Raw genomic sequence first — 72,089 nt, forward strand, 5'->3', positions numbered from 1 at the left:
ATAAAATATCTAAATTGCTATGCACCAAGATTTTTATAGTTTTATTTTTATTTTTATTTTAAAATTTTACTGTATGGATGCAATCTAGATGCATGGTTTTATAGAAATAAGCTCTTAAATCTTTTAATTATAATGTATGAGAAGGATCTTTTAAGACTTGAAAATCAGCTGGTATTTGCAAATGTCAGGAGACCTCCTCGAGGTGTATTTACTTAAAGGAGGTTTGTAGGTTATATTCGTAAATGTCGTACTATATTTTACAAGGTCATGCTATATTTGTGGAGGTCTCATTAGAGTGCGAACATTGAGAACATTCACAATAGGTATTTGTGAATGTCAAGTAGACTTTTGCGGAACTCCTTGAAGAGTATTTACAAAGGAGGTTTGTAGGTTATATTTATGAAGGTCGTACAATATTTGTGATTGTCGTATTATATTTGCAAAGGTCTCATCAACATGAGAAAGTCGTGACATTTGCAATAGGTGTTTGTGAATGTCGCATACATCTTCAAAGGTCTTTGAAGAGTATTTACTTAAGTGAGGTTCACAGGTTATATTTATGAAGTCCGTACTAAATTTGCGAATATTGCATTTTATTTGTAAATGTTTGAAAATCTTCATTTTAATGAAAGGTTGTGAATTTCCTATAATATACCTATATATTGCCTGAACTTCACCATGTTCACATGTCGCCGGGCAAAAATATCCTAAAAAAATCGGGCATGGGTGATTTTGGATATGCAGAAGAATTTGTCAAATTGTTAGGTATTTCAAGAAACGTGCCATTTTGCAAGGACAGTACAGTCATTTTTCAAAAATTGTATACATAAAAGATCTCAGCCTCTCCATCTGTACCGATATGTATATTTAATTCAAGTTTGAGGCTAAAATCTTGGTTTATTCAAAACTGTCTACAAACGACCCACGGATACCCTTAAGAAGAAGAGCACTTCGATTAAATTTAGTGGCAGGGGTACGTTAGTTATTTCTTGATCGAGGACTGTTTTCAAAATCACTTGGCATCTCTTGGCCGCTAACCGCTCACTTTCATAACGTTATGATCTCTGTCTCTCTCTCTCGCACACACACATAATCAGAATAATTTTGATGGAAGGTTGATTAGGTTCCACCACCATGTCCAGGCAGAAAACGGCAAACCAGAATACAGGTCTCTCTCTCTCTCTCTCTCTCTCTCTCATTTGAGATGCCATTATTTGACTGAAACTCCATGAAATCGAGGGATGTCCTCTGAGTCTTTACCATTTTTATGGAGATAAAAAAAGGGTTAACGTGTGCTATCCTTTTTCTGGTTTTTGAGGATCATGGTAGTTGAAGAAAGCGAACCGTAAAACTGAACTTATAGGATTGTAGGTTCACTGTTGACGAAAATGGCTTCAATTGGTTCAACACAGGTCACACATTGGATGAGGGGGAGCAGTTATCAAGGTTAGAGACTTTGAGGAAACAATATGGACTTGTACAAACAAAAACAAAAGAAGGTGACCGCTTCAATGCAACCAGTGGAACGGTAAGTCCACCAACTTGAGGAGAAAAACGTACGACAATTTCCTGTGAATGGTTTAAACCATGTTGGGCTTCTAAATTACCAAATGTTGAAATGGAGATGAAGCCTTTCAAACACTGCCAATTGATTTGAATAATGCACCAAACATGAATGTAGGTGGGTCAGAGTGAGTCGCTTTAGGCACTAACCCAATGTAACAAGCTTGAGATTCATGTGCCATGGTCACGAGACGTGGTTGTGTGAAAGGGGGTCGGATTCAGGATGGAGGTTTTGCAATTTTTTTGGGGGGATTCTATTCTTGTCTCCATGTATTTAGCTGTTCGGGATCCGAAGAGTTTGCATCCCAGGAGTAGGGGGGGCTATCTAAATGGAAGGAAGTAGCCACCACGTGGCGCTACATGGTTGGGGCCGAACACCTTATAGGCCTTCGGCCCCAAGCATTGAATCTCTCCATGGTTGCACTGGGCTGAGCACAAGGCATGCTCCCATAGTAAACAAATGATGACTCAACTTTTCATACTCAGAAAAATCCATCAAGTTGAAGGCTCCGTTTGAGAACCCATGGTAGAGGAAGTTGCAAAGAGTGGGGGAAGTAGAACTACTGGAATTCAAGGGAAATGGATTTGGGAGGAGTTGTAGACCCCTTTTGTTTGGAAGCATAAACAACTCTTTCAAAGATTCAGGCATGCAATTTTTTTTTATTCCTCACCATGTTTGGGAACCTGTAGCATGATATTTTGGCAGAGCTATGGATTATAATATATATATATATATATAACATAAAAATATAAAATTTATTAAGGTAAAATCATATTGTTTACTGCGGTAAATTAGACAAATATAAGATTTACTTATATAAATGGGGTAAAATTTTTAACCATCAAAAATTTAGGAATCCAATGGATAAGTAGTTGCAAATACCTCAGCTTTTTTGGAGGAGTTGGAGTCGGCTGATTACAACAACAACTACTACTACCATCCCAAAACAATTGGAGTCGGCTGATTCCCAGCCTAAAATCTCGACTCCCTCTAACTCCTCCCAAACTGCAGCCAAATCCATGAGAGATAACTGTCTCCGATTACACTACAAATGCTCCTGTAACATGCTCTCAAATAGTCATATTTCAAGCCCGAACTGGGTTAAAGGAAGATGCGTCATTTGAAGGCCTATCATCATATCATATATCACGTCCAAATAAACTATCTTAAATAGGTGTCCAAATTAAAAAGTACTCAAACCTAGTCCAACTTCAACTCATATAACGTACACCATTCCCACAATTTGAAAATAATAGAAATTGTCTCGTTTACAAAATAAATAGACTGTTTCAAAGTTGTAAGCAATAAGATTTAAATTCTAAACTCACAGATTGCGAGCCAGACACTTCAACCATCTACACTCTGGGATAAAATATATGCATAACTTATTTATTACTAGTTAAAGAGTCTGTACAAGCCAAGCCAATCTGAACACTCGCAGTTCGCATTCGGTTTGCAGAGCCCATTTCACAAGCCTGAACTAGCTCTTTACATGCTGAACACAAACAAATTTACACGTGACTCATCTCGTTTCCCAGCCTTAGGCCCAAGTTCCAACAACAGATAGAGGGAGCGCTTAGGTGCAGTGGCACATCGCTTTTGTGCAATGTGATTGCACCTGATCCTCCTTCTCTTTGTTGCTTCTTCTTCTTTATTAATTTGAGACAAACATATATATTTACGTTCATGCAATACGGTATCCAACCAATGCAGACGATGGGGAAGCAATCAAAACCAACTTCACTCCTGGCAGAAACTTTGTCGCAGATGCGGGAAGAGCAAAAGCCCAGTTTGCGTGATCCGCCGGAACGTCACCGCCGCCTCCAAGAATCGGCTAGAGTGAGAAACACCGCCCTGGCCACCGAGTCCAGTCGCCGCTTTGTAACCAGAAAGAAGAAGAAGAGCGTCCGGCATGATAGGCAGGCATCAGAAAGTCACCGTCATGGAAAAACAAGCACTGAAACAGGCAGAACGGAAAAGAGAGACCAAGCTCAAAATCCGAACCAACGCTCGGTGAAGCAAGTGCAGAATTCCAACCAACTTCAGAGCGGAGGCAGAAGAGAGAAGCATCATCTTGTTCATCACCACCACCGCCATGACTTCCAACAGATATCGAGGCTGAAGGATCGGAAGACGATGGCCGATAAGGGTCCTGTCATCCAAAAGATCGGCAGCGACCCTGGCCAATCAGCTTCAGCATATGATCTCACCAACAGCTTGGCCCTTGCTGATCAAGCCAGTGCAACCCATCACATGTCCTCACCGAGTCCAATTCTTATCCTGCCTGATGGGACTCGTAAATTGAACCGAATCGGGTCTGACAAATCAGGTGGCACATTGCGGAACCGGGATAAGATACCGACTCAAGACGGGCAGGAGGAGGGTGGGACGTGCTGGGTTCAGGACAGCACTATGCGGACCAAAAAGGAACCACTGCTCCGAACGTTAAGCATGGCGAACAAAGGTGATGCTGTCTCAACTGGGTTAGAAAGAGAAACGGCTCGCTTCCCGCTTCTGTTTCCGTATCTGGATAACAGCAGCATGGCAGCTAATAACCTAGAGATGACTAACCGGAAGTCGAATCAGAAGCCTCCAAGTGCTAAACAGAGCGAGACGAGCCTGGTGTTGACTCGGAAGCAGGATAGGAGCCAAGGAAGGAAGCGTGTAAGCGTGGGCAGAAGGGGAAAGCTGAGCCCGTATATCCACAAGAAGGTGACGGTGGGCCCACTTCAGAGGAGAAGCCTGCCACATCATATGCCAGCTGGGCCCAAGACTGCTCGCCGTTCGCTGAGTCAGACAGAATCCTCATCGAGCAGGATCCCAAGGGGATCAGAGATGGACAATGAATCGATGACGAGTTGGGCACCAGCAGCGAGGCGACCCGGAATGGATCCATCTTGGACATTGCCAAGTCAGATGACACGTGGATCAATCAAAGGAAGCCGATCGCCACATCAACCGCTGAGCCATCACAAAGAAGAGATCCATTTGCCACATCAGCTCATGAGAAGGGAGATTGTGGTGCATAAGTTGCCAAGTCAGCATCCAACAAGGACAGCCCACAACAGCCGGTTACATCACGTGCCACACAAGCTAATCAAAGACAATGATTTTCAAGCTCAATCTGATCAATGGTCACAACATCCGCTGGTTTCAAATGCTACTAAGAGGTTCGCTAGAGATAAGAAATTGTTGAGCCAAGTGAACTCAAAGAACAAGAGGCCGAAAAAGAAAGACAATGACACCAGCAGCCGAGTCGGCCGATGGCAGAGATACAAGGACAGGCTGGCATTAGTGTTCCACCACCACCACCATCACCACCTCCACCATGATGATACAGCGGAACACCATCACCATGCAAACTTTCTTAAGAGGCTGTTGCACCTTGACAAGTCACAGAAAAGAATTGGAGGAAGGCTCGTTGAGGCCAAGGGTCAAAAGGTCGGGGCTCACAAGGAGCACGGTCACCTGTACAGGCTGATAGCAGCCCTCCTGAGGTACGTATTGCACCCGCTGAAGGCCTCGGCTGACCGCAAGCGGTCAGCCCGATCGAGAATGACGGCCGGAGGCCGGCGGGTTAAGAAGCTGCATTGGTGGCAGAAGTTCTATATGCGAGGAGGGGTCAGGCTGGCCAATCGAAAGAAGCCTCGTCTCAGGCTCCCCTTGAGAGCAAATCCTCACAAGTCCTAAACAGATTTTTGTTTTATAACACTAAAATGGTGATTGTTATTGTTGTTAATATATAATGCTTTGTTGTGTAAGTTTCTCTCTTATTTAATATAAGTTCATCTAGTCCTCAAAGCCTAAGCATGACCATAAACAGGTGCCCCTTAAGACTAATCAATGGTCAAAGCATTGTGCTTAACATAAGCGAGAAGCATGCAAAATTTTCTATAATCTGTTTATTTTAGGCAGTAAAATCTTCTAGTATGCAAACAAACAAGCACATGTTATTTGGATCCCAAGTTAGATCAAGGTCATGTTTATTTTTTTTTTACATTGAAAATTTGTGGATCTTAATCGAAACTCGGCTTGGACCTAGGTCTGGTATAAAATTTCACAAACATATTAATTGGACATTTTGAGTCTGACACGGATTTTAATCGAGCCTCTTTGTTTATCACCAAGCCGTGACCCTATAGGATTTGGTACGGATTGGGTTTGGGTCAAAACCGATCCATTGACATCCCTAATTTTGAATTTGTAATGTTCAGTCAACATTGGTGACATTCACAAGTCGCCCCTTCCAAATGGGCGGAGCCCTTGTGTGGCAACTCGAACCATTTGAGCAGTGCCCCACAAAGGACCACGTTCAAGGGTAAAGTTCCATGGGACTGTGGATCCGGTGCAATCACATTGGTATACCACTGCACCTGACCAATCCACCTTCCATCTCAGTAGTGTTAGGACCACAGTTGACAAGCTGTATACCAGAGATGGAGGGTAGTCATGTTTCAGTGTGAAATGTGATTGATTCAGCCTCGTTCTACGGAGACATCACGGAAAGAACATAAAGAATCAAATTCAGAAATTAGAGAAAGAAGAAAAATAGAGCAAAGTCTACTAGCTAGTTACGTTAGTATCTTTATTCACACACAATGAGGAAGTCCACGAAACTAAAATTCCATGATAAAATCCGATTGGATTGCATTTTTCAACTGCAAAGCCCTAGGTTTTGAACGATTTTTTTTTTATTGGATCCACTGATAATTCAGGCATGGATTCAACAATAGTACATGGGATCTAGTTCATCTCCCAAAGTTCGAATCCATATTCCCATGTGGGCTTAATGAATGTTACAAAATAAGTTGGATTAGCATATCGGATATGGCTCATCACAGGATTTGGGTGAAATTAAGACTCTGTTTGGCAACCCAAGTTGGAAGCTGTGAGGACAAATCCCCCATCGGTCTCTGCTGTTTGGTGTTTGCTTATTTGGGAGGAGGAGCGGAGATCGGAACGGCGTTAGCGTTAAAATCTGCAGATTAAAAAAATAGGATGATTTTATTTAGATTTCTTTGGACTTAAAGTGCAAAGGAAAAACCATAAGAAAATGCAACATTTACCAGCTAAAGAAATCAGAAAACCGGGCTAGTAAAGTGAACAACAGAATTTTCTTTGAAAGGACATATTATATAATATTTTGCAAGACCAAAATCCAAAAGGCAAGGGTTCCACGAGACTCATGGAACCAGTCTCGCGTGCCACCAAGACCCACAAGGAAGAATAAATTATTAAAATTATTCATTAAGCAAAAATCATGATAAAAAAATGGCATTTGACTCATTTACTGCAAAAAATAGATGAAGAGAAGTCTGTAATGCCTCACAGTACCTTGTTCTGCTTGAGATCGATCAAGAAACAGGAAGGCTTAACAAATTAGCCAATACAAAAAAACTGTAAATTCATAAGAATAACAAAAAATCAATCTTTTGACATTCAATTAGCAAATAAAACAAGAGAGCATGAAATCTGGTAAACACACGTTTCTATGAAGATCTGTCAATAAACGGAAAAGCAAATAAACCAAAAAGATTTGGCTAAGCTTTTCCCTTGCTATCTACAACATAAAAGGCATCATTAGACAAGTACTATAAATAAGAACCACTATTTTAGCAGAGTTCTCAGTGAATCCACTCAGAATCATGAGAAAGAAGGAAAGAAAATGATAAACACAGAAATAAGAGAAAGAATCATCACCTAAACCACAAGTTTTTTTTTTAATTTGATGAATAGTTTAAGTAAAAACCCCTTTATGAGAAAAGATCAGCCATGTGTCCATCCTACACTCTAAAATTTGGAGGCCCCTCCAAAACAAGAGGCCCTGGGCAATGGCCTCAAATCTCAAAGAGGCCGTAGGCAATGGCCTCAAATCTCAAAGAGGCCAACCGACCCTGAATGGAGAATGGTGAACACACCTACAAGGTTAGATTAAGTCAAAACAGCTTGCATGGTGAGATTCCTTATATATGGGTAACTATTGGCTACTACTGAAAGTAAGAAACTAATGAGTAGAAATCACTCTTTTCTTCAAAAAAAATTATTTTTTTGTAGATCAAATGTTACGGATATGATCGACATGGTTTGGTTAGTAGAAAACTTGTTTTGAATAATGTGATTATAACAAGTAATTATGTTTTTAAAGGAGTCCAAAAATTAACGGCCTAAAATGTACCAAAATTTTATAATTCAAAAAATCATATTTTTACATCTGAAAAGTATGATCCAAGGCTTGATCCTTAGCAAACAAACCATGTTGAACACATCTATTTGATTAGATTAAGTCGATACAACTTACACCTATGATTTCTAGCTCATTATTTTCTTATCTTCATTAGTAGCAAATATTTTTCATATATATACATATATATTGTTGGAGGATTGTGGAGCCTGATATAAATTCTTAATTTTCATAGTATCTCACTGCTCATAAGATGGGGTTCAGGAGTGTTGGCCCCCCGTTTTCATCTCACGATAGGTAGAAAGAGGAAAATGGGGAGGGGCTAGGGTTTGAGAACCCTTCCTCCACCATTTTTCAATGAAGGGAAACTGGTGGGACCACCGGCCAACAGTCGTGATTGCCGCCATTCAGGGATGGCCGTCGGCAATCTGCTTGCCAATTTCCATTCGGTGGTCACCGGTTATTGGGTTGGGAAAGAAGGAGAAAGGAGAGAAGATGGTGGTGGTGCAAAGGCGCTAGGGCACTTTTTGGCTATCAAGAGAGGGTAACGGGGGCCACTGCAGGTAGAAGTTGTGTCATCGGTTTGGGAGGGAGTAAAGAGGTGGTGAGGGTAATAGATCAGAAACCCAACCATAGTGGGAGTGTTATGTTGATCCGTTAAAGATCAGCATGGGCCATGTTTTACGGAGGATCTCACTTGTTAAAGAGAGAGGTGGGACCACTCTTTCTCTAATGGGTGAAATTGCCCTGGTTGAAGGCTTTATTCGGAATGAAGCCCTTCATTCTGGATAAGCTCTATGTGAAATGACGTAACTTTCATGCTGGGGTAAACGACTACCCAAGGGGAGGTAAAACTCCCAACAAATAACCCTCCCTTCTAGTATAAATAAAAGAGAGGGCTCACTCACCGAATACACATTGAAGTGAGATAAATCCCCCTTGAAGAAGGTCGTAAACATCAAAACTATCATGATTTCTTTGTCGACTCCACAATCACGATCCATCAGTGGTATCAAAGCCTGGTAGACAGAGGCTTCTTCGCAGCACCATCGATAGTCGAACTCAGCATCAAAGGGGCACAACGACAAGAGAGGTCAGCCCTTCTTTTTTTCTTTATATATAAAAGAAGAGGCCTCCAAATTTTGGTGACCTCTGCTTCCATTTGACTCTTCTCAGGCAGACACAGACCCCTTACAGGGTCTGCTGTTTTCGATTGCAAATGCCTTCCTCAAAGGGGTGGTTTTCTATTGGAGCACCAATAAATGACGGACCTCATTTGGTTGTTGTGTTGTATACTTCCACATATCAGAGGGTTGCCGATAATAGGTGAACCCCATGTATCAGGCATACTAACAATAAAAAACAACACAGGGGATAATATAAAAAAAATAATAAAAATAAAAAAAAATTGGTGACCCTCTGTATCACATTTAAGCGGACCTGTAAAGCAAGTTTTTTTTCACCTATCCGGCATAGAGAACCTGATGGTCTATAACAGTCATAAGAATCAAACTGAAGTGCAACATGTTTTTTTAAATAAAAATAATTAAAAAAATAAAAGAGAAGGGGAAGAGTAAAAGAAATCTTTTTCTTTTTTGCCCTAGTGGAAGATTTTTTTTTGCCCGGCGGTCCATCCGGCTAAGGGTTTAAACCGGATGGTTTATTGCACAAAAGGGCACACAAAGTAAACAAACTTTTTTTCTCGATCGATCTCCATCTGAGAACCCGATCATCTAATCCCTTTGGCAAAGGGGTCAATATACCAAAACAAAAAGGAATGACCATTACCTTTTTTTATTCCCACCAGACGTCAGTCCTTTGCTTGAGTGACTGCCCCTTTTTTGACAATGATGACCACCTAGTGGAAAGCTTGTGGTTGTCTGCCTAACCCCTGCAAGATCGAACCTCAGAGAGAAAACAAAAAAAAAAACACAAAATAAAAGGGGTTAGTCATCATTTTTATCATCGCATTTTTTTTCCAGTGATCACACCGGATTTAGCACGCCTGAGAACAAAAACATGGCAGAGCACCAGTCATCTGCCATCTTTTTCTGGCAAACACACGTAGAGCACTGACGGTCTTTGCATCTTTTACTTTTCCTGCTGAGAATAAGCAAGACATAGAATAACACAGGAGAGCATAGCCAAATAAAGGCAGAGCACCAGTCATCTGCCATTTTTTTTTGGGAAACACACGTAGAGCACCGACCGACTCTGCGTCTTTTACTTTTCCTGCTGAGAATAAGCAAAACATAGAATAACACAGGAGAGCATAGCCAAACAAAGGCAGAGCGTCGACCATCTGCCATTTTTTTGGGAAACACACGTAGAGCATCGTCCGACTCTGTATCCACCATTTTCATGCTGAGAACAAGCAAAACTTAGCAAAACACAAGAGAACACAACTGAACGCAGGCAGAGCACCGATCATAGATGTTTTTCTGGCGAACATAGTCAGAGCCCAAACTGGCATTACATCTATTTTTTTGCAAAAATAGGCAAAGAAACACAGGAGAGAAGAAAAACCATTGGGTGCGAGGGTTATTCCTCTATTGAAGACCAATATAGAGGAGCTTCCTTGGTTGCACATATCAGTGATTGAAAGAGGGAGATTGGGCTGCACACATTGATCCTATTAGTGAATTGGATGATAAGTGTTATTGTTCCTCTTTTATGGTTTTGCATACTTCTCTTGTACAATGATTGTTTCTCATTAATAAGATCATATTGAACTCTTTCTGTAGACGTAGGCACATCGCCGAACTACGTAAATCTTCATGTCTTGTGGTTGATTATCTCTTTGCTTATGTTTGGGTAATTTGTGTTTCTTCTTTCAGGCCCTATCAAATTTGAACATCTTTCTAAATTTATGTTTGGGCCTTAAAACCACAACAAACTAGTATCAAAGTCGTGGTTTCTTTTTCTTTGATGAGGATTTGGTATAGCCCCAAAGATATCTAGTGTGAAGTTTGAGGTGAAAAAGTTTGATGGCAAAGGAAACTTTGGCATATGGCAAAGAAGGATGAATGATCTTTTGATCCAACATGTTTTATACAAAGCCCTATCAGGTAGTTTATTGGCAACAAACCACCACTTTAACACCCGTAATGACTGATGAAGATAAAAGAGAGTTCAATTTTAGTGTTGTACAATCATATTTGTATCTTTTTGATGATATTATGTATAATGTTCCTCAAATTGAATCGGCCAAGGAGTTATGAGAAAAATTGGAAAGTTTATATATCACAAAGTCTCTACCCAATAAGTTTCTTCAGGAATGGATTCTTTTCTTAATTTATGGATTTTAGACTCTGGATATTTTTTTATTATGCCCCAATAAAAGTGTATTTGATTCCTATACCCCATATAATGGCGATATCGTTCTCATGTGAAATGATGTTGCATGTAAGACTGTGGGAATTGATAGTGTGAAGATAAAAATGCTTGATAGGGATATTCAGATGTGAGGCATGTACTAGAGTCACAAAAAAATCTCATGTCTTTGGGTTCATTGCATTCCAAAGGTTGCACATTTAGTGCAATCAATGAGATTTTGAAAGTTACAATATGTGTGCTTGTATTGATGAAGAAAAAAAAGTCGGATGACCTATACCGACTTATTGGCAAAATCATAGTTGGAACTATTGCTATGCCATCTTCTATGGAGGAAGACAATACAGATCTTTGGTATATGAGACTTGGTCACATGCCTGAAAAAGGCATTCTTGAATTGCATAAAAAGAATTTATTATATATAAAATCATGTAAGTTAGATTTTTGCAAGTATTGTGTTCTTGGCAAGCAATGCAGAGTCAGATTTTAGACAAGTGTACATAAGAGCAAACATTCTCTTGAGTACATACATTCAAATGTATGGAGACCTGCCTCAATGAAGTCCAAAGGTGGTTCTTAGTACTTTGTGCCATTTATAGATTACAACTCTTGTGAGGTTTGGGTATACTTTCCGAAGCACAAATCAAAGGTATTTATGAAGTTTAAAGAATCAAAGACTGAGGTAGAAAAACAAATTGAGAAATACATCAAGTACATAAGGACAAATAATGGAGTGAGTTTACTTTTGATGAGTTCAAGAGCTTCTAAAGGAAAGAAGAGATCACATGTTACTTTACTATTTTTGAGACTCCTCAACAGAATAGAGTGGCATAAATTATGAACAAGACATAACTAAAGATGGCCAGATGCATGAGATTGTGTGCAGATCTTGGCAAGGAGTTTTGGGTTGAGATAGTTAATACAACAACATGATTAATAACTCACATACTAAAGCACGTGAAGATTTGAAGACTCTAAAAAAGTTATGGAGTGGCAAGCTTGTAGATTACTCAAATTTGAAGATTTTTTGGGTGTCCTACATGTGTTCATGTGTAGGATGGACAACACACTAAGTTAGATATCAAGTCTTATAAGTGTATTTTTATGAGATATGAGAAAGGTGTTAAGGGATACAAACTTTGGGATCTTATTGCCAAAATGATCATTCTTTGTCATGATATAATGGTCTTTGATGAAAACTCCATGTTGAAGGCAAATAGAAGTGAAGCCAAAAATAAGAAGAAATGTGATAAAGCTTCAGTGCAGGTGGAGCTAGAGGGGCAAAACAAAGAGAATGAAGAAATATCGAGAGAAGAGCCGTCACAAGTATATTCATGGAATAATATTTCACATCAAAATGTGCCTCCGTATTTGATTGTAAAGGATAGATCGAGAAGAAAAATCCAACCACATATTCGGTACATAAAAGATGTAGTTGATTATGCACTTTCGGTTGGATTTGGGGTTCCATACACTTATCAAGAAACCATTGAAGCTTAATACAGTGCAAAGTGGTTGGATGCTACGAAGGATGAAATGCATTCTTTGCATAAGAATCATACATAAGATTTGGTAGAAGTTTTAAAGGGTAAAAGGGTCATTGAGTGCAAATGAGTATTTCAAAAGAAAGAGCACCCCATGAAAGAGAGTCTCTTAAATATAAAGACAGGTTGGTTTCAAAGGAATTTTCTTAAAAGGAAGGTATTGATTATAATGTAGTATTTTCTCCAATTGACCTCTATTTATTTATTGCTAGCTTTGGTGGCTATATTTAACTTGGTGTTAGAACAAATGGATGTCAAAACAACTTTTTTTTATGGTAATTTAGAAGAGGACATTTACATGAACCAACCAAAAGAATTTGAGAAGAAAGGCCATGAGAACCATGTTTTCAAGTTGAAGAAATCACTTTATGGGCTTAAGCAGTCTCCTAGATAATGATATATTACCATAAGTTGGTTGATGATTCTTTTATAATGTTAGATTTATATGATATGTTGATTACAACCAAGAATATTTATGATATAATGTTTTAAAGAATATGTTGAGTTCTGAATTTGCTGCAAAAAGGATCCTTGGTATGGAGATTAGAAGAGATAGAAAGTTTGGCAAGCTATGGCTCTCACAAGGCATATATGTAGAGAAAGTGTTGGTGTAATACTCCAAAATTTCTAACTTAGAAAATTTAAGAAAATTAAAACTTTTGTCATAATTAATTATTTTAAAATCAAATCAATAGCACAACGAAAATCATTTAATTAATCTAAGTTAGCAAACCTTGGGCGGCTTACATGTAAAACCCAAGATTTTTCTTCAAAAAATAAAATAAATAAATGATGAATTTTTATGTGTATCTTTGACCTGAGTGCAATTTTTTGATTTTTTAAAAATTCTTGATTTTCTTGATTTGGATTATTATGCAATTCAGTCTCAAGTTATGAAGAATATTATAAGAATAATTGTAAAATTTAAAATATGCAGACTAAACAAGAAATTAAATGATTTGAATAATTTTAGACTTTGGATATTCAATTTGGATCTAAATCCTAGCATTCGGAACCAATATAAATTTGGAGTAATAAAATGGATTGGGTTTAATTTAAAATGTTAATTGAATCCAATACCAATAAATTGGACCCTCATATGGGATGGCCTATGTGGATCCCATTTGGATCCAAGAGTTCTTTGTAGTTTGAATCTCAATTTCGTTTGGTTTTAATTAGAAATTCATTAAGATTTTATTTAGAAAATTAGAATTCCTAATTAATTAGGTAATTAGGAAATCAAAGAGGGTGGGACGTCCCCCACCTCTTAAAATATTAAATAACTTAACAAATTATTAGTGGTTAGTATGGTGGAAAAGTCAAAATAAGAGGAGTCCTAATTAACTAAGAGTTTAATATATATATAATAAACAAATAAGGAAAGAAAGCTAGAGAGAGTTTGTAAGTTGCTTTAGGCTAGGACTCTTCTCCTCCCACACTTTTTTAAAAAGGATAGTTTTATTTTTTTTTGGAAACTTAGCTAATGAAGAAACCTAAGAGAGATAGGACTATATAAACCCCCCTTCATTCTCACCTTCCATATTTCTTTTCTTCTTTCTCTCTTTCCTCTTTTCTTCTTCCCTTTTCTTCTTCTTGTTTTCTATTTCCTCTTTCTCCCCTATTCACATCTAGGAGGTCTGGTGTGTGTGGCTTCGACAACCATTAAACTTGCATATTTCATGAAGGTGGTGGTAGTGAGACTACCAAATCACCCAATTTTTGTTCGGTCTATCGATCTAGTGATTCTTTCAAGTAAGATTTATGTAGTTTATGCTTTGTACATACACTAAGCATGCAGATGTGCATGGTATATTACTTTAGAGATGTATTTGCATTATTAGATTAGTCATACATGTTTTTTTTGAGAGATGTTGTTTATTTGGATTTTCAAAAACATGAATCATGGGTCTTTCATAAAAATGTTTTTGAAAGGAACATCTCAACAAAATTTAATTATTGAATCAGACCAGATATAGCCATAACATTTTTCTTTTTAGTGTTGTCCATAGGTTAGTCATTGTGTAATCTGGTTGAAACCGAAATATTGAAGTTTCAAAGGTTTTACGGGCTCATGATAGTTTTTGGCAAAAACATTTTCTGAGAAATCCCTTCTTAAGAGATCGGTATATTTTTTTTTAGAGTTTTGCATAGATGAAATCCATATGCATGAACATACATATTAAATATTGTTCTAAGATGTGGTTTAAATATAGACAATCACTTCATATATGTTTTTAGGGACTGATCTTTATTATGAAGATTTTTAAAAAGCTTGAACCATGAGTTTTCATAAAAACATTTTTTATTTTAAGGTATCATCTAAATAAGTTATTACTGTATTGGTTACTAGCATGGTTCAACCTCAATATTTGTTGTAAATAACTGTTAAAGAGGTTAGAATAGTCATGGTTATGGGTAATCATGTTTTACTATTAGCCTTGATGCTTGAATTGTGGATATGTTACAACTTTTTAGATTACTGTTATGTTATTCATGTTTTTAATCTAACCAGCTTCGAAAATAATTTTATATTTCTAAAAAAATCATTCCAAAAATTCAAATAAAAATACAAGAACAATCTGCACATATAGAGCTTAACATCTTGTTTTGCTCGATTTAGATTCATTTTGAAGGAGAAACATCCATCCTAACAAAGCTTTATTTTTAGGCTCTGGTTACATAACTATTTCGACCTGTCTTTTTGAAAAGCATAGAAGCCTAAGCAAAAACACTCCAAATAAATTATGAAAAATTTTGGTGAAGCCCAACAGATAGTACATGACTATAAAAATGGTTTTGTCAAAAATATTTTCTATAAATCCCAGTAAATTCTTCAATCTGAGAAAATTTTTGCAGTTTATAAAATCTGGTTTATAACTCTATCAAAACAGGGTTCAGTAGCAGAATGTTTATAATTTTTATACACATGATTTTGAAGATTAGTTTGTTGGATTGTGTTTCTGACATGTGAGGATAGCTCTCATAAAAATATGAAGGTTACATATGTGTTTTACAATTTTTTGTGTGTTTTGCAAAATCATGTTAATAGGGATTCAAATTTTCCTAATTACTTGTGTATATGTGTTTAGGCAGTAACATGTATCAATTTAGTTGTTTCATTGTTTTTGTTTCATGTTCTGCATATTATCAATAATAAGACACCTTACTAAACCCTGAGTATAGACCCAAGCATTGGGAAATAACTAATTTTGAATTGTGCAGGTCATGTTTAGAAAATATTGCAAAAGTTTAGATATGTGATTTAATTATTTTGGTTAATTCCAAAGAGTTGTATTTCCATATGTATGGATTAGGCTCTTCATATGCAGCATGTTAAATAACAAAAAAGCATGCTTGATGGGATGAAAATCGAATGGTTTATATTGAGAAAATCAAAACCCTGGTTTTTCAGAAATCGGTTTAGGGTTTTAGGCTCTTTTCTTGGAATTTGATTGTTATAAATCTATATGTTATGGTTTGATTTTTTAGGCTATGTACAACATGAACTGAATTAAATTATGTGAACTTACCTTGTGTAAGCTTGGTTATAACTAAAACATAATTAAAAACATATGTGTCTTTCGATTTGGACTTGTGGGAGCCTTTACCCAAAAACTGGCTTGTGTGTTTTTGGTTATGGGTTAGTTGTAACAAACTTATTGATTAAATATGATATCATTAATGTTTTAATTAGGTCTGCTATAATTTAATGTACTAAAATCCAAAACATTAATCAGGGTCATGTAGATTTGCTCAATAAGGGTTTATGGGAGCCCTTATCGAGAAAGTTATGTTTTGATATTTTCATTAAAGTTTTTATAAATCTAGTTTTGAATTATATTATATCTAATGTAAATATTTATAATTAAGATGATGGTGAGTTAAATCATAATTGGTACATTATGGTTTTGGTTTATGGATGCCCTCTTTCAGCGAAATAATCTTCTACACGCTTAGTGATTGATGTTAATGGTTAAATCTACTTATGATAGCATGACTAAATTTATGCTCTTTTTAAACTAAGCATGCTTATGTTCTTAACTGCAATGAATGTGGACATATTGAATGCAATGTCATTGGCAAGGCATGGTTCTGTTGTGACAGTTTCGGGCTAGCCATGGGACCTGAACAACTTGACATTGATATAAAACCATGTTTCATAGAATGATATACATTTGTGATGATGATGCATGTTGATTACTATTCATTGAAATTATGTGATATTGCATAAATGATTGTTAAATAGCATGTTTACATGATTCATGTGTAGTGAGAATGCATGTTATGCTATGTGATGCAGTATATGTGAAATGCATGCAGGGAAATAGAAACCCATAGGGTTGTGTGGGCATATAGGTGTTGAGTAAAATAAATGTTGAATTAAAGTCCCAGAGTGATGATTATCTCAACGCACTAACCTAAATGGTAGTTGCATTTACCCATGGCCAAATTAATAAGATAACCCTTAAGTAGGATTCTAGGTATGCCTTGCCAAGGTGTACTTAATCAAAATTGTCCTTTGTCTACCTTAGAGAAGGTGCGCGATATAAACTCTGTGTGCCTTCTTTCTTTGTTTTGAGGGGTAATTCCTCGTTGGTCCCCAGTCGAGAAAAGTTAGGAGGCTAAAACTGCCGAATGTTGGTCCTAGTTTGGCACATCCAAGAGTCTTCTACAAAATTTAAGGATCGATCTATTATGGCTTGAAGCCATGCTCCAGGAAGTTCCTCTTAGTGTAACACTGCTCCTGGGGAATGACTTAGTTAGATACTCAAAAAATTAAAATACATAGCATAATAAATACCCAAGTGGTCTAGTCTGTTTCGTAGTGGGCCTACGTATACCCATTATGCATTTTATAAATAAGTAAAAATTTAAAATAACTGCTCACTTTACTTTTATGCAATCTTATATTTGTTCATATGTTTATATGATCCACGCATGTAATAAGATATCTTGGATTTTAAATATCTTGTTGTTATGTATGCCTAAAATGAGATATTATGGTTGTCAATATCCTAGTAATTTGAACTCCTGAACTTTACTATCTAGTGATTCAGTCGAATAGTTAATGTTGATTTTTTTTAATGTGAGTGATATATGTTTATACGAGCTCAGTATATTGTATATTTGCATTATTTATGTGAATTTTATTGAGACCCTCGAAAGTCTCACATTTTCAAAATAAAATGTTTTTAGGTAATGTGTGATCTGATAAAGTGGATGCAGGTCGTTGTTGGGGTATTGTGCGAGACCAATATTTTTGAGATCCAGGAGCTATCTGTCAAATTTTATTTAAGCATTAGTTGATGTTTTAAATTTCAATATTTAGACAGATGTGTGGATGGTTTGGTAGTTAACATAAACCATTCAATATTTTAATTAATTTCTTTTATGAATGATCGAGTGTGTGTGCTTCAAAAATATAATGTGTCTAAGAGGTTTAACCAAAATGCACATTGATTATTCCACTGTGATATAAAAAAATTTACTTATATTTTTGGGTTAAAATCTCATGGACCATTATAGTTGGTATTAGAGCTCAGGGATCAAAAATATTGGTTCGCAGTCGGTCCAGCTATCTAGCATCTCACTGTAAGTATGTTCTATCAAAATTGTATATTTTAGAGGTTTGTATAAAATAATATTTAAATTCATGGTTAATATAAGAACCTATAAAATTTAATTTGGTGTCTCACATTGTAGCTAAGTTGTGTTTGATTAACTGTAGATGGCTCATAGTGAGAACACTTCCAGTGAGAACATCTCTAATGGGATCACTCTCAGTGATAATTGGCAGACTCATAAGGGTTTTGTCATGAACACTCTTCAAAAGATAGGTGAGGCCATTCAAGCACTGGTGCAGAATCAGAATTGTTATGTCCCTCCAGTGTAGGTAGTGCACCAAAATCCCAACCCAGGGTACGAGAAGTTCTTTAAGTTAGAACCACTCACGTTTGTGGGGAAAGTCAACCCCGAAGCTGCTGAGAGTTGGCTCGAGGAGATCGAGCGAGCTTTTCGAGTTTTGTCTATGTTCGATAATAGACAAACCGATTTTGGTACCTACCACTTGAAGGGTGATGCCAAAAAGTGGTGGGATATCACTCGTACGGTGCAGTTTGCTGGAGTTGTCGATGTTTCATGGCAAGCCTTTTGGGAAGTATTTCTGGAGACTTACTTCCCTCAACACACCAAGATCTTAAAGCAGTAGAAGTTTCTGGAGCTCGAGCAGGAAAGCATGAGTTTGATATATTACACTACCAAATTCAAGAGTCTAGAGAGGTACTACCCCACATTATTCACTGATGATGAGGCGAGAGCGACCAAGTTCGTCAAGGATCTGAAAGACGACCTTAGGGATTGGGTCATGATTAGCATGCTCATAACCCTCACAAACACAATTAAGGCTGATACAACCTTGTGAACAGAGTGGGAGAAATAAAGGAATGAGTCATCCAAGCAACCTACGAAGATGGAGGACCACCACAAACAACAACCTTTCGATGGGAAGAAGTCCTTTCCACCTACCAAGAGGTAGAAACAACAAGCAAGAAAAGGTTAGCAACAACAACAGAGGTGTCGTAAGAGCAACAGAGTTCACAATGGACTGGTATTCCCTAAGGAGTCTATTGTCTCTTACTACTATGTGAGGCAAGGTCACTTTGCTCAAGATTTTTTTAAGAAGCAAGGTGATGAGAGGTGACAACAACCAAGGAAAGGTCAACCCCAACGATAGCCACAATAGCAACAACATCAGGTTTAGCAATAGAGCTGAGTGTCAGAGCGAGTGTATGCTGCTACGACAGATCAGTTGTAGCAGAATGACTTAGTCCAAGGAACGATTCTTGTGGAAAGACAAGTCACTTTTGTACTTTTTGACAGTGGGTCTACTCATTCCTTTGTTTCTATGATTTATGCTAATCTATTGTGATTGCCTATAGAACCACTTACCTTTGCCCTTGACGTTTGTACCTCGATTCAGAATAATTCTTTGTGTGTCTCATGTTTAGGATATAAATACAGAGCTACAGGGATAGGATTTACGTGCCAATCTGGTCCAACTTGACATGAAAATTTATGATATCATTTTGGGAATGGATTGGTTATTCAAACACTATGCGAGTATTTTGTGTCAAGAAGGGAAGGTTGTGATATCAAGACCTGATGTCCTAGAGATAGAGTTTAAGATGTCTAGACCTATTTTGTGTGGTTGTATCATCTCAACAGTGAAGGCTCAGAGATGTTTAGATAAAGGAACCACCACCTTTTTGGTCAGTGTGGTTGGGACATAGTCTGAAATTCTGTCGATAGAAGATCTCGATGTAGTCAGTGAGCACCTGGACATTTTTCCAGAAGATCTACTGGGACTTCTGCCAATCAGAGAGGTAGAGTTTGGTATTGATATGTTGCCTAGAACAACACTGATTTCCAAGGTACCCTACCGCATGGCGCCAGTAGAGCTCAAAGAACTCAAGAAACAACTGCAGGAGTTGGTAGATCGTGGTTTTGTTAGACCGAGTGTTTCACCTTAGGGAGCACCAATTTTGCTTGTTAAAAAGAAGGATGACTCTATAAGGTTGTACATAGACTACCACATACTCAACCAAGCCACCATTAGAAATAAATATTTGTTACCCCAAATTGAGGTATTGTTCAACCAATTATGTAGAGCAAAGATATTTTTGAAGATCGATCTACATTCTGGCTACCATCAACTCTGAGTGAAGGATGGCGATATCCATAAGACTGCTTTTCGGATGAGATATGGGCACTACAAGTTTGTGGTGATGTCATTTAGGCTCATGAATGCCCCGACCACATTCATAGACTTGATGAATCAAGTATTTCGTCTCTACCTCGATTCCTTTGTTATTATATTTATAGATGATATCTTGGTATACTCTGAGAGCAGGGAACAACATCGAGACCACTTGAGGATTGTACTAAGTAAAATCATGGAATACCAATTGTATGCTAAGTTCTTTTAAGTGTCAGTTTTGGCTCGAGGTGATTATATTCTTCGGCCATGTGATCTCGAAGGATGGTGTTGCAGTAGACCCTGCTAAGGTAATTGAGTTTTTTCTAACTTTTGTTTTGAGGAAACAAATATGTAAGATTAATTTTTTCTAAATTTAGTAAATAATTTTGGATAATTTTAAAGGTTGATGCAATCTTAAACTAGGAACAACCAAAGAATGTCCATGACATAAGGAGTTTTATTGGATTAGCGGGTGTAAACACCCCAAATTTTTACTCACCTCCCCGACATTTCCACCAAGCATCATCATCCATCCTAGGAGATCGCCGGAGGGAAAAATGGTCATTTTCTGAGCTCAGAGTTTGCAAAAGCTCAAATTTCATATGCAACTCTCAAAATTTCTCTATTTTAGCTCAGATGTTCAAAATTCTAGTCCTGACAGAAGACAGGAATCTCCAAATCCTGTTTCAGGATTACATTTCATAAGACATGTCATTGCATATCATTGCATAAGCATCTCATATCACTGCACTGCACAGCATGTCATTTCGAGGTCCAGAACTCTCGATTTTAAAATTTTCAATCCAGATTCAAATTTCAACTATTTTAAAATTGATTTCAAAACCCTGGGTCTTCAAAATTGTCAATTCTTCTCATTTTACCCCCAGGACTCTGAATTTCAAAATATTTTCTCAAGAAAACAATCTGGATAGTTTTCAATGTGGATTTCAGCCACTTTATCTCAGATCTTCCCCTTTTGTCAGCAATTTCAACTATCATTCTTTTGCAAAATTACCGTACAGGGGCCAACTCTTTTCAAAATGTCTGTTTTGCCAATTGGTCCAGATTTTTATAAAAAATCCAAAAAGAGGTTTACTGTCTTGTACTTATTTCAATAAAGAAGCAACGTGGGGTCCACCATGAGGTGGTGCCACATAGGCTTTCCTTTTGAAAAACCTGAATTTAAAAAAAAACCCAAAAAATATAGGAGCCTTGTCCCTGGAATGGTGCCACTGGATCATTTTCTCTCTCCTCCCATTTTCCTGCCATGTGTCACCTTCTCTCTCATGCCATCCTTTGACACGTGTCAGTGTGGGGTCACTTTAAGATGGCGCCACATGTCATTAGCTACCTCTTTATTCTATGCCACATGTCAATGTCCACCACCTTCACACCTTGCCAAGTGTCATTCTGATGTCGCTCTGAGGACGCCACATGTCATGTGCTGCCCTGTCTAGAAAAAGTAGAACTTGTCTCCCCTGAGGTGGCGCCATTTGAGGTATTTCTCTTGCAAATGACACATGCCATTCTCTCATTTCCTTAGAAAAAGCAGACTGACACATGTCATACTTTGCTCTTCTCAGAAAAAGTAAGTGACACATGTCACCCTTTGACTCTTCTCAGAAAAAGCAAGGGACACATGTCTCTCTCTGCTTTTCCTAGAAAAAGCAAAAGGACACGTGTCACTCTTGGCATCCTTCAGAAAAGCAACAATTCAAAAAAATTCAAACACAAGCTTGGTGGCGCAAATACTGATTTTCTTCCATAAATTCATTTTTTATTTTATTTTTGAGGTGACGCCACATGGCTCTTCTCCTCCTTCTCTTTCCTCCCGCCACGTGTCACTGCAGGATCTCCAGAGGTGGTGCCACATGTCCACCCTCCATTCTTCCAGAGCCAGCCTCATTTGAATTTCAAATACTACCCTGAGGTGGCGCCATTTGAAGAGTCTCCTCCAGCTAGCTGACACTTGTCAGAAGCAGAACCATCCTGAACTGCCACATGTCCAGGCCTCCTTACATCAGAAAAAGTAAAAACAACTTTCCTCTGAGGTGGCGCATCCTGCTTCCTCTGTTCCTATCCTCTTGCCACATGTCAGTGTGGAGCCATCCTGAGGTGGCGCCACATGTCAACCCTTGTTTCTTCCAGAAAAAGAAAAAATTTAAACATTTAAAATCCTCTGAGGTGGCGCCACCTGAGCCCACTGCCCTGTTCTTCTGACATGTGTCAGTGTGAAACCACTCTGATGTGGCGCCACATGGCATGCTCCCATTTCTTCCAGCTTCAAATCTCAAACCCCTTTTGAGGTGGCGTCATTCTAGAGCTCCCACTTGGCTTCATTTTATTTTTATTTTTTTATTTTATTCGGTTCAAAATAAAAGTAGCCCACCATGAGGTGGCGCCATATGAGGAGCCTCAGAAAAAGCAGAATTCGAATTTCAAACTCCCAAGCAACACCCTCTGAGGTGGCGCATAGGGGAGACTCCTGCAGAGAAAATCAAGCTAAGTTTTGAAAATTTTCAAACTCCCCTGCTGAGGTGTCTCACCCACAAAATTCACATTTTTTTATTTCAAAAATTCCAAATGGCATGCTCTGAGATAGCGCCACATGGAAGGCTCAGATTAAACCTGTTTGAATTTCAAAAATCTTCAAAATGGCTATAAAAACCACAGCCCACGCCCAACTTGGGGGAGGCTCCTTTGGATTTTGAACTTCAACTAAGATTTTCTAGAAGTCGACTTTGCTTTTCTGAATTCACGCCCCCCCTGGGCTCAGTTGAGAGGGTGCATTGAAGCACCAACCTCGCTCGCATCACTTCCAATTCGATCTAGGCGTGTGGATCGATTTTTGTGGACCTTCTGAAGCCCGGATTGAAGGACGAAAGAAGTCATTCAAAGCCGCTCATTTCGGGAGTTCCAAAACTGCAGAAGAACGCAAGGTGCACTTATATTCCAATTGATTTTATCATAATAATGTCATTGCCTCAATACGTATTATCGTTTTGAAGAAAGAGCTCATCCGATGGATGGATCGAGCTATTCTCATAAAAGGACGTATATCAAATGAAATCTTTTATGCTTCCTTGATTCAATTTTTCACATTTCATCATGTTCATGCATTAAAATAAGTTAGATTTATGTTTTATTTCATTAAAATAGCATGTTCCATGAATTTATTGGATATTTCATGTATTCAGCTTCATTTCTGTAATTCCCTGTTTTTGTCAGTCAGTCCACTTTTCATTTCATGTATTTATTTTTCATTAAAAATGCTAAAAACATCACAGTACGCGCCCCTAGGTGTCCCTAACAATCTTCAATAAATTCGGAATGATTTGAATCTGTTTACTATGTTAAAAATTCAAAATGTTAGGTCGGGTTTTGTTACCTGGGAAACGTTTTGAAAATTTATTTTCGACTTGTAAAATCGATATCTCCCTCATGTGAGATCTGATTTTCGATCTTAAACATGCCCTAAACTCGGAATGATGTCTAGTATTTAACATGATTTTTTCAGATTTTTATGAATTTTTTTTATGTCTGACAAAAATCCTAGAGTTCGGGACACGTGTCAGAGCTTGATTTGAGTCTCTGAGACTTTGGATCGACTTGGGTCGATGGTTTCTCTTTGGGTGTTGCTCCAAATCCAAATCTGTAAAAAATGAATGTCATGTTCGAGATGTCCTCTGTTTGCCTCTGAAATTTTATGATTTTTAGGACAGTCTTAATATCAGTTTTGGATTTTCCTTGTTAGTCTTCTGTTTTGTTATGTTTATCTGTTCTATTGATTTAGGTAAGTAATGTCGTATTTTTATCTCTGTTCCTGTTGATCAAATGCCAAAATCATAAAAACAAAAGTTGTTTCTGTAGGTGTCATTAGTTCCTCATTTAAATATAGGAAATTTCTATGGTCAGCTGCTATTTTTTATGCAATTTTACATCAGAACAGGTTGATTTTACCTCCGTCAGAACCAAATCCCTGTTATCGAATGCACCGTAGTTCAAATTCTAAGGCTGTAAAATCCAAAGTTGCTTATTTTCATGTCATTTAGCAGTCTGCGAAATATCAGATGTTTCTATGTTGGAATTTTTGCATTAATGCATTAGATGTTTTATTTGGTTCGGGTCCGTAAGCGAAATTTGCCCGTTTTAGGATTTTCTGTAAATTTTCGCATCTAAACCATGTCATTTTGTGCGTTTTATAATTCTAGGTTGTTTATAAGGGCAGAGAGGTGCTCCCTACCGAATTTGGTGTGATTTGGAATTCGTTTGATGCTCGATTTAGCTGTATCATCAAAATAGGGCCCTGCAGGACCCCGATCCAAGCGAAAAATAAGTGAAATTCGTTATTTTGGATGAAGTGCAAAATATCAAATTCTGATTTTTACAGTCTTAATATGTTTATCAGCATATCATCATGCCTCATCTTGCATTTCATCATCATTTGGTCCAATTAAAATTTCAAAATCTCGAATTTCACCAAAATTTCCTTCAAAAACCCTGATTTTAAAGATGTAACCTTGATATTAGGGGTATTTTGGTCATTTTGACCATAATTTCGAATTTCAAACTATTTATTACTAGATTTTCTTGCATTTACATCATTTCAAATATCAAGGAAGTGTGAAAATGGGGTTTATATCCAACTAAGTCCAATAATCTCAGGATATTATTGGAAAATCTTGAAAAAAACCCACATATTTGAGCTAATCGCATTTCAAGTTTGGCAGGGACATTCAAAAGAAGGAGTTGAAGTCTGCAATTTCCTTTTATTTCATTTAATTAGTGATGTAATAATGTACATTTGGAATAAGAGGTTTAATTTTTTGCTTAAATTAGGAATCATATCATATAGTTTGATTTTGCAATATCCTGAGTATGCAATTCATGCATTTTATTTCAAAAGCACCATGGATGTACACGAATGGCACGTGCACCAACTTTTAGAGAGTTGATGAACTCGGTGGAGTCCATATTTACGGCCCTAGTCGGAATATGGACGAGACCCAGATTCTGCATCTTTCTACTAGTCACACTGAGCCTACACTCTTAGGCTATCTTCCAAAGTTCACTGCATATTTTCATTTTAGAAAGTATTTTAGGATTGACTAAGTAAGTTATAAACATATTTACGGCCATAGTCGCAATATGTAATAATTCTACTTAGCTTAATCCTAAAATTGCATATTTCCTTGAAAAGATGTTTTCTCAAAAGGCATTCATTCATATCATCTGCATCAGGAAATCACTTGCATTTCTCATGATTTTCTCAAGAAAATTTCATTACGAAGAAATCGATTTCTCAAGATGCTTTGAAAAGGTTTTCAAAGATGTTTCCCAAACTAAGTTTTCCTTGATTTTCCCAGAAAATGTTTCTTATCTTAGAATTCATTTCCAAATTTTCAAAGGAAACTTTCCATCATTTTCCAGAGTCAAAATTGATTTCCAATTCCTCAAGGCTAAGATTTTTCAAATTTCAAGTTCCTAAGATTCGATCTTCTTTCTCCAAAGATTTTTCAATGAATTTTAATCATTTTCCAAAGAAAATTCTCAAAGTTAGATTTTTCCTCATAAGCATTTTCTCGAGAATTATTTCTACTTTTCCCAGGATTTTCATCCATTCATGATTTTCCCAAATCTTCATAAATTTTCTTGAGATTTTTCAGTCCTTTTATCAGAGTTTCCTGAGAAATTGATTTTTATCTTTTTTCTGAAAAATATTTTTCAACTCCAAAGCATTTTCTGAGCATACATCATGTTTTTCCAACTTGCATTTGATAAAATCTCATAGCACATGCCTGAATTCTCTGTGCATTTAGGATAGAACACAATTTTGATAATTCAACTAAGTCAAGCACAATTTTGGTCCTTGGTTCGATTACCCCTGTTAAAGGCGGCAGGAATAGTCGAACCTCGTACCGATAGGTCGAGCCCCATCCCATGGATTTTCCCGCTATTTTCAAAAATGGAGGCGAGTATTTCAAAATAATTTCCAAAATCCGGTCAAGTTTGACTCGCGAGAGCATTTTCCTCTCACTCCCGCAAGGGAAGGGAAGACAGAAAAATTTTCGCGATGATAATAGCGGGCTACTATAGACATTTTATCCAAGACTTTTCACGGATAGCTTCACAGATGAACAAGCTCCTACAGAAGGGAACCAAGTTTGAGTGGAATGCGAAGTTCAAGGAGTGTTTCCAAACTCTAAAGAAGAATTTTGATGTGGAGTCGGCGATGAAGTTGATCCACAATATGAGATCCAAATGGATCTCCACGCACAGAAGCTTAAAGTTTTAACAGGAGAGTCCAAACATGACTCAAATGATCTATGATTAGAGGCAGGGTCACTCGTAAACATGGAAAATAAGTGCAACAAGCACACCTTTCCAATGGATCTAAGAACACAAAAATCGGATCTGTGTTGTCCAATTTATGAGCAGTTCTCTAAACTAGACAGACTGGTCGCTGGATGTCCAATCGATGTACAATTGGTTGACTTTAGAAGGGTTTTCGGACCCTTTAACGATGGATTTTGGGAAAACTCCAAACAGATAATTTATGTGAAAATTTGTTATCTTTTCAACAAATCAAGATTTTCAATTTTTGAATTAATATATTGAAAGTTATGTTCAAAATACATTGATGTATTTTTTGTTCCAAACTATACAACATGATGAGCAAGATTTTAAGCATGCAGAAAACAAGTAACTTTTAAGATAGCAAACATTTGATTCATCAAATACTCAAAACATAAAAGTTCTTAATCAGAATGTTATCTTTTCAGAACATCAATTAGATTGACAAACATAGTATAAGTGATGGAGATATACTTCAAACACCCAATACTATCAGGAATATAATATAAAGTCTAGAACTTAGCTATCACTCGAGTAACAGGGCTTGACAAACATTTTAGACCAATAACGAAATAGATTTAGAACAATGGATAAACATAAAAGTTGTAGATCCAAATGTTATCTTTCCAACAAGCTAAGATTAGAAACTTTCTGTTCAGCCGTTTAGGAGAACAAAGCAATATACCAAACTCTGTTAGAAAATGAATGTAACAGACAACCATGCAAATCTCATTCAAGCAACAGAATTTGTCAGGATTTTGAGACACTTCAAGAAATTGAATTTTACAAAATGCTAAACATGAACGATGTAGGGCCGGATGTTAGCTTTTCAACAAGATAAAGTTCACAATTTTTTGTTCAGCTGTTTGGGAGAACATAGCAAAATACCAAATACTGCCAGAGAGCTTGTCCATACAAATCCGACTAAACAACAATAACTAAATCTCATAAACACAATCTCAGACTTAGCAAAAGGGACTTCAACAAGTAATTTAACAAGTAAAACTTTGATTTCAACACTAACACCACATCAATAGCTTGTAAAAAATTTAAACACGGTTCTGAACAACAAGTTTCCAACAGAAAATCAACACACAGTCATACAATAGCAGAAATACTAAAAAAATAAGTTGCAGAAAAATGTATCTATTTGCAACCAACAAAAAACCAATCTTCAGCAGTAACACAGGTTGTTTAAATTGAGATTGAGTAGCAGCAATCGACGTCTCCAACACCCATGATAAACAATACAACAACAACAAAACTTTAGCCTTTTCTCATGCACAGCAGCACCAAACAAGACCTTCTTTGTTGAACCAACAACCACCACGTCTAGCACCTTCTAATCCTTTTTTCAGTACTTTTTTTTTCTTAAAAGCAAAGAAACTCCCCCTGGTCAACCTCCCCTCTTGGGTTCTTAAACCCTAAAAATGCTTTTCATAATGGAGGGGAGACCTCCCCAAGGTTGTCGCCCCCAAGGCCATTGAAATGGCTAATTTTGAAATTAGCAATTAACACACTCTCAACAACCATTTTGACTTTCAAAGTCAAGGTTGAGTTCAAATGAGGTCTATAATTGTCCTCCAAAAGTGGTGCCACATAGTGTCTAAAGTGATTTGGATCTTGGGCAAGATCCAAACAACTCTATGAAATGGACCCAAATCAAAATGTACAAGAATTTCATTAAGGCAAAAAAAGGAAAACTATCTGGTATCCCCATACACCCTCTAGTGCCATAAAAAGATCCTATAGGGCACTAGAACTATCCAGATCCATAGAATTCGACACCTAAATAAAATAAAATAAAATAAAATAAAAAGAAATATCTAATATGTTTCCAAGCTTGTCAAAATAGAATCAAAACATCAAAATAGAAATATCGATGGACAAGGGTTACTTCGAGGATCCACTTGGATAGGAAAAGTCCTTAATGGGATTGGATCATCTTGGGTAATATTGCCCTGATTTGGAGAGTTGGATTAGGATCCAACTCATCTTCAATGCTCGGATTTTCTAGATGCTCTGTATCAAAGCTCATGACAGCCCCTGTATTGGTTTTATCGTCAGGTAGTGGAGGTTTTGTGGTGTACACAGACGCCTCAAGCACAGGCCAAGGATGTACTCTAATGAAACACGAGAAGGTTATTGTGTACACGTCTCGTCGGCTAAAGACTCATGAGAGAAATTACCCTATTCATGACTTAGAATTGGCAGCAGTGATCTTTGCCTTTAAGATATGGCATCACTGTTTATGGAGGAAGAAATTTAAAGTATTCTCAAATCACAAGAGTCTGAAATACTTGTTCTCTTAGAAGGAGCTCAACACGAGCCAACGAAGGTGGTTGGAGTTCTTCAAGGACTATAAGTTTACTATCTTGTACCATTCAGAGAAGGCCATTGTTGTAGTTGATGCACTCAGTAGAAAGACATGAGGCATTTCGGCAAGTTTGCTAGGAATGAGATGGAAATTGTTAGAAGATTTCGTGGAATGGAAGCCCTTTGCCGAAGATGTAGGGGTGATTCAATTGTCTAGCGTGATCGTTCAGTCTGATCTCATCACTCAGATCATTCAGACTCAGAAGGAAGACCCCTAATGTGAGAAATTAAAGGCTATTGCTCAGTTGGAGCATACATCCTCGATGTCCTTTCTTTTTGTGAAATATTTTTATATGAAAGCAATATGAAAACCAGATACCAAATATAAAAATCGGTTCTCACTAGTGGTAGAGACCGGGTCGAACTCAGAGAAAGGGGAATACTTTGTATTCAAACAAGTAATTGACTACTCTTTATTGCCAAAATGAAAAAGTACGAGGAAAGTAAAGTTAATTAACTATTACAACAAATGAATATCATACGCAGAGGGTTTAAAATGGTTTTATTACAACCCAAGAATTAAATGGAAATTAAAACTCCTAATCTAAAAAAATGAAAGTCTTCTATGCTTGTGCCTCCATGTCGCGTGTCGAATGCATGCGCAACAAGTATCACTAGCTTGCTTGCTCCTGCTCCATGCCTCCCTACACAATTCAAAAGCACACGAGAAGCACAAAAGAAGAACTAACACTATACTAAAAAAATGCATAAAAAATGCTAAAATCTAAATCGAAACAAGGAAAGATAATGCGAAAGAAATGCAATGACAACTATGAATGCAATGTTCACTAAATGAAAACTAAATGCTAAATGATAAGTAAACACAAATGCTAAACATCAAACTTACACAAATTTCAAATGCTAGTTAAGATGTAAAACAACATATAAGATGCAATTACGAAGTGCTAAAGTAAATAATTTGATATGCAAGATAAGGTAAAAAGTGAAAATAGAAGGATAAACCCTATATAAAACCTGAACTACACATTGTAAACATGAATTTGAGACTGAGATATGTGTGCAAAATGTGTGGAAATGACTAAATGAAAATACTTGTATGCAACACAAAGGACCGATGCAACAAATTACTAATAGATGCAAATCAAAATGCTAAATCAAAACAGATACTAATGGAATCAAAGGCTGCTTAACTAGATGCTAAACAATGAATAATGCAATTCAAAACTGCTGCTACACTAGAACTACTGTTTTGCCCTTACATGAATGCAAACAACTGAATAACCGTGAACTCTATTTGTTGTATCAACAGATTTTAGAATAATCTACACTTAAAGTGCTGGCAAAAATGTTGTTGCCGGACTGGGATCTAAGATTCAGCTAAGCAGTTGCTGATCTGTATCTCAACAAATGATTCAAAGTGAGTCTGGCAGGTGTGGAAAGACTTCCAGCAATGCACAACAATTTCAGACAACCAAATCCTTCAGTTGCATTCACTAAATGAATACTAATGCTAATCTGGTGTTATTGCAAATCTAATGAACTAAAATCAGAGAATCTGATGTAAAAACAGAGAATTTGCTGTAATGTTTCAATGTATACGCAATGAGCTCAAATACCGGATGCTAATGCAGGGAATTAGGGAAATTGCATACAGAGAATTGATGCAATTCGATGATATAGAAACAACAGCAAAACACACTGTAGATGTTGATGCAATGGTCGTGAAAGACATAAAAGGAAATGCACATACACTATAGATGATAAGATCAGGATGATACTGAAATCACTCCTTAACCTAATTCACGGTGAATCAGATCTACACCGTGAAATCACTTTTGAATCTGATTCACGGTGAATCAGATCTTCACCATGAAAACTGGCAGAAGACTCAAAATTTGAACTACTAAAAAAATATCCAGCACACGCTGGATTTGATCTGATGAGAATGTTGTGTTGAGCAGAGATTGTGTTATAAACAAATGCAAATCAACAGATGATCGTGCAAATCACACGATGACTGCGACAATTACAACAAAAATTGAAAGAACTGCTGTGAAGGATTTCACGGTGAACCAAAGCTTCATCGTGAAATCAATCTCAAACCTGATTCACAATTAATCATATCTTCATTGAAAAGCACAGGTCACGGTGAATCAGATCTTCACCAAATTCTAACAGCTACAACAATTCATGTAAATACAAATTGTGATGATGAAAGTTAAAATGCAAGTGTAGATGCTGGTGCAGATGGAATGTAAACGATCAGATGTGTTGCAGACATTAGATCTATGCAATGAAAGTGAATGAAATAAAATTGCTAAACAGAACGCTGGAAGGAAATTATTCAAACGAAAATGCTAAACTCAGCAGTGCAGAAAGAAAATGTTGAAATGCAACAATGAAAGAAACTCAATCTAGTTTTTTTTCTTTTTTCTTTTAAAAATAATTTCACTTAATATAATACAGAAATACTAATAAGAAAGAAGAGATTATCAGATTAACTAGAGTATGTTGAGAAGAGAAAGATTGAGAAGAAGAAGAAGGGGAAGAAAGAAGGAAAAGGAAGAACACACTTATTATGTGAGATTGGGTTGAGAAGAGATGGCCTCCAACCTTCACACTGCTGCCGGATTGCAAAGACTCCACCGGATGAGAGGAAGAGGGAAGAAGATAAGAAGAAGAAGAAAAGAAAGAAAAGAGAGGGAATAAAGAGAGAAGAGGGAAATCTGGATCGGAGAGAAGGGGAAGGAGAGAGAGCAACTTACGTAGAGGAGGAGACCCCTTTTCCTTCCTCTACGTGAGTTTTTAAAGGGGCTTGAGTGGTAGTTGTGGTAAAATTACTACAACTCCCACTACTTTCAAAATTTTCATTTTACTACTCTCTTAAAAAAACTATTTGTTAAACACCTTGATTTTCGCACATTTTTGTAAAACTTCAACTAAACCTATTCTAACTATATTATTCTTCATTATTTTACAAACTGAACATACTATATTAATTACAAATAATAATTTATGCACTAAATTGCAAAGTAAACCTAATTTTCAAGCATTTTCTCCTTTTTATCCTTTTTGCACATTTTCTCGAAACTAATACAACTTGGGTTTTTAATACATTTTTCTATAAAATCATGTATAGTTTAATATGAATTAAACCCTAAAATATATGCATGATCAAATGCCCCTATGTTTATCTTTTGCTAGTCCTCGAGCAAACTAGAAAAATGCAAGAAATTCAAACTATCAACTAACTCACTTTCGTAGGAATCACAGTTGCATTTAGCATATGCAACAAGCCCTTTCAACCCCTGGGTTACCCCAATGGACGAGAAAGGTCTTGTAAGGGTTTGCAGTGATGCTACCCACAAACATTTTTGCGATGAATGCACAATATTACATATCCTTATAAAGAGTAGGTAGTTAAAGACTTTGTTTTCACAAATATTTCTTGTTATTTGCAAAATCACAATATGATTAGAGTCTTTTATATACCACCACAGAAAAACAATTTCTTTCACTTTTCTAAATATCATAATTATTTATGTTTTATTCTTAGAAAATCCACTAAAAATAGGTTATTATTTACTTATCCTCACTCATATATTTTCTGCACAGATTTTTTTCAATCACACTTCTAAGCACTGAACTTTTTCTTTTTAAGCTCTTTTCTTTTTTTGATTTTTAATTTTTTACACTTTTTCTTTTTGTGCACTTATTTTTATTTTATGGCTTGCGTATGGTCTGCTTTTATGCCCTATGCAATGTCAATATCTTTTATACTTTTTCAATGTATACCAAAAGATATCGACTAAGATATAAAAGTGACTTTCTTCATTTACCTTTTCGATATGAGACTCAAACACTTCAACTTGTGTCTATTCTCAGCTACTAAGGATTACGAAGATTACCACTCTCCTTTTTGAAATGAAACTCAAATGCTTCAACTTGTGTTTAAGTCATATCTACTAGGGATTGTAAAATTATTCAAACAACCTAACACATGCTCTTTTTACTTTTGAGCTCATTTTTGCACTTTTGTTCATTTGCTTAGTTTTTAAAAAATAACATTATGCATATTCATATTTGTGATTCAAAATAAACTCTAACATGCATCTATCGTCATTTCTTTGAAATCCACATAAAGAACCATAATTTCTAGATCCATGTCAGAAAAAAATTCGTGGGGCTTAAAAATCCTCTTAAAACATTAGATTTTGAATAGCATTCATATAAGTTCAAACTCTTTCTTTAAAAACCTACTTTTCATAAAAGATGTGTAAAAATGTGCAAGTACGTAGACAGAAATATCAGAGTGTGCAAACTACACCCTCCTCCATGCTTGAATGACACCGTCCCAGTGGCACTCCCCCATGCTTATATGAAACTATGTGAATGCATATGAGCCACAAAATGAAGGGAAATAGTAGAATCATCCTGATATGAAATATGAATGTACGTCCTACGACTACATAAAAGGAAATATGCCCATGACATGATATGAAAACTCATGAATGAAAAGAAAAAAAAATGAAAAAAAACTAAGAAAATGTACTAATCCTAAGGGTAAATCTAATAATATACAACATATGGGTTGTCTCCCATAAAGTGCTAAGTTTCACGTCCCCAGTCAGACGGATCTATAGAAAAACCCTTCATCGTCCTTGAAATCAATGGACATGAAGTTATGCTCAGTCGGGCTCTCTGAGAAAAAGAGTGTCATCTCTGACACTGCGCACTGTGTTCCCACCCACTCTACCCTTAAGAGTAATATCATGACTCTCAATACTGGATGACAGGAGGTTAGTCTTCTCTTGGAGACTACTCTCAAAAGAAGAGTCAAGAACCGATCAACTATCAATGTATGAAACATCAAGCAAGGGATGGATGTGATCCAGCTTGACTAGGTCAAGCATCTTTTGCATACGCGCCTCTTGCTTGCTAAAAGCAATCAGTTGCCCTAAGGCCTAGGGAACTGGGGCTCGGGAAATATATAATGATTGTACAAACTACGGGCCTTGCCCCTTCTCTTGGAGCCTAATGGAAGAGATTGACTAGTCAGTAGGTATAACAATGGGCTCATCAGTCAATTCCTGAATGGGGTGATATGCTTTCCCACTCTGAAGGGATATAACAGATTTGACCTGCTCATGGTGTGAATCTATGGGTGCAGGTTAAAGAACATGGAATCCTCTCCCTTTGGGACGACAACAGGCTGACTAGATAGGCGCCCCTCGCTTTGCCTGCTGAAGGCCTCAGCCAACTGTCCCATTTGAATCTCTAGCTTGGCTATTGACTGCGTGTGGGAACAAAGAGTAGCCTTAATGTCAGAAAAGGCCTATAACATCTTCTCCTGAAATGATGTGCTTGATGTGGGCTCCTGAGGAGAAGGTAGACTAAACTGCGGGTGAACCTGTGGAAATATGGGATGCGAGTAACCTTATGAAAAGTCACTTTGTTTGTTCTGTGTTTGGGAAGGTTGATGGGGTGGGTCAAAATTGAGGTGGTTTCGCCATCCCGAGTTATATGTAGGTGCAAAAGGATTATGCACGGGTCTAGCGAAACCTTGGGCAACCTTCACCTGCTCCTGAACGAATTCAGGATATAGCAGTGTTGTCGAACACTCTGAAACAAAGTGTGCAGGGCTAGCGCATAGCGCACACACTTTTTTTACTGGACTCCTCGAAGATGAATTGACTAGGAATTGATCTAACTTCTTAGTCAACAGATTAACTTTGGTTTGCAATTCGCGCTCTGACCTTACTTCAGAAATCTCAACTTTTCTAGGACCACTAGGCACAGATGTGGTCCTATCAAGCCGTGAGGATAAGGCATGATGCATGACGTTCTCACTCAAGGTCTCAAATAAAGACCATGCCTCATCCTCACTCTTGAGCATGAAAGTGCTCTCACACGATGAATCAACCATTTGCCTGTCCTTCTCGGTTTGGCCATCATAAAAATACTGCACCAGTTGCCAACAGGGCACCTGGTGGTGGGGGCACTTACGAAGAAGATCTTTCATTCTCTCCCAAGTTTAGTGGAATTTTTCTCCCTTAATCTGAGAGAAACGGGTTATAGCTTTGCGAAACTGATTCACTTTACCAATTGGGAAGTACTTTTTGAGGAACTTGTGTTGCATTCCTTCATAAGTGGTAATCAGAACCATATCGAGAGCCTTTAGCCAGTGTTTGGCTTTATCTTTGAGGGAGAACAGGAACAACATCAATCTCAATGCATTATCCCCAAAATTGTTGATCCATATTGTGGAGCAGATCTCGATCAACTTGTCGAGGTGACGGTAGGGGTTTTCATTGCTAAGGCCATAGAACGATGGTAACATTTGGATAACGCTAGCCTTGGTCTCAAACTGGTTCGCTCCTACATCAGATCTCGTGATGCAGGAGGCAGGAGTATAGGTGTTAGGCATGAAGTACTCCCTAAGGGGATAAATCATCTGTTGATCCTCAACCATGGTTGCAGCTCTATGGGCTCTCTTGATAAGGGACTCGGGGTCCTCGATTGGCTCTACATGCTCAGGGTCAAGCAAGCGTTGCCCTTGTATACACCATGAGGTAGACCAGTGCAACAATCGTCCTAACTTTGGTTTTTTCTACCTAACTAACGTGCTAGCGGCCAAACCACGAGCGAGTAAGCAAAAGCAAATACTAAAAACTAGAAATAAACAAAACACCACATACTTGCACTCAGCAAGGAATTTGTGAAAAGCAAACTAAGAGCACGGTACCAATCGTGCACAGTCACCTCTAAGGGAATCCTATAAATGGGTTGTGTAGGAAAAGTAAATTGTTTTTGTCGTTGTGTAAACACGTGGTTCTAATCCTAAGTACAAAAAGCAAACTAAACAATCTTAATTAATCAACTAAACAATCCTAATTAAAGAATTGAATTAAACTAACAACCTAAAATACGAGAACAAGCAGAAGACAATAAAATGAATACTCGTATTTTGCCGTTCCTCGACAACAACATCAAAAATTTGATGTCCTTTCTTTTTGTGAAATATTTTTCAAAAATATTTTTAAACGAAAGCAATGTGAAAACCAGACACCAAATATAAAAACCGATTCTCACTAGTGGTAGAGACCGGGTCGAACTCAAAGAACGGGGAATACTTTGTATTCAAACAAACAATTGATTACTTTTTATTGCCAAAATAAAAAAGCACGAGAAAAGTAAAGCTAATTAACTATTACAATAAATGAATACCCTACGCAGAGGGTTTAAAATGGTTTTATTACAACCCAAGAATTAAAAGGAAACTAAAACTCCTACTCTAAAAAAAATGAAAGTCTTCTATGTTTGTGCCTCCATGTCGTGTGTCGAATGCATGCATAACAAGTATCACTCGCTTGCTTGCTTCTGCTCCATGTCTCTCTGCACAATTCAAAAGCACACGAGCAGCACAAAAGAAGAACTAACACTATACTAAAAAAATGCATAAAATAAATGCTAAAATCTAAATCGAAACAAGGAAAGATAATGCAAAAGAAATGCAATGAAAACTATAAATGCAATGTTCACCAAATAAAAACTAAATGCTAAATGATAAGTAAACACAAATGTTAAACATCAAACTTACACAAATTTCAAATGCTAGTTAAAATGTAAAACAACATATAAGATACAATTACGAAGTGCTAAAGTAAATAATTTGATATGCAAGATAAGGTAAAAAGTGAAAATAGAAGGATAAACCCTATATAAAACCTGAACTACACATTGCAAACATGAATTTGAGACTGAGATATGTGTGCAAAATGTGTGGAAATGACTAAATAGAAATACTCATATGCAACACAAAGGACTGATGCAACAAATTACTAACAGATGCAAATAAAAATGCTAAGTCAAAACAGATACTAATGGGATCAAAGGCTGCTTAACTAGATGCTAAACAATGAATAATGTAATTCAAAATTGCTGCTACACTAGAACTACTGTTTTTCCCTTACATGAATGCTAACAACTGAATAACCGTGAACTCTATTTGTTGTATCAACAGATTCCAGAAAAATCTACACTTAAAGTGCCGACAAAAATGTTGATGTCGGACTGGGATCTAAGATTCAGCTAAACAGCTGCTGATCTGTATCTCAGCAAATGCTTCAAAGTGAGTCCGGTAGGTGTGGAAAGACTTCCAGCAATGCACAACAATTTCAGACAACCAAATCCTTCAACTGTATTCACTAAATGAATACTAATGCTAATCAAGTGTTATTGATGTTGATCAGATGAACTAAAATCAGAGAATCTGATGTAAAGACAGAGAATCTGCTGTAATGTTTTAATGAATATGCAATGAGCTCAATTACCCGATGCTAATGCAGAGAATTAGGAAAATTGCATACAGAGAATTGATGCAACTTAATGATGTAGAAAAAACAGCAAAACACACTATAGATGCGGATGCAATGCACTAAATGCAATGGTCGTGAAAGACATAAAAAGAAATGCACATACACTATAGATGAAAAGATTAGGATGATAAGATCAGAATGATACTGAAATCACTCCTTAACCTGATTCACGGTGAATCAGATCTTCACTGTGAAATCACTTTTAAATCTGATTCACGGTGAATCTGATCTTCACCGTGAAAACTGGCAGAAGACTCAAAATTCGAACTACTAAAAAAATATCCAGCAAACGATTGAGTCCATCAAACGCTGGATCTGATCTGATGAGAATGTTGTGCTGAGCAGAGATTGTGCTTTAAACAAATGCAAATCAGCAGATGATCGTGCACATCACACGATGACTGCGACAATTACAACAAAAATTAAAAGAACTGCTGTGAAGGATTTCACAGTAAACCAATGTTTCACTGTGAAATCAATCTCAAACCTGATTCACAATGAATCATATCTTTATCGAAAAGCACAGGTCACGGTGAATCAGATCTTCACCAGATTCTAACAGCTACAACAATTCATGTAAATGCAAATTGCGATGATGAAAGTTAAAATGCAAGTGTAGATGTTGCTGCAGATGGAATATAAACGATCAGATGCGTTGCAGACATTAGATCAATGCAATGAAAGTGAATGAAATAAAATTGCTGAACAGAATGCTGGAAGGAAATTATTCAAACGAAAATGCTAAACTCAGCAGTGCAGAAAGAAAATGCTGAAATGCAATAATGAAAGAAACTTAATCTAGTTTTTTTCTTTTTTCTTTTAAAAACAATTTCACTTAATCTAATGCAGAAATACTAATAAGAAAGAAGAGATTACCAGATTAACTAGAGTATGTTGAGAAGAGAAAGATTGAAAAGAAGAAGAAGAAGAAGAAAGGGAAGAAAGAAGGAAGATAAACAACACACTATGTGAGATTGGGTTGAAAAGAGATGGCCTCCAACCTTCACACTGCTGCCGGATTGCAAAGACTCCACCGGATGAGAGGAAGAGGGAAGAAGATAAGAAGAAGAAAAAAAAAAAGAAAAGAGAGGGAATAAAGAGAGAAGAGGGAAATCCGGATCAGAGAGAAGGGGAAGGAGAGAGAGCAACTTACGTAGAGGAGGAGACCCCTTTTCCCTCCTCTATGTGAGTTTTTAAAGGGGCTTGAGTGGTAGTTGTGGTAAAATTACCATAACTCCCACTACTTTCAAAATTTCAATTTTACTACTCTCTTAAAAAAACTTTTTGCTAAACACCTTGATTTTCGTACATTTTTGTAAAACTTAAACTAAACCTATTCTAACTATATTATTCTTCATTATTTTACAAACTGAACCTACTACATCAATTACAAATAATAATCTATGCACTAAATTGCAAAGTAAACCTAATTTTTAAGCATTTTTTCCTTTTGATCCTTTTTGCACATTTTCTTAAAACTAACACAAACTTGGGTTTTTAATACGTTTTTCTATGAAATCATGCATAGTTTAATATGAATTAAACCCTAAAATATATACATGATCAAATGCCCCCATGCTTATCTTTTGTTAGTCCTTGAGCAAACTAGAAAAATGCAAGAAATTCAAACTATCAACTAACTCACTTTTGTAGGAATCATGGTTGCATTTAGCATATTCAACAAGCCCTTTCAACTCCTGGGTTACCCCAGCGGATGAGTAAGGTCTTGTGAGGGTTTGCAGTGATGCTACCCACAAACATTTTTGCCATCAATGCACAATATTACATATCCTTATAAAGAGTAGGTAGTTAAAGGCATTTTCACAAATATTTCCTGTTATTTGCAAAATCACAATATGATTAGAGTCTTTTATATACCACCACAGAAAAATAATTTATTTCACTTTTCTAAATATCATAATTATTTATATTTTATTCTTAGAAAATCTACTAAAAACAAGTTATTATTTACTTATCCTCACTCATATGTTTTCTACACATATATTTTTCAATCACACTTCTAAGCACTGAATTGTTTCTTTTTAAGCTCTTTTTTTTTCTTGATTTTTTATTTTTCACGTTTTTTCTTTTTGTGCACTTATTTTTATTTTATGGCTTGTGTATGGTCTGCTTTTATGCCCTGTGCAATGTCAATATCTTTTATACTTTTTTAATGTATACCAAAAGATATTGATTAAGACACAAAAATGACTTTCTTCATTTACCTTTTTGACATGAGACTCAAACACTTCAACTTGTGTCTGTTCTCAGCTACTAAAGATCACGAAGATTTTCACTCTCCTTTTTTAAATAAAACGCAAACGCTTCAACTTGCGTTTAAGTCACATTTACTAGCGATTGTGAAATTATCCAAACAACCTGACACATGCCCTTTTTACTTTTGAGCTCATTTTTGTACATTTGTACATTTGCTTAGTTTTTAAAAAATAACATTGTGCATATTCATGTTTGTGATTCAAAATAAACTCTAACATGCATCTATCATCATTTCTTTGAAATCCACATAAACAACCATAATTTCTAGATCCATGTCAGAAAAAAATTTGTGGGGCTTAAAAATCCTTTAAAAACATTAGATTTTGAATAGCATTCATATAAATTCAAACTTTTTCTTTAAAAACCTACTTTTCATAAAAGATGTGTAAAAATGTGCAAGTACGTAGACAGAAATATCAGGGTGTGCAAACTACACCCTCTTCCATGCTTGAATGACACTGTCCCAGTGGCACTCCCCCATGCTTATATAAAACTATGTGAATGCATATGAGATACAAAATGAAGGAAAAGAGTAGAATCATCCTAATATGAAATATGAATGTACGTCCCACGACTACACAAAAGAAAATATGCACATGACATGACATGAAAACTCATGAATGGAAAGAAAAAAAAAAGGAAAAAAAAAACTAAGAAAATGTACAAATCCTAAGGGTAAATCAAATAATATACAACATATGGGTTGCCTCCCATAAAGCGCTAAGTTTCACTTTCACAGCCAGACAAATTTCTGAAAAAACCCTTCATCATCCCTGATATCAATGGACATGAAGTCATGCTTAGTCGAGCTCTCTGAGAAAAAGAGTGTCATCTGTGACACTGTGCACTGTGTTCCCGCCCACTCTACACCTAAAAGTAATATCATGACTCTCAATACTAGATGACAGGAGGTTAGTCTCCTCTTGAAAACTACTCTCAAAAGAAGAGTCAAGGACCGATCGACTATCAATGCATGAAACATCAAGGAAGGGATGGATGTGATCCTACTTGACTAGGTCAAGCATCTTTTGCATGCGCGCCTCTTGCTTGCTAAAAGCAATCGGTTGCCCTAAGGCCTGGGGAACTGGGGCTCGAGAAATATATGATGACTGTACAAACTACGGGCCTTGCCCCTTCTTCTGGAGCCTAATGGAGGAGATCGACTGGTCTGTAGGTATAATAATGGGCTCGTCACTCAATTCCTGAATGGGGTGATATGCTTTCCCACTCTAAAGGGATATAACAGATTTGACCTGCTCATGGTGTGAATCTGTGGGTGCTGGTCAAATGACATGGAATCCTCTCCCTTTGGGATGACAACAGGCTAACTAGATAGGCGCCCCTCGCTTTTCTGCTGAAGGCCTCAGCCAACTGTCCCATTTGAGTCTCTAGCTTGGCTATTGACTGCGTGTGGGAACAAAGAGTGGCCTTAATGTCAGAAAAGGTCTCTAACATCTTCTCCTGAAATGATGTGCTCAATGTGGGCTCCTGGGGAGAAGGTAGACTAAACTGGGGGTGGACCTGTGGAAATATGGGATGCGAGTAACCTTGTGAAAAGTTACTTTGTCTGTGTTGTGTTTGGGAAGGCTGATGGGATGGGTCAAAATTGAGGTGGTTTCGCCCTCCCGGGTTATATGTAGGTGCAAAAGGATCGTGCATGGGACTAACGAAACCTTGGACAACCTTCACTTGCTTCTGAATGAATTCAAAATATAGCAGTGTGTGAACACCCCAAATTTTTCAAAGATTTACAAAATGACCCTTTTGCCCTTGATTCCATTTTCTGAGAAAATCAAAATAATTTCAAAGCTAAATTTCAGTCATTCTTCAGATTCTCTGAATTAAAATTCCATATTAATGTGTTCAAAATCAATTCCGGATCTGAATCCAGTGTTTTAAATCCAAACTTCCTCAAAACCCGGATCCAAACCCATTTCTGAAGAAATTTTCTCAAAATAGTTTCTAAAATTCTCAGAAAAACTCCTTTTGTAAATATTTTACAAAAACATCAAGAAATTAGTTTCAATCTTTGATTTCTTGTAAAGCTTTAGGATTTTATTCTAAAAAAATACAAAAATAAAATAAAATAATAGAAAAATAACATGAAAAAGCAAAAATTCGGAGAAAACTACAGGAAAAGCAAATGATTTCAAGCTTTGCAAAGTTGTCTTTTGCTAAAAACCTCATTTGAAAAGCCATTTTACAAAAATTTTCTTAAAAGGAGTCTTCTTTTTAGAAAAAGAGAAAATCCACAACAAACTCCTCCCGCACTCCTTCCTTCTCCTCCTTCCATCGTCCGATCTGCAACGGCATGCTCTCTTCTCCACCTTCAATCCTCAACGGGTTTTCCTCTCTCGAAGCTTCCATTTTCCTCTTTAAGAAGAGGCCAGCTCCTGTCTTCTGGCATCGAGTTTTTTTTACGCCCACATCCATTCTCCGTTTCTCCTTCCCTCTTTTGTTGGTTCTGCATCTACCTCAACTGAAGGAGCTTAATCGGTTCCAGCCCTCCTAAACTGAAGTTCAGCAAAGGAGGCACGATCTGATTCCCCATCGCATCCTTGGTCTACAATCCCCTTCCTCAAGCTTCAAGGCTTCAAGACAACAAATAAGAGGGAGCATCATACCGATCGAATCCACCTCTTTCCCTCCGAGGCTCTCCCCTTGGTCAGGATTAAAGAAAGACCTCTTTCTGCAAGAATCTCCTAGGCAGTGACCAGAATCATCCATCCAATCGCATCCCCTTCTTGGATTACCTGTAAACTTCCTATGCTCCTTGTTATCATTTTTTTTATTTATCTTTTTCTTTCTTTTCCGTTATTTCCCATTTGCTTTTGATTGGCATTCTTTTCAACTTGATACAACATCTCATGTGTGGTGTCGATCTGCATCTAGCAGTATCGATCCATATAGAGTAATAGCAATGGAATCATCGATTCCGATATCTTTTACTTCATTTTACATATGATTCCTGTCATTGTTCTATTGAATTGTTTCTCCATTGCATTTTCTGTCATGCAGTCATATGTATACCTCTGCTTTCTCTTTGTTCTACATTTTTTTTATTTTTGGTGTTTGATGGATTCAGTAACATCATTGGTAGTAATCCTCATTTATTTATATATCTGATTTACATCATTTACATTTGTTTTACTGTTTCATATGTCCATAAAAGAAATTAGGATCTGAAACAATATGGCGTATACGCCTTTGGAACACATAACACTGTTGTTATCTTCCAAATGAGCCTACATATGGAAGTGCGTGGAAGAATCCTCTGATGGTATACATCTAGGGAGGTTGTAAATCATGTATCCGTTAGTATGGTTGTTTATACATAATATATTTTTTATAGAGAGTAATTGTTTTAACATCTTAAATCAAGACCACAGAAATAAAGAGCCGAACACTTTTTACAGCAGCTTCAGGTTACACTAATCACCTCTTCATCCATGGTGCAGCCATCAGTACTCTCACGTTGCGCTAATTACCACCCTTGGTCATCCCTTCGATGATATAATGGTGGGTGTTACCTTTTCGAATGTCAAGAGGACCCAACTTTGTCTGGCTCATAACTAAATATTGGGAATCATTTAGTTTTAGGAAATTGAGAATTGACGTTGTATCTATGATTCGTATGATCTTAGACCAAGGTGGGATCCTCAACATCCCCCATTGATTCAGGTTCATCGGATACAATGAGTTTGATCTTTGCATAGATCGTGCATACCCATCCTAGCCGAGGTCATTAATGGGCACTTTGTCCTGAGATGGTCCTGAAAATGGCTAGACCTGAATCATACAGTTCGTCTGAAGCAGATTGGCGATGTTTAAAATCGACAACACAGTTTTTTTTTTTTATGCATGCCTTATTGATCAGTCAGTTTTGCAGCTTTATGGCGGAGTGTCATCTGAGTTAAAGAAGTATCTATGACGAGGAGACTCTTCCATAAGATATCTAAAATGTCACGCAGAGTCATTTGAGCCGACAGTTATCACCCGGTCTAAGAGGGCAGATATCGAGTGGCCCTGAGATTGCCTTATTAAGGCTGATATACATCCAGGCAAATATTTTGAATTCCATTTCTTTTCTTTCTTATTTAATGAATCATGAACTCGCAACTGCTTTGGATCCAATGAACTGCAGATCATTATTTCTCTGCAAGGGACTTACATTTTATTCCAGCTCTTTTGTTAGAAGAGCAGTAAATAATTGAGAAGTATTTAGATATTGAACAATGTTCAGGAAGCCCACCACATGCTTCCCTTTGTATATGTATTCCTGAGTCTCATTAGAGTGCCACATTTTCTGTTAATAGAATCACCTCCTTTCTATTTAACTGTATGTATTCCTGAGGTATTGGGAAATTTTGAGGAAATTGTCTTTTCTTTTATAGACAGGGATTCCTTGAGTCAAGCAGATGTAAAACGATGTGTCTGCATATTAAAATGTTTGCTAAATACACTTTTTATAAGGTAGAAGTATAAATCTGGACATTTTGGAGGGGGGGTCTTTGGTTTGAAGGAGGTCAGCCAGACCGAGTGATAGTTGTTCCCCTTGGTAGACAAGACAACAACATGAACAATTAGGGTGTTTCTCATGATGTTCATAAAGGAGCCATTGGAGATACATTTCATATTAATTGCTCAGATTTTGGAAAAAGTCTGGTGGGAGACCTGGAAAGCTGTCCCGCAGGGTATAAAGCAGAAACTAAGAATTTGAATAGCAACAATGACTGTTGCTGCTGAATTTCATTCTTAAATTAGCATCAATCCTGTATACTTCAGCTTCATAACCAATACCCAGTTCATAACACCCATTTGTTCATGTATAGAACTGTCCCTTCCACCACTGTGCACCACCAGTTTAGCATAACAATACACTGTATTCCATCTTCACCATTTGAACTTCTGATTCTCATTTCATGACATACTCATCAATAATAGCCTCTAGGTCATTTCATGATACTTTAGCCTGCCTACTTATTATATTTTTAAACAGCCGCAAATGCCATATTCTGTAAACTCTGTTACAGCATCACCTTCATCATGATCATCTACATTTCATCAAGTGTATAACCACATCTCTTTACAGCTCATGTCCACCTCCCTTTGCACTTTCTATGCACAGCCCAGCACTGACTTCCCTGCACTTGCCTACTGCAATACATGCATTCCATCTTATTTCATATCACATGTCTTCCACTTCAGCATTGACATCTTCCAGCCGGTTACTCACTGTGTTATTACCCTCTTGCATTATCTCACAACCTCTAGGCTTCCAGCTTAGATGGTTACCATTTATCTTAAAACATCATTATAGCTCATTTCCTGTCGTCCACTTTTCCAAAATTCAATATGTCATAATCCGTGCAGGGGACATCCTTGATTGACAATGCAACCTTGTATTATTTCTGAATAGTAAGCTCATGTGCATTTTAACTTCATTCTCCTTTCTAAGTATCTTCCATAAACATGATTAATACTTGCGCTTTTTCATCATCTTTGTCAAAGATTAACCCAGTTGTTTTGCAGGAAACATGTAAAAGATACCATTACTTGGGGTTGTACATTTGATTTTATCCATTGTAATAGTTAGGTTGGAATAAGAATTTACATTTCTTGCTTTAGGTAGAATGAATGAGCATCATAGAAATGAATTATTTATTCCATGCATTTTTTTCCCTGTATTTCTCAAAATCCCCACAATGGTGAAACACGAATGGCACGTGCACCATTTCGTAAGAGGTAAGTTAATTCTAAGTTGACGATTTACATCAACGGCCATAGTCGGGGTATGAACAAAACTTAGAATTCTTATCTTTTACGAAATAACATTGGATCCACACTGGATCCACTTTCAAAATCCATCATATTTTCTCAAAATATTTTTTTTTCTTTTATCAGAATTTAACTTAGGATTAACTCAAAATATATACCAATGGCCATAGTCAGGGTATATTGAGGGTTAATTTCAGTTTAAATTCTATAAAAGCACCAAAAGGGTATTTTATCCTTCACTTGAATTTAGATATGACTATTATATAATACATTCAATGACCATAGTCAGGAATGTATTATATCATTAGTCTTGTTTAAATTCATTTGAAGAATGAGATATGATTTTCAAATTCCAATTTCAAACTTATTCAAATTCATTCATCATATAGGATAGAATTGCATCATATTTTCAAAAATTTCCTTTTCAAAATTCCAAGTGATTATCCCTCTTCATTTCTCAGATCAAATCTTATTCAAATCCAATTCTATCTCATTTCAATATTCAAAAAAAAAAAAATTCAATTTCAAAGCCAAATTCGACTTTGAAATTCCAAGATCATTTTATATTCAAACTTCAAATTTCCAAAATCAATTTAAAAATTCAAATTCAAAGTTCAATTTAACTTTGAAGTTATCTTCTGATTTTAAAAGGGTCAACTTCACCTCCTTTATCTTCAATCAAGGTTTGGATTTAAATCTCAAAACTTAAATTTTGGGTTTCTAAAAACCCAGATTCATCTTTAAAGGTCCTATTTGGATTTTTCATAAACCAAATCCAAAATCAAATCCTAATCTCAACTTGGATCCAGATTTCCAAGTATAAAACTCTATTCCACTTTGGATCTCCAATTACAGATCCAAATTCCATTTAGGATCCAAATCTTTATTTCCATTTGGATCTCCAGTTACAGATCCAAAATTCCATTTAGGATCCAAATCCTTATTCCACTTTGGATCTCCAATCAATTTCTTTTAGGATCCAGATCCTCATTCTACCATTGGATCTCAGATTCAGATCCAAATTCCAATTCTTAGGATCCAGAAACCAATTCTACATTGGATCTCAGACTTTAGATCCAAATCCATTCTAGGATCTAGAACCCAATCCTACATTGGATCTCAGACTTCAGATCCAATTCCATCTTGAGATCCAGAGTCCAACCCTATCTTGGATCTCAGATTTCGGATCCAAATATCATCTTGGACTCCAAATCTTGAATCCGATTCCATTCAAAATTCCAAATCCAAATTTCACTTTAAATTCCAATTCCTAAAACCAATTCCATTTCATTCCAAAATTTCAGATCAAGTTCCCATTTCAGATCCTAAATCCAAAATAAACTCAAAAACTCTATTCAGAATCCAGAACTTGGATTCGGATTTCATCTTGAAATTCCTACTGTTACAAATCCCATTCCTCAATTCCTTTAGATTTCCCACATTTCCTTCTAAAATCAAAACTTCAAAAGTGGAATTCAATTCCATTCCAAATATTCATCCAAGTTCAAACTTCTAAATTCAAAGTCCATTTATGATTTTGAAAATTTCCTTCATTCTCTTTTTATTTCAAGACTTCAAGATCAATTTCCAAATTTCAGATTTATTTTCCCAAGCTCCTGATTATTCTAAAAACTTAGAACTTTAATCTTAAGTTCTAAGTTAGAAAACGTTTCTTCACTTTATCGGATTCACTTGAGATTTCTTCAAAACATTTTCAAAAAAAGCATACATCTTTGCATTTGCACAAGCATGATTCATTGTGCATTTTAGACTTAGGATAAATACTTAGATAAATTCTTAGCAAAGCAAAAGGCATTAATTCGACCCTTGGTTCGATTACCCCTGGTAAAGGCGCCAGGAACGATCGAACCTCGTACCGACGAGCGGATCCCGTCTCCCAGTTTTCCCGCGAATATTTCAAAAACGGAGGCGAGTTATTTCAAATATTTTTAAAATTAAGGTCAAGTGAGAGCCGCAAAAGAGTTCCTCTTTCTCTTTTCTTCTTTCTTTTCTCTTCTCTCTTTCTTTCCGTTCTTTTATCTTTTCTCCCTTCAAAAAGGAGGAAAATAAGAGGTTGGAAAGGAAAAGAGAAGGAAGAGAGAGAACATTTCGAGAGGAAAAATTTTGCGATGATCACAGTTTTGGCGACCGTGATGGGACATCGTCTTCGTCCGGTTGGATATATGCCTTTGCTTTGCTTTTATATAATCTAAGTCTTTATTCTAACATATGTCAGCTACATTTTTCATGCAAACCTTAGGAAGCCTAGATTTTGTCCTAAGCTGACATAATTGCATATAGGATCTAAGTATGGTTTGGTAGGACCATATTGAGGAGATTATCCATGTTCACATTAGACTTAGGTTTTAAATACAACTCTCTTCAATTTTAGGGATTGAATACAAACAATGTATGCAAGTGTATGCTTCTTCTTTATTTTAATCTATCTTCTTTAGGACTTGTATTAGAGCCTTCTGGTTTTATCTGCATGTTGATCATATTTTGAAAACATCCCTACCTACATTGTCTCGGTCTTCACATTGCTAGGCTGTCTCACTGAACCATAGTTCGGGAGAGAGCCTCACAACTGGACCACTTATTTGGGTTCGCGCCCCTCTACCACGTACCTAAGGGCCATAGTCCGAGGTATATCGGTAGGTGCTCAAGGATGTTGGGAAGCCATTACCTTAGAACTGGAGGAATATTTCTATGCCACGTACTTCGAGCTTCGGCTTGAGTATATCGGCGTACCTTGATTGGAATCAGATGATTTGAACCCTAGAGTTAGGATTAAGGTCCTACAAGCCATTTCAAATATTGCATTTAGAGTCAGCCTTTAGGGAGTGCTGTATGCGCATCCTTGTTTGTGCAGCTTTGGTTGTGTGATATTTCTCTTATTCTCCCATATATATGTATCAGACCCTTTTCAAAAACCCCAGGTGTATTATTCAAAACTTACCCATATTTTCAAAAACCCCAGGTGTATATTTTTATCTACCTACATTTCTTTTTCTCTTTTAGATCAAATTTTCTTCAAAACCCTGGAAAATTCTTTTAAAATCTCCTCAATCTTTCAAAATTTCTAGGTCTATCCGTAAGTCCTGCATTTTATCTGACTCTCTTCCTCTTTTTTTGCCTCAGTATCACTCCGATGGCATCCGAATCTCCCGATACTATCTTTCCCTGGGATCATGTATTCTATTAAATAAGGGATGGAACCCCAGATCTGCGGGTCATCCAGTCTCGTCCTTTTTTCCTTCGGTGGTATTATTCTTGGTTCGCCACCTTCTCACGTATGTTCCCAGACCACTTGAATGACTGTGGGTTGGAAATGGCATCAGCGGTAGGCAAGCGAACCATCAACGGAGCTCTGATTCAGGCTATGGCAGAACGGTGGAATCCGCATACCTGCACCTTCTGGTTTCCCTGGGGAGAGATGACTCTGCTGATGGACGAATTCAATGATATTATGGGATTGCCCGAACCAGCCGGTCAGCCAGATGATCCTGTCGAGCAGCAGTTTTTGATCAACATCAAAGGGGTGGATGTTCGAGAAGCCTTGGCCAGAGCAACAGGGAGCAGATCTTGGCCTCTCACTGAAATTGGTGGAAATCAGTTCATCGACCTATTTGAACTATATCAAAAGTATGGAGCCTACAAAGAGGTTGACACTCTGTCTCGAGCAGCGAAGGACAGGATTCAGCATGCCATGATCCTGTGTACAGTGGGGTTAGTTTTCTTCCAAGATGGTCAGAATTTCATAGATATCAGAGTCGCTTAGCTCTTTCGAAGATGGGGAAGCAAGCAGACCCGCCAACTTTCAGTCTCCATGGCCGCATTAGCCTTTCTTTACAGAGGCTTGGCTCGATTTGCCCTTGGGGAGACCATTCTGGTAGAAGGATGCACTTACGCCTTGCAGTCGTGGTTCCTGCGACACGTTCCTTCGAAGGCCAGTTCTTTCAGGTTCAACAGTAAGCAGCCGAAGACAGTCATCCAATGCCGAGCTCTGATCGAGAAGCTGCATCAGGAGGAGATCACCTGGGACTTCTTTGACAGAAGAGAGACTGTTCCTCGATACACTTATGCTCGTGACAAGCGCTATAAGTTGATGGGCCCTTTCTTTTGTGTCGATTATCAGCCGGAACGATGTCTGAGGCAGTTTTCACAGCGGCAGGTTCGTGCCAACACCCGTTTCCCGACAGGCAACGTGTCAGAATTCAACCTGCAGTCGGATCAGTGGTCTGGGGCATATCATGTCGCAAAATATACCTGGAACTCCTTTATTTCTCTGTCTATATTTCCTGGACCAAATGTATCATCTGAGTATCAGGAATGGTGGCAAACTGTCTGTCCACCCTCTCTTTGTCGTTGAAGGTTAAAAATATCAATAAAAATTTACTTTTCTGGCCAAAAATATTGTTCTCTATATCTTGTTTATAGCACAAATAAAAGTCACAAATTTTGGATGACGACCTAATCCCGGGTAAAAGGGATATTCCTTCCGTATTTCTTCAATATATCTTAGCATGGTTGACGACCTCGCCTAGGTAACAAGGCACATTTCTCTGTTATCATCAAATGGTAACACAATTATCACAAATCGTGTGATGACCCAATCTCGGGTAATGGGATAATCTCTTGAAATTGTCTACCAAATCCCCTCATTTCTTGCTTTCTCTCAAAGAAATTATGATTTTCAAAAAAGTTTCTCCATACTCTAACCATTCCCATATTCTGCAGGAAAGCTTTGGCATCTGAAAAATGGTTCAGACAAGGGCTGACAAGAGGGCTTCTCAACAACACAGTGACAGCGAATCAGAGGAGATGAATTCTCCGAGATTGTCCAAGAAGAATAACTCTGGGGATGAAAGCGACGTTGATCCGGCCATGTATCGGATCTTCCAAAAAATGATGACTAAGATGATGGCTGAGCAGGCCAAAGCTGCTCCCAAGAAGGCAGCTTCTAAAAGCAAAGCGAAGAAAAAGCCCATGAAGAAGCCAGTCAAGATCAGCAAGCAGAAAAAGCAGCGTGACAGCACTTCTGAGGATTCTGGGTCAGCAGGAGAAGTCTCTGAAGAAGAAGAGCAACTGATCTACATTCCGAAGCACCTGCGGCAGTCCAAGAGGCCAGTAGAAGAGCCAGTGTCAGTGAACAAGCCCAAATATGGGGCCCCTGCAGAGGACTCGATCCAGGCACTGACCAAGATAGTCAAAGACCTGCAAATCCGTGACAAAGGAAAAAGGTCATACACCAGGCAGGATTTCTATCTCGATTTAGAAGGGGACAAGGATCTGGAGAATCTCCCCCGGAAGTTCATCAAGTTTGACGGAACCGGTGATCCAAAAGCCCATTTGGCAATGTTCTTCGCAGAATGTGCCTGGTTCAGTGAAGATAACCGCGCCCTTTTTCTTTGTTTTCCCCGCAGCCTGGACGGGATAGCAGCGAAGTGGTACGCTGAGCATGTCAATCCCATCGAACTGAGGGATTTCGACAAAGTTGTTAATATGTTCGTTGAACGCTTCCAGTTCAACACGGAGGCTCTACCTACCCTAAACCACTTGTATAACCTCAAGCAAGAGCCCAATGAAAAGGCTAGGGATTTTGTCCATAAGTGGAGAAGTATTTGCAATAAGATGAGGAATCCCATTTCTGAGGAGCATGCCCTTCAGGTCATCCTAAACAATTTCTGTCAGCCTCTGAAAAGCCTCCTCTTCCCATATCCCTCTAAGTCCTTCATCGAGCTAACAGAGCGAGCCGAGTGGCTCGAAATGGGGGTAGAAAATGGGATGTACGAAGGTGTCTCTTTGGCAAAGAACATCTTGGACCCGAAGAAGAAGGCCAATTTTACCTACTCCGCTGATATCCCTGAAGACCATCCGGGCAGTAGCAGCAGGAATGACAGTGGCAGCGGGTCGAAACCTGAGCAGAACAGGGGAAGAAAGGGCAAATTCTTTAAGAGCAATGACAAATCTCTCCCAACCGGTCCTCAACAAAAAGGGGACTTTCAAGAAAAACCAAAACACATCAATTGGAGCAAAGATAGGAAATTCACTCCTTTGGACCAGCCTCTGGAGAAAGTGCTGGAATACCTGCTGTCCCACGGGATGGTGAAGTTGCCCAAAATTGCAGATCCCCCAGTTTTCATGGGGAAGTACAGAGAGCAATATTGCAAATTCCATAGAGCCATGGGGCATGATACAGAACACTGCTTTGTCTTGAAGCATTTGGTCCAAGACTGTATCGACAAAAGCATCCTCGTAGAAGATGAAGAGGAAGGCAAAATGGAAATATTGTCTGCTCCATTCCCGAAGCACTCGGCATCAACCATCTCCGAGCACTCTTTTCTCCCACAGAGTCATATCCACCCATGCTCTAGTGAAGAGCTAAAACTCCAGCACCAGGTAATGGTCCTACATCAGGATCAGCCTGTGTATCAGAAAATAGATATCTTCTCGCTTCTTGACCAAGCTAGTGTGCCAGTCAAGAATGAAAGAATTCAAATCTTCCCCAAGAGTTTTCTTAAGAAAGAAGCCTGCGCAGAGAAAGCAGAAACCTCTAAAGCAGCAGAGGAACAGGCTAATGGTTTCCAGAAGCCCATTACGGCACTCTTCAACATTTCCATCTTTGAATTAACTCATGATTCTCCCAAGCATCAGGAAAAGCTAGATGATCTACTAAGAAAGATCAAAGTAAAACTGGGCACCACGCCCGAAGATATGGCGCAGATTGTAAATCAAGCAATGACAAACGCGCCTATTACCTTTTCAGATGAGGACTTGCCTAAGCCTCATTCATTCCACAACAATGCATTATACATCGTGGTCAGGACCAGGGGCATGACTGTCCCGCACGTACTTGTTTATGGGGGCAGCAGTCTGAATATTTGCCCAGAAATGACAGCGAAAGTATTGGGATTAAAAGAAGAAGAATATGTGCCTGATCTCATCACCATCTATGGCTTCGATAATCATGGGCAAACTGCCAAAGGCAAAGTCTTTTTGGAGATCTTCATCAATTACTCCGTGCACACGGTATTGTTCCATATCGTCAATGTGCCGCCAACTTACAATCTGTTGTTAGGACGAACATGGATCCACAATGCCAATGTCATTCCATCAACTCTTCACCAGTGCATCAAGTGGTCCAAGGGCGGCATGATTACTACTATCTTAGGCGAAGATCCTGAAGAAAGGCTGCCACAGCCGATGATTCCTCGACCGACATTTACAGCAGATATTCCAAGCATTCGAGAAGCAGATGAGATCAACCTCAGCGACAGTCTAGAGATGCTGAAACTGAAAGATGTCATGGAAGAGGAAAACATAGCAGCCACGGTCCAATGGCAGGGACCTTGTTTCTTCAAGTTAGGAGGGCGCATCAACTACGCCTCCTTCAAAGATCATCCCTTATTTCCTCAGTTTTCTAAAGCAAGAAAGGGATTCGATCTGTTGATAAAACATGGATACCAGCCATTCCGAGGCATGGGGAAAGATGAAGACGGCATGATAGAGCCCATCATTCCAGTTCGGCATGCGGACAATTCAGGGTTGGGGTTCACTGGCCAGGATTCTAGCAAAAAGACAGTTTTTGTCAAAGGAAACAAGTGAAGATGATGCCTTGGTTTTCCTGCTTTCTTTTATTCTCTTTTTATCTTGTAGGGACAATACAGTCCCATCTTTTGTTAAAGTCTTGTAAATACTTTACTTCAATCAATGAAAAATCAAAATTTTCTCTTCAAGTATCCATCAATTCCTTCTTATGCTTTGTCTGTGTCATTATTCTTTGCTTTATATAAAAAAAAAAAATTTGGCTCGTATATTTTCTCAAAACAACCTCTTTTGACATTTTCAGGACCTTTTAACTCCTGAATCAATGACAAGATTTGTTATCAATCCCAAGTATCTAAAATTGGCAAGGTTTCCTGAGATGAAAGACAGAGCGGAGGTCAGTCAGGCAACAGAGCAGAGTGAAGAGCCAGCTGAATTTGATTCCACTATCCAGGATTTGCCAGAATTTGCTCACATTCAGAAGCAGGATGAATCATCAGCTTTGGTTCAAGATCCAACTGAGGATATCAACATTGGGTCAGAAGATGATCCGAAAATTCTCAAAATCGGGTCGAGTCTAAGCGAAATTGAAAAGGCTAGACTCATCCAATTCCTCAAAAAGCATCAGGAAGTGTTTGCCTGGACTTACGAAGATATGCCAGGATTGGATATCAAGCTGGTTGAGCATCGACTCAAGTTGAAACAAGAAACCAGACCAATCAAGCAGAAACTGAGGAAATTAAACCCTCGAATTGAGCAGCAAGTCAAGGAAGGACTTGAAGATTTGCTAAAAGCAAGCTTTATCCGAGCCATTGATTATCCAGATTGGTTAGCAAATATCGTGGCAGTCCCTAAAAAGAATGGAAAAGTTCGAATTTGCATTGATTTCAGGGATCTCAATAAAGCCACCCCGAAAGATGATTATCCACTTCCTAATATTGACCTGTTGATCGATAGCACAGCAGGTCATGCCATGTTTTCTTTCATGGACGGATATTCAGGTTATAATCAGATCAAGTTGGCCATTCGTGATCAGTCGAAGACGTCATTTACTACCCCATGGGGAACTTTTTGCTATACGGTAATGCCATTTGGGCTCAAGAATGCCGGGGCCACCTATCAAAGGGCAATGGCCGTCATTTTCCACGATCAAATGCATAAGAATATGGATGCATATGTGGATGACATTTTGGTTAAGTCAAAAGAAGAAGAGGATCACCTTGATGCTCTTAGTCAAGTTTTTGAAAGACTTATTCTTTACAAATTGAGACTTAACCCTCAGAAATGTGTTTTTGGAGTAGAGTCCGGCAAACTGCTCGGCTTTATTATCAGCAAGAAAGGGATCGAGGTGGATCCGGCTAAAGCAAAAGCCATTATTGACATGCCGCCTCCAACTAATCTGAGAGAACTGCGAAGCCTTCAAGGGCGTATTCAGTCTATTCGCAGGTTCATCTCCAATTTGGCTATGAGATGTGAGCCTTTTAACCATTTGCTAAGAAAAGGAGTTAAATTTGAATGGGGATCAAAATGCCAGCTCTCGTTTGAGCGCATCAAGCAGTATCTCCTTAATCCACCAGTTTTGAAGCCGCCAAAGCTGAGAAAGCCTCTCTTGCTATACATTTCTGTCAATCAGAATGCCTGTGGTGGATTCCTCGCTCAGTATGAAGAAGGCAGCCTGATAGAGCACGCCATCTACTACGTGAGCAAAACATTCATTGATTATGAAAAGAAGTATTCTCAGATGGAGAAAACTTGTCTAGCTCTGGTCTGGATGTGCCAGAAATTGAGACACTACTTGTTGGCTTCTGAAATTAAGTTTCTTTCAAAGCTCAATCCGCTCAGATACATTCTTGAACAACCTTTTCTCACTGGACGAATCGCAAAGTGGCAAGTCCTGCTGATGCAATATGACTTAGAGTATGTTTCTCAAAAGTCGATTAAGGGCCAAGCGATCGCAGATCAGTTGGCAGATTTCCCTCTGACAGAAGAAATTAAAGCAGAAGATGATTTTCCTGATGAGCACATCTGTAATATACAACAGCCCCCAGTTTGGAACTTGTTCTTCGATGGCTCTAAAAATATGTCTGGCATCGGGATTGGAGTCCTGTTGATCACTCCAGAAAAAGAAATGATCCCTTATTCTCTTAAGCTTGATTTCCAATGCACTCATAATATGGCCGAGTATGAAGCTTTAATACAAGGCCTCAAGATTCTGCAAAGTTTCAATGTCAAGAGAGTGCATGCCTTTGGTGATTCCCTACTTGTTGTCAGTCAAGTTAACACTGAATGGCAAGTGAAAGATTCCAAATTAATTCCATATAAGAAGATCGTCTTAGCCCTTGTGGACAGCTTCGAAGAATTTCAGCTCAATCATATCAGAAGAGAGCACAATCAGATAGCCGATGGTTTAGCCAGTCTGGGCTCCATTCTATCCTTTAAAGATGGTGAGTCATGTCGTTCTTTCGAAGTTGGCAGACTCGAACAACCTGCTTTCGATTCAATTATGCAAGTAAACCAGGTCAATCAGAAAGAGAAGCCTTGGTATCAAAATATCAAGAATTTCATTGAGTCTGGTGAATTCCCACCAGAGATGCCAAAAAGGGAGCAACGCGCGATTCAGCGTATGTCTACCCGTTATTTCGTTCTTGCCAATGTCCTCTACCGCCGTGGGTTCAGTTCTGAATATGCCAGATGTTTAGACAAAGAAGAAGCTATGGAAGTCATCCAAGAGGCACATGAAGGGATTTGTGGTGGTCATGCCGGCTATCAAACTCTCGTCAAACAGATCGTTCGAGCAGGGTACTATTGGAACACCATGCAGCAGGACTGCCATCGATTTGTGCGAAAGTGCGTCAAGTGCCAATTGCACGCGCCTTACATTCATGCTCCGGCCACATATCTACAATCAGTTGTTTCTCCTTGGCCATTTTCTATGTGGGCTTTTGACGTCGTCGGCCCAATTACCCCTTCTGCTTCCAACGGCCACAAATACTTTCTGGCTGCGACAGAGTACTTCACAAAATGGGTTGAAGCTGTTACTCTACGCACAGTAGAAGGCCGCCATGTGGTTTCTTTCATTCACAAGAACATTCTTTGCCGCTTCGGCATACCACATAACATTGTTTCAGACAATGGAACTCACTTTAAAAATGAGAGGATGAAAACCTTCTGTTCTAAATTCGGAATTTACCATCATTTCTCAGCTTTCTATTATCCTCAAGGGAATGGCCAAGCAGAAGCCACCAACAAGATCTTGATTCGTATTCTGGAAAGGACTGTGAAGACAGGTCGAGACTGGCATGAGAAGATTCATGACGCACTTTGGGCATATCGGACCACCATTCGGACTCCGACTAATGCCACTCCTTCAGAACTTGTTTACGGGACTGAAGTAGTATTGCCTCTCCATGTCCAAAAGCCCACTCTCAAATTCGCTTCTCTCATAGAATTGCCACTTGATCAGTATCAGCAGCAGAGATTGGTGCAGCTAGATTTACTGGATGAAAAAAGGCTCAAGGCAGCAGAGCATGCTCAAGCTTATCGACAGAGGATAGCTCGACACTATGCCAAGTCCGTCATTGAGAGAAAATTTCGAGTTAACGATTTGGTGCTCAGATCGACAACTCATCTCAAACATCGACCACGGGGCAAGTGGTCACCCAATTGGGAAGGCCCTTATGTGGTTAAGGAAGCACTTCCTCGCAATTCATATCGCCTAATCAACGCAGATGGAGTGGAAATGCCAGATCCCATCAATGCTCTGCATTTGAAGAAGTTTTACACCTGAAATATTCATTCTAAAAGCCTTTGTACTCTTCAAAAGAGCCATTTCAATAAAATAAAGATCTTCTATCGATTCTTACATTCTTCTCCATGATACTGGGGCATTTTATTTTGATCTATAATCATCTTCTTTCATCATATGCAGGCAGGATTAGACAAAAGCTCTTTTTCTCGAATTTTGTTAATTCTCATTTGGATCTTATGATCTTTATTTTCATTTCATTTGATTTACTTTTGGTTTGAGCAAATGTTCTTCAAGCTATTTTTATGTCAAGTTTTAAACAAATTTTCGTCAATCTTATTAAAATTTTCATCTACCTTTATCTTTAAAATTTACCCATTCAGGTTAAGGGATAAACCTGATGCCTCCTTTCAATGAGGTATTCTTTTTTTTCCCGTTCAGGACAAGGGGACAAAATCCTGAAAGTCGACCACATGCAATTAAACTATGATGGTCCATTAAATTTTACCAAAGAATCTTTATTCTCTGAAAATTTCCCTTTGTTTTAGCTCATCTTTTACAACCCGGTCCTCGCACTAGGGTATTTCCCAAAATCTTCAATCATATATTGAGCTCGTTTGGAGGATCCAATCCTCACACCAATAATTTTCTACATTTAATCTTTTAATCAAAATTCTTTCTTCCACAAAATTCAAGTTCTGATTTAAAAATCTCCCAAAAGCTGATGTATTTCAAACGTCCCAGTTTTACTGGTCAGGTATTTCAAACGTCCCAGTTTTTTCTGGTCAGGTATTTCAAACGTCCTAGTCTTTACTGGTCAGGTATTTCCGAAAAGATCCAACACTCGTTGGTCATATATTTCAAACGTTTCAGCTTCTCGTTGGTCGAATATTTCAAACGTCCCAGCTTTTGCTAGTCAGGTATTTCAAAAAGATCCAACACTCGTTAGGCATGTATTTCAAACGTTTCAGCTTCTTGCTGGTCAGGTATTTCAAACGTTTCAGCTTTTTACTGGTCACGTATTTCCAAAAAGATCCAACACTTGTTGGTCATATATTCCAAACGTTCCAGAATCTCGCCGGTCAGGTATTTCAAATGTCCCAGCCTCTGCTGGTCAGGTATTTCAAAAGATCCAACACTCGTTGGGCATGCATTTAAAACGTTCCAGCTTCTTGCTGGTCAGGTATTTCAAATGTTCCAGCTTTTTGCTGGTCAGATCCAACACTCGTTGGTTATATATTTCAAACGTCCCAGCTTCCCACTGGTCAGATATTTCAAACGTCCCAGCTTTTGCTGGTCAGATATTTCAAAAGATCCAACACCCGTTGGGCATGTATTTCAAAAGTTCTAGCTTGCCGCTGGTCATGTATTTCAAACGTTCCAGCTCTTGCTGGTCAGGTAATTTCCAAAAAAGATCCAACACTCGTTGGTCATGTATTTCAAATGTTCCAGTTTTTTTTGCTGGTCAGGTATTTCAAACGTCCCAGCTTTTCGCTGGTCACGCATTTCAAACGTTCCAGCTTTGCTGGTCATGTGTTTCCAAAAAAAAGAACTCAGCTTTTGGTTGAGTATTTTCAAAAGACCCAGCTCTCGCTGGTCATATATTTCAAAAAGTCCCAACACACAATTTTTGAGCTCCCAAATCAATCTCTTTTCCATAAAACAAACCCTCAGGGTGCGATTCCGCCATTCTATCATCTCCAAAACCTTCGGGTTTAAATCTCTCAAATATGTCATTTCCTAATCTTCAAATCTCTCCAGATTATCAATTCTCCAACCTCTATTTTTCAAAAATTCACTATTTTCTCAACCCTTGGGTTATAATCTCCCAATTTCGATCATTCTCAATCCTTTTTATTAAAACCCAGATTTTCATAACCATTCGTGTATTTCCCAAAAGATCCAACACTCGTTGGTCACGTATTTCCAAAATGTTCCAGCATTGTTGCTGGTCACGTATTTTAAACGTTCCGGTCTCACTGATCAAGTATTTCAAAAGGTTTCAGCTCCTCGTTGGTCACGTATTTCAAAAGGTTCCAGCTCCTCGTTGGTCACGTATTTCAAAAGGTTCCAGCTCCTCGTTGGTCACGTATTTCAAAAGGTTCCAGCCCCTCGCTGGTCACGTATTTCAAAGGTCCCCGCTTTCGCTGGACAGGTATTTCAAAAGATCTCAACGTCTATTTGTCATGTATTTCAAAAGGTTCCAGCTTTCGGCTGGTCATGTATTTCAAAGGTTCCAGCCTTCGCTGGTCATGTATTTCAAAAGTCCCAGCTTTTTGCTGGTCATGTATTTCCGGAATCGAAGATTGCAACTCAAGGTCTCATCAAAATCTATATTGAGTGATTATTTCACAAAGAATTCATGAAAACTTTGCCGATTTGCTAAAAGCATTTGTTGATTCTAAATATTCTTACTGCACAAAATGAATTTTCTTAGATTACCTCTTGTATTTTCTTCCAAAAGGTGAAACTTTTTGCGGAAAAGATAAAATTCAAATCTTTTCCTGTTGATCAACCAAAAGGATGTAAGAAATATCCTCGATATGATCAATAAAAGAAATCTTCAGTGATGTTGAAAAGCCAGAAGCGAATTGATATTGATCTTGGCTATGGCGCGTGTTTTAAAATGACTTTCTGGCAATCAGGCAGTGGAAATATCTGGAGCTATAAAAGAATCCACTCAACCCATATCTTTTCATTGTCGTTTAAAAAGTTGCAATCAAATATTCGCAAAAGGGATCTCTCAATTGTCGTCAAGATGAAGGCGAATTAAGCGAGTGGATCCCCGGGGCCAAAGAAGATTTGAAACATCTCCAAGATGACAGAGTTTGTAACGGATCCTTCCAGGGAAAGTTCGGATCACTGTCGAGATGAAGACAGATGCGATGAACCTACCAACAAACCCTAAAAGATATTTGATTTCTGCTATCATCTGAAGACCTTTTTGAGCCAATGTCATCACATATAATCCCTGAGAGAAAGAAGGATCGGAGCATCTCCAAGATGAAGGAGTTTGTGACGTACCCTTCCCTGAAAAAGAAGAGAGAAAAGTCAGGACATCCAAAATGAAGGATGATGTGAAAAACCGAGAAAAGTCCAATGACTCAAAAAGAGTGCAAAAGAATCATCGTGGGAAAACACCCAGATATCAAACTGCCAAAGTTGCCAGAAGTCATCTGTTCTCATGCAAAATTCTTTTATCAATATCTCTTCATTTCCTGCTTTTATGAAATTAAGAATATTTCTTCTGTTCTCATATCAGGGGAATAAATAGCTTCCTTGAAGAAAATCATCAGTGCTAAATTTTTGAATTTGACTCTTACAACTGAGGAGTTAACCTCATTGGAGGAAATACTCTAGGTAACAGAGGGAATATCTTTACACATACGTGCACATTTTGAATCTACTATGATTTTATCTTATTGGCAAAATTTTCTAGCCATTCCAAAAATGAAACAAACATTCAATATCCATTTTTGATGCGACCTAGCTTCCAGAAGAGTTGCCTCACTCAGTTGAAGTATCTCTTTCTGTCCCATCGCGGTTTCTTCAGTCAAGGATTCCGTATGGTGTTCCCACTCAGGTTAAGGGTTAAAACCTGAAATTTTCTGCGAGAGGCCATTTGATTTCAAAAAGCTATTTCAGTCTCAGCGAATGAGACACCCAAAATCATTTCTTTTTCCAAGCTTTAAGGAACCCTATATTTTCCTCCTTACGCAAACCCCTTTCGGATTTGTTCGTCCAAATTCCGAAGGTCCCATTATGGTTTCTCCATTTGAGAAATCCGTATGGTAGATTTCCTATCCAGGTTAAAAGTTAACCCGGAACCTCGCTTCGCGAGGTATCTTCCTTGCAGGTTTGGGTTAAACCTAAGACTCGTTCCAACGAGATTCCTTGTTTTGACGAGATGTTTTCTTCCAGTCCCATCATGGCTCTTCCCATCAAGGAGTTCATGCTTTGTATATCCATCCGGGATAGGATTCCACTTGAGCTTCATTTCACAAGGCATTTTCCAAAATGTCCCATCAATGTCCCCGTGTATATCTTTCCTCAGTTCAAATTCATCTTGATATATTTTCGTCCCATCCAGGTTAAGGGCTAAACCTGAATCATTCCAATAAGAGTATCTGGTCTCACCTATGAGACCTGATCAAAATTCTCATTTCCCACCATTTCAGAATTTTCATCTAAAGTCCCATCGCGATTTCCTCATTCTCTACTCAATCATATCATCTCAAGGATTTCATTTTTCCCAAAACCATTCAGGATAAGGTTTCAAAGCCTCAGAAGCCATGTTTTCCCAAAATAAATTTTTCCATACCCAGTTCAGACCTGCTGACTGGGGCATTTTCAAAATATGGAGTGTCATCTTGCCACCAAGCTCGGCTTTCAACCGACTTAGTAGCAAAGAGGGGCATCTGTGAACACCCCAAATTTTTCAAAGATTTACAAAATGACCTTTTTGCCCTTGATTCCATTTTCTGAGAAAATCAAAATAATTTCAAAGCTAAATTTCAGTCATTCTTCAGATTCTCTAAATTAAAATTCCATATTAATGTGTTCAAAATCAATTCCGGATCTGAATCCAGCGTTTTAAATCCAAACTTCCTCAAAACCCGGATCCAAACCCATTTCTGAAGAAATTTTCTCAAAATAGTTTCTAAAATTCTCAGAAAAACTCCTTTTGTAAATATTTTACAAAAACATCAAGAAATTAGTTTCAATCTTTGATTTCTTGTAAAGCTTTAGGATTTTATTCTAAAAAAATACAAAAAAAAATAAAATAATAGAAAAATAACATGAAAAAGCAAAAATTCGGAGAAAACTATAGGAAAAGCAAATGATTTCAAGCTTTGCAAAGTTGTCTTTTGCTAAAAACCTCATTTGAAAAGCCATTTTACAAAAAAAATCTTAAAAGGAGTCTTCTTTTTGGAAAAAGAGAAAATCCACAACAAACTCCTCCCGCACTCCTTCCTTCTCCTCCTTCCATCGTCCGATCTGCAACGGCATGCTCTCTTCTCCACCTTCAATCCTCAACGGGTTTTCCCCTCTCGAAGCTTCCATTTTCCTCTTTAAGAAGAGGCCAGCTCCTGTCTTCTGGCATCGAGTTTTTTTTACGCCCACATCCATTCTCCGTTTCTCCTTCCCTCTTTTGTTGGTTCTGCATCTACCTCAACTGAAGGAGCATAATCGGTTCCAGCCCTCCTAAACTGAAGTTCAGCAAAGGAGGCACGATCTGATTCCCCATCGCATCCTTGGTCTACAATCCCCTTCCTCAAGCTTCAAGGCTTCAAGACAACAAATAAGAGGGAGCATCATACCGATCGAATCCACCTCTTTCCCTCCGAGGCTCTCCCCTTGGTCAGGATTAAAGAAAGACCTCTTTCTGCAAGAATCTCCTAGGCAGTGACCAGAATCATCCATCCAATCGCATCCCCTTCTTGGATTACCTGTAAACTTCCTATGCTCCTTGTTATCATTTTTTTTTATTTATCTTTTTCTTTCTTTTCCGTTATTTCCCATTTGCTTTTGATTGGCATTCTTTTCAACTTGATACAACATCTCATGTGTGGTGTCGATCTGCATCTAGCAGTATCGATCCATATAGAGTAATAGCAATGGAATCATCGATTCCGATATCTTTTACTTCATTTTACATATGATTCCTGTCATTGTTCTATTGAATTGTTTCTCCATTGCATTTTCTGTCATGCAGTCATATGTATACCTCTGCTTTCTCTTTGTTCTACATTTTTTTTATTTTTGGTGTTTGATGGATTCAGTAACATCATTGGTAGTAATCCTCATTTATTTATATATCTGATTTACATCATTTATATTTGTTTTACTGTTTCATATGTCCATAAAAGAACTTAGGATCTGAAACAATATGGCGTATACGCCTTTGGAACACATAACACAGTTGTTATCTTCCAAATGAGCCTACATATGGAAGTGCGTGGAAGAATCCTCTGATGGTATACATCTAGGGAGGTTGTAAATCATGTATCCGTTAGTATGGTTGTTTATACATAATATATTTTTTATAGAGAGTAATTGTTTTAACATCTTAAATCAAGACCACAGAAATAAAGAGCCGAACACTTTTTACAGCAGCTTCAGGTTACACTAATCACCTCTTCATCCATGGTGCAGCCATCAGTACTCTCACGTTGCGCTAATTACCACCCTTGGTCATCCCTTCGATGATATAATGGTGGGTGTTACCTTTTCGAATGTCAAGAGGACCCAACTTTGTCTGGCTCATAACTAAATATTGGGAATCATTTAGTTTTAGGAAATTGAGAATTGACGTTGTATCTATGATTCGTATGATCTTAGACCAAGGTGGGATCCTCAACATCCCCCATTGATTCAGGTTCATCGGATACAATGAGTTTGATCTTTGCATAGATCGTGCATACCCATCCTAGCCGAGGTCATTAATGGGCACTTTGTCCTGAGATGGTCCTGAAAATGGCTAGACCTGAATCATACAGTTCGTCTGAAGCAGATTGGCGATGTTTAAAATCGACAACACAGTTTTTTTTTTATGCATGCCTTATTGATCAGTCAGTTTTGCAGCTTTATGGCGGAGTGTCATCTGAGTTAAAGAAGTATCTATGACGAGGAGGCTCTTCCATAAGATATCTGAAATGTCACGCAGAGTCATTTGAGCCGACAGTTATCACCCGGTCTAAGAGGGCAGATATCGAGTGGCCCTGAGATTGCCTTATTAAGGCTGATATACATCCAGGCAAATATTTTGAATTCCATTTCTTTTCTTTCTTATTTAATGAATCATGAACTCGCAACTGCTTTGGATCCAATGAACTGCAGATCATTATTTCTCTGCAAGGGACTTACATTTTATTCCAGCTCTTTTGTTAGAAGAGCAGTAAATAATTGAGAAGTATTTAGATATTGAACAATGTTCAGGAAGCCCACCACATGCTTCCCTTTGTATATGTATTCCTGAGTCTCATTAGAGTGCCACATTTTCTGTTAATAGAATCACCTCCTTTCTATTTAACTGTATGTATTCCTGAGGTATTGGGAAATTTTGAGGAAATTGTCTTTTCTTTTATAGACAGGGATTCCTTGAGTCAAGCAGATGTAAAACGATGTGTCTGCATATTAAAATGTTTGCTAAATACACTTTTTATAAGGTAGAAGTATAAATCTGGACATTTTGGAGGGGGGGTCTTTGGTTTGAAGGAGGTCAGCCAGACCGAGTGATAGTTGTTCCCCTTGGTAGACAAGACAACAACATGAACAATTAGGGTGTTTCTCATGATGTTCATAAAGGAGCCATTGGAGATACATTTCATATTAATTGCTCAGATTTTGGAAAAAGTCTGGTGGGAGACCTGGAAAGCTGTCCCGCAGGGTATAAAGCAGAAACTAAGAATTTGAATAGCAACAATGACTGTTGCTGCTGAATTTCATTCTTAAATTAGCATCAATCCTGTATACTTCAGCTTCATAACCAATACCCAGTTCATAACACCCATTTGTTCATGTATAGAACTGTCCCTTCCACCACTGTGCACCACCAGTTTAGCATAACAATACACTGTATTCCATCTTCACCATTTGAACTTCTGATTCTCATTTCATGACATACTCATCAATAATAGCCTCTAGGTCATTTCATGATACTTTAGCCTGCCTACTTATTATATTTTTAAATAGCCGCAAATGCCATATTCTGTAAACTCTGTTACAGCATCACCTTCATCATGATCATCTACATTTCATCAAGTGTATAACCACATCTCTTTACAGCTCATGTCCACCTCCCTTTGCACTTTCTATGCACAGCCCAGCACTGACTTCCCTGCACTTGCCTACTGCAATACATGCATTCCATCTTATTTCATATCACATATCTTCCACTTCAGCATTGACATCTTCCAGCCGGTTACTCACTGTGTTATTACCCTCTTGCATTATCTCACAACCTCTAGGCTTCCAGCTTAGATGGTTACCATTTATCTTAAAACATCATTATAGCTCATTTCCTGTCGTCCACTTTTCCAAAATTCAATATGTCATAATCCGTGCAGGGGACATCCTTGATTGACAATGCAACCTTGTATTATTTCTGAATAGTAAGCTCATGTGCATTTTAACTTCATTCTCCTTTCTAAGTATCTTCCATAAACATGATTAATACTTGCGCTTTTTCATCATCTTTGTCAAAGATTAACCCAGTTGTTTTGCAGGAAACATGTAAAAGATACCATTACTTGGGGTTGTACATTTGATTTTATCCATTATAATAGTTAGGTTGGAATAAGAATTTACATTTCTTGCTTTAGGTAGAATGAATGAGCATCATAGAAATGAATTATTTATTCCATGCATTTTTTTTCCCTGTATTTCTCAAAATCCCCACAATGGTGAAACACGAATGGCACGTGCACCATTTCGTAAGAGGTAAGTTAATTCTAAGTTGACGATTTACATCAACGGCCATAGTCGGGGTATGAACAAAACTTAGAATTCTTATCTTTTACGAAATAACATTGGATCCACACTGGATCCACTTTCAAAATCCATCATATTTTCTCAAAATATTTTTTTTTCTTTTATCAGAATTTAACTTAGGATTAACTCAAAATATATACCAATGGCCATAGTCAGGGTATATTGAGGGTTAATTTCAGTTTAAATTCTATAAAAGCACCAAAAGGGTATTTTATCCTTCACTTGAATTTAGATATGACTATTATATAATACATTCAATGACCATAGTCAGGAATGTATTATATCATTAGTCTTGTTTAAATTCATTTGAAGAATGAGATATGATTTTCAAATTCCAATTTCAAACTTATTCAAATTCATTCATCATATAGGATAGAATTGCATCATATTTTCAAAAATTTCCTTTTCAAAATTCCAAGTGATTATCCCTCTTCATTTCTCAGATCAAATCTTATTCAAATCCAATTCTATCTCATTTCAATATTCAAAAAAAAATTCAATTTCAAAGCCAAATTCGACTTTGAAATTCCAAGATCATTTTATATTCAAACTTCAAATTTCCAAAATCAATTCAAAAATTCAAATTCAAAGTTCAATTTAACTTTGAAGTTATCTTCTGATTTTAAAAGGGTCAACTTCACCTCCTTTATCTTCAATCAAGGTTTGGATTTAAATCTCAAAACTTAAATTTTGGGTTTCTAAAAACCCAGATTCATCTTTAAAGGTCCTATTTGGATTTTTCATAAACCAAATCCAAAATCAAATCCTAGTCTCAACTTGGATCCAGATTTCCAAGTATAAAACTCTATTCCACTTTGGATCTCCAATTACAGATCCAAATTCCATTTAGGATCCAAATCCTTATTTCCATTTGGATCTCCAGTTACAGATCCAAAATTTTATTTAGGATCCAAATCCTTATTCCACTTTGGATCTCCAATCAATTTCTTTTAGGATCCAGATCCTCATTCTACCATTGGATCTCAGATTTAGATCCAAATTCCAATTCTTAGGATCCAGAAACCAATTCTACATTGGATCTCAGACTTTAGATCCAAATCCATTCTAGGATCTAGAACCCAATCCTACATTGGATCTCAGACTTTAGATCCAATTCCATCTTGGGATCCAGAGTCCAACCCTATCTTGGATCTCAGATTTCGGATCCAAATATCATCTTGGACTCCAAATCTTGAATCCGATTCCATTCAAAATTCCAAATCCAAATTTCACTTTAAATTCCAATTCCTAAAACCAATTCCATTTCATTCCAAAATTTCAGATCAAGTTCCCATTTCAGATCCTAAATCCAAAATAAACTCAAAAACTCTATTCAGAATCCAGAACTTGGATTCGGATTTCATCTTGAAATTCCTACTGTTACAAATCCCATTCCTCAATTCCTTTAGATTTCCCACATTTCCTTCTAAAATCAAAACTTCAAAAGTGGAATTCAATTCCATTCCAAATATTCATCCAAGTTCAAACTTCTAAATTCAAAGTCCATTTATGATTTTGAAAATTTCCTTCATTCTCTTTTTATTTCAAGACTTCAAGATCAATTTCCAAATTTCAGATTTATTTTCCCAAGCTCCTGATTATTCTAAAAACTTAGAACTTTAATCTTAAGTTCTAAGTTAGAAAACGTTTCTTCACTTTATCGGATTCACTTGAGATTTCTTCAAAACATTTTCAAAAAGAGCATACATCTTTGCATTTGCACAAGCATGATTCATTGTGCATTTTAGACTTAGGATAAATACTTAGATAAATTCTTAGCAAAGCAAAAGGCATTAATTCGACCCTTGGTTCGATTACCTCTGGTAAAGGCGCCAGGAACGATCGAACCTCGTACCGACGAGCGGATCCCGTCTCCCAGTTTTCCCGCGAATATTTCAAAAACGGAGGCAAGTTATTTCAAATATTTTTAAAATTAAGGTCAAGTGAGACCCGCAAAAGAGTTCCTCTTTCTCTTTTCTTCTTTCTTTTCTCTTCTCTCTTTCTTTCCGTTCTTTTATCTTTTCTCCCTTCAAAAAGGAGGAAAATAAGAGGTTGGAAAGGAAAAGAGAAGGAAGAGAGAGAACATTTCGAGAGGAAAAATTTTGCGATGATCATAGTTTTGGCGACCGTGATGGGACATCGTCTTCGTCCGGTTGGATATATGCCTTTGCTTTGCTTTTATATAATCTAAGTCTTTATTCTAACATATGTCAGCTACATTTTTCATGCAAATCTTAGGAAGCCTAGATTTTGTCCTAAGCTGACATCATTGCATATAGGATCTAAGTATGGTTTGGTAGGACCATATTGAGGAGATTATCCATGTTCACATTAGACTTAGGTTTTAAATACAACTCTCTTCAATTTTAGGGATTGAATGCAAACAATGTATGCAAGTGTATGCTTCTTCTTTATTTTAATCTATCTTCTTTAGGACTTGTATTAGAGCCTTCTGGTTTTATCTGCATGTTGATCATATTTTGAAAACATCCCTACCTACATTGTCTCGGTCTTCACGTTGCTAGGCTGTCTCACTGAACCATAGTTCGGGAGAGAGCCTCACAACTGGACCACTTATTTGGGTTCGCGCCCCCCTACCACGTACCTAAGGGCCATAGTCCGAGGTATATCGGTAGGTGCTCAAGGATGTTGGGAAGCCATTACCTTAGAACTGGAGGAATATTTCTATGCCACGTACTTCGAGCTTCGGCTTGAGTATATCGGCGTACCTTGATTGGAATCAGATGATTTGAACCCTAGAGTTAGGATTAAGGTCCTACAAGCCATTTCAAATATTGCATTTAGAGTCAGCCTTTAGGGAGTGCTGTATGCGCATCCTTGTTTGTGCAGCTTTGGTTGTGTGATATTTCTCTTATTCTCCCATATATATGTATCAGACCCTTTTCAAAAACCCCAGGTGTATTATTCAAAACTTACCCTTATTTTCAAAAACCCCAGGTGTATATTTTTATCTACCTACATTTCTTTTTCTCTTTTAGATCAAATTTTCTTCAAAACCCTGGAAAATTCTTTTAAAATCTCCTCAATCTTTCAAAATTTCTAGGTCTATCCGTAAGTCCTGCATTTTATCTGACTCTCTTCCTCTTTTTTTGCCTCAGTATCACTCCGATGGCATCCGAATCTCCCGATACTATCTTTCTCTGGGATCATGTCTTCTATTAAATAAGGGATGGAACCCCAGATCTTCGGGTCATCCAGTCTCATCCTTTTTTCCTTCGGTGGTATTATTCTTGGTTCGCCACCTTCTCACGTATGTTCCCAGACCACTTGAATGACTGTGGGTTGGAAATGGCATCAGCGGTAGGCAAGCGAACCATCAATGGAGCTCTGATTCAGGCTATGGCAGAACGGTGGAATCCGCGTACCTGCACCTTCTGGTTTCCCTGGGGAGAGATGACTCTGCTGATGGACGAATTCAATGATATTATGGGATTGCCCGAACCAGCCGGTCAGCCAGATGATCCTGTCGAGCAGCAGTTTTTGATCAACATCAAAGGGGTGGATGTTCGAGAAGCCTTGGCCAGAGCAACAGGGAGCAGATCTTGGCCTCTCACTGAAATTGGTGGAAATCAGTTCATCGACCTATTTGAACTATATCAAAAGTATGGAGCCTACAAAGAGGTTGACACTCTGTCTCGAGCAGCGAAGGACAGGATTCAGCATGCCATGATCCTGTGTACAGTGGGGTTAGTTTTCTTCCAAGATGGTCAGAATTTCATAGATATCAGAGTCGCTTAGCTCTTTCGAAGATGGGGAAGCAAGCAGACCCGCCAACTTTCAGTCTCCATGGCCGCATTAGCCTTTCTTTACAGAGGCTTGGCTCGATTTGCCCTTGGGGAGACCATTCTGGTAGAAGGATGCACTTACGCCTTGCAGTCGTGGTTCCTGCGACACGTTCCTTCGAAGGCCAGTTCTTTCAGGTTCAACAGTAAGCAGCCGAAGACAGTCATCCAATGCCGAGCTCTGATCGAGAAGCTGCATCAGGAGGAGATCACCTGGGACTTCTTTGACAGAAGAGAGACTGTTCCTCGATACACTTATGCTCGTGACAAGCGCTATAAGTTGATGGGCCCTTTCTTTTGTGTCGATTATCAGCCGGAACGATGTCTGAGGCAGTTTTCACAGCGGCAGGTTCGTGCCAACACCCGTTTCCCGACAGGCAACGTGTCAGAATTCAACCTGCAGTCGGATCAGTGGTCTGGGGCATATCATGTCGCAAAATATACCTGGAACTCCTTTATTTCTCTGTCTATATTTCCTGGACCAAATGTATCATCTGAGTATCAGGAATGGTGGCAAACTGTCTGTCCACCCTCTCTTTGTCGTTGAAGGTTAAAAATATCAATAAAAATTTACTTTTCTGGCCAAAAATATTGTTCTCTATATCTTGTTTATAGCACAAATAAAAGTCACAAATTTTGGATGACGACCTAATCCCGGGTAAAAGGGATATTCCTTCCGTATTTCTTCAATATATCTTAGCATGGTTGACGACCTCGCCTAGGTAACAAGGCACATTTCTCTGTTATCATCAAATGGTAACACAATTATCACAAATCGTGTGATGACCCAATCTCGGGTAATGGGATAATCTCTTGAAATTGTCTACCAAATCCCCTCATTTCTTGCTTTCTCTCAAAGAAATTATGATTTTCAAAAAAGTTTCTCCATACTCTAACCATTCCCATATTCTGCAGGAAAGCTTTGGCATCTGAAAAATGGTTCAGACAAGGGCTGACAAGAGGGCTTCTCAACAACACAGTGACAGCGAATCAGAGGAGATGAATTCTCCGAGATTGTCCAAGAAGAATAACTCTGGGGATGAAAGCGACGTTGATCCGGCCATGTATCGGATCTTCCAAAAAATGATGACTAAGATGATGGCTGAGCAGGCCAAAGCTGCTCCCAAGAAGGCAGCTTCTAAAAGCAAAGCGAAGAAAAAGCCCATGAAGAAGCCAGTCAAGATCAGCAAGCAGAAAAAGCAGCGTGACAGCACTTCTGAGGATTCTGGGTCAGCAGGAGAAGTCTCTGAAGAAGAAGAGCAACTGATCTACATTCCGAAGCACCTGCGGCAGTCCAAGAGGCCAGTAGAAGAGCCAGTGTCAGTGAACAAGCCCAAATATGGGGCCCCTGCAGAGGACTCGATCCAGGCACTGACCAAGATAGTCAAAGACCTGCAAATCCGTGACAAAGGAAAAAGGTCATACACCAGGCAGGATTTCTATCTCGATTTAGAAGGGGACAAGGATCTGGAGAATCTCCCCCGGAAGTTCATCAAGTTTGACGGAACCGGTGATCCAAAAGCCCATTTGGCAATGTTCTTCGCAGAATGTGCCTGGTTCAGTGAAGATAACCGCGCCCTTTTTCTTTGTTTTCCCCGCAGCCTGGACGGGATAGCAGCGAAGTGGTACGCTGAGCATGTCAATCCCATCGAACTGAGGGATTTCGACAAAGTTGTTAATATGTTCGTTGAACGCTTCCAGTTCAACACGGAGGCTCTACCTACCCTAAACCACTTGTATAACCTCAAGCAAGAGCCCAATGAAAAGGCTAGGGATTTTGTCCATAAGTGGAGAAGTATTTGCAATAAGATGAGGAATCCCATTTCTGAGGAGCATGCCCTTCAGGTCATCCTAAACAATTTCTGTCAGCCTCTGAAAAGCCTCCTCTTCCCATATCCCTCTAAGTCCTTCATCGAGCTAACAGAGCGAGCCGAGTGGCTCGAAATGGGGGTAGAAAATGGGATGTACGAAGGTGTCTCTTTGGCAAAGAACATCTTGGACCCGAAGAAGAAGGCCCATTTTACCTACTCCGCTGATATCCCTGAAGACCATCCGGGCAGTAGCAGCAGGAATGACAGTGGCAGCGGGTCGAAACCTGAGCAGAACAGGGGAAGAAAGGGCAAATTCTTTAAGAGCAATGACAAATCTCTCCCAACCGGTCCTCAACAAAAAGGGGACTTTCAAGAAAAACCAAAACACATCAATTGGAGCAAAGATAGGAAATTCACTCCTTTGGACCAGCCTCTGGAGAAAGTGCTGGAATACCTGCTGTCCCACGGGATGGTGAAGTTGCCCAAAATTGCAGATCCCCCAGTTTTCATGGGGAAGTACAGAGAGCAATATTGCAAATTCCATAGAGCCATGGGGCATGATACAGAACACTGCTTTGTCTTGAAGCATTTGGTCCAAGACTGTATCGACAAAAGCATCCTCGTAGAAGATGAAGAGGAAGGCAAAATGGAAATATTGTCTGCTCCATTCCCGAAGCACTCGGCATCAACCATCTCCGAGCACTCTTTTCTCCCACAGAGTCATATCCACCCATGCTCTAGTGAAGAGCTAAAACTCCAGCACCAGGTAATGGTCCTACATCAGGATCAGCCTGTGTATCAGAAAATAGATATCTTCTCGCTTCTTGACCAAGCTAGTGTGCCAGTCAAGAATGAAAGAATTCAAATCTTCCCCAAGAGTTTTCTTAAGAAAGAAGCCTGCGCAGAGAAAGCAGAAACCTCTAAAGCAGCAGAGGAACAGGCTAATGGTTTCCAGAAGCCCATTACGGCACTCTTCAACATTTCCATCTTTGAATTAACTCATGATTCTCCCAAGCATCAGGAAAAGCTAGATGATCTACTAAGAAAGATCAAAGTAAAACTGGGCACCACGCCCGAAGATATGGCGCAGATTGTAAATCAAGCAATGACAAACGCGCCTATTACCTTTTCAGATAAGGACTTGCCTAAGCCTCATTCATTCCACAACAATGCATTATACATCGTGG

This window comes from Nuphar pumila, chromosome 2 (genome assembly GCF_984573655.1).
Source record: "Nuphar pumila chromosome 2, dmNupPumi1.hap1.1, whole genome shotgun sequence".
NCBI classification, from domain to species: Eukaryota; Viridiplantae; Streptophyta; class Magnoliopsida; order Nymphaeales; family Nymphaeaceae; genus Nuphar; species Nuphar pumila.